The following is a 72,089-nucleotide window of genomic DNA, read 5'->3' as shown; positions in this document are numbered from 1 at the left end:
AAAAACCACTATTAGTATATTCTGAAATACAGTTTTAGAAGTATCTAAATCATTATTTCACCATTCACTAGGAAATGATCTATCACAGAGTATCTCATGAGAGATAGTAAGTGACCACCACATAAATGCATCATATCGATAATGTAATGATATGTAATTACTGTGATACATATGGTACATTTTTAGTATTTAGGTAGCAAATTATATTTCATTGGAATAACAAGTTTGTTTCTCACTTTTTTATTAAAACTTTTTTCTAATCTATGTCATCTAATAATTTTTTATCCCATGTTTGTGGGCATTATATTGATTTTTATTTTCTGTGTGTAGGCAAAATCCTAGGTGATCTCATAGCACTTGAATCTTAAAAACTTATATATCTGATTTCAATTAACTTTCATTGAAACAGGGAAGGCATCATGGATATGTTCTGATAAAATACAGTTTGTTAAATATTTTTTACTGTTTATTTTTGAGAGAGAGAGAGAGAGCAAGCCCGAGTGGAGGAGGAGCAGAAAAAGAGAGAGAGAGACACTGAATCTGAAACAGGCTCCAGGCTCTGAGCTGTCAGCACAGAGCCTGATGCAGGGTCACAAACTGTGAGATCATGGCCCTAAATGAAGTTGGACACTTATCCACCTGAGCCACTGAGGCACCCCAGTTTGTTAAACTATTTTAAAATCACTATATATGAGTAACACTTTAATACATTAAATAATATTCTTTGGTTTAATTTTGTTTTTGTTTGTATGTGTGTATGAGAGAGAAGAAAGCAATAACTTCTGTTTTCACTTCTGTGTATATCTGGATTAATACACTTGGAATAAATTCTTCTGGTCTAATTTTAATTGAAAATAATACATATAAAGTTTTTATTCTCAGATATTGACATTGTTTTGTTTTTAATTTTCCTTAAATAACTAAAGCAATTTGGTTTAGACCATTCTAATATTCATTCAATAAACATTTCTGAGCACTGAGTAAGTGCCAGCTTCTGTGCCAATCACTAGGTGGGTAATGATGAACAAAACAGTCTGGCTTCACTCACAAGCTCATAAGGTCACTAGTGACTATAGTAACTGTACCCCTTGCTCCAATCATCACGTGATTTCAGGAGTACTTTCTAAGTTTAGGAAATCTCCTGTAAATTCTGTCTATGAAGGACAACTCCAGCTTTGGCCCTATAGACAACTGTGGCATAATACAAGCAGTACTGAATTTGGAATAAAGAAATTTAAATTTGCATTCTGGTTTAACTACTCCCTAGCCTGTTACCTTTACAAAGCAATTGAGCTATCTGAGTAATTTTCACTCCTAAAGTCAATATGCTATTTATCTCATAGGCTATATAGAAGATTAGAAGTTGAGTTATGAAATAATATATATGTATACTTTTGAAATCTCTGATAACCTGAATAAATGTCTTCTTTTTTCTTGAGTTCTATGAAGGAGTAATTACACTAGGCTGAATTTCACTGCCTGAATTTCATAGCTGAAATGTATCAGATTCATCATCACCATTACCATCATCATCCCAGTTACAATTTTGGCATGCCTTCTCTATGCCATGAGATGGGCTAGATTGTATATTTAATGCTTCTCAACCTTGGATGCATATTAGAATCACAGAGATAGCTTTAAAAAAAAAAAATGCACAGGTTCTATTCCAGACCAATTACATCAGAATCTCTGGGGGAGGGACTCAGACATCAGTACTTTCTAAAGCTCTCCAGGTGATTCCAATTAGGTTGAGAACAACTACTTTGATTAATTATCTCATTAAATCTGAATAAAACTCCTAAAAGTAGAGATGTTCATTTCCATTTTATACAGAGGAAACTTAGTCTGGGCAAAATCAAAGACTTTATTCATTATATATACCCAGTCAGTGGCAGATTTTGGATTCAAACCCAGATCTGTTTGGTTTGAGAGTCCATGTTCTTTTTTCTAAGCTCTTATTTATAAAATGTCAACTCTATTTTGCCCACACATTAAAATGGAAGATCAAAGATAAGATTCTGAGGTCAGTGTTTTTCCACTTTTTTAGGACTCCCCCTTCTTACTATATGTGTTCTATAGATAGGGATTAACAATTTTACTCAGTTGAAGTGTTAGGAAAATTTAGGAATTAAAATGTTCCTATTCCAGCTAACAAATCAAGGAGCTTTATTATTTGGAATAAAAAATAGGTATGATAATTAAATGCAGTGTACAGAAAAGTGGGCAGAGGTGAGAAGGAATGGGATACAAGTTTAATAATTGCTTTTAGAAACCATTTTAGTAAAAATGCTGAGATTTTAGTTATAATTTTCCTGAAATATATTTTTTCTATATCTTCAGACTTCATATGTTATTTTGTGTATAATTGGAATCTTGTAAATAGAATGGCATAAAGTTGATTTTTTTAAATTCTGTCTGTGAGTCTTAGGCATTTTTTTCAGTCTCAGTCTTTTAATAGCTAAGTTTAGCCCAGCCATATTTATTGTGCTTACTAATATATTGGGTGTATTTCTGACATATTACTTTGTGTTTTCTAGTTATTGTTCCCCATATTGCTGTTATTTTTTTATTTTTCTCTACCTTTTATATTTTTAAGTTTTCTTTCTTCAATACATTTTTTTACAATTTCAGAAAGTACACTAGTTATGGTTTCTATATGCAAACAGCAGAAACAAACTCTAATTGATCTAACCAGAAAATTCACTAATAAAAAAAATATTGAGTATATAATGAATTTAGCTGACAGGATTATGTACAGTGGGGTAAACTGTTAAAGCCGTTTCTTTCTCATTGCTTGAGTCAGATTGACAAGGGTCAAAATACATATAATAAAATCCATTCTAATGAATTATCTGTAAGAGTTGTCATGTTTTTCGTGTTTATGACTGTCTGCCAAGATTAATTAGTAATAGTGCCTCAATTTATTATATTAATTTTGTTATATAAAAAATAATGAATAGTATTCAGGATGATTGTTACCTCGTTTGAGGCGATAGGTTGGTGGTAAAGGGTACTATAAAGTTAGATATAGGTTATCTAGGTCATAGCTTTTGTTTGGGAATGGTAGGTTTCCAGGTGGTCATTAAGTTACCAAACGGATAAGTAGACAAAAGGAAGAAAATAGGACATGTTATAGGGAGGTATGAATCGAGGATCATGAGTAATCCAGTTTTTTGTACTTGCAGTTTAAGAAAAAAATTAAAGTTAAACCAACAAAAAACTAGTATCTCTGTACTATAAGGGGAACATAAAGTATGAGTAATTTATTACTTAATTCAAATTAAATCTAGTTTCTTTTGACAATGACTAGGTAATTCAGAATTTTTGAGAAAATCAGACCTCAGTAGTTTACCCCATTGTACACAGTCAATCTTGTCAAATAATTTTCCCACTGTGTTTGGATCAGAAAATGTGCCCATTGTAGCTACATTTAACACTAGCTTGGTTTAGCACTGAGTTTCAACATTTATGCCATTATACAGGTTTCTAGAATTGAACACTGCCTGGGTCTTGACATGACTATTGCCTCACCAGGCCTCCTGAGCTGCCTATAATTCCTGTGTTTTTCTGGCTGGATTTCACTCCAAAGTCTGACTGACACTCTGTGCTTTCTTTCTCACACTTGCCCGACTAAGTCCTTTGTATCCTGTCATTTTCAACTTAGATGTGACCTGGGAAACCTTTCCTGACCTCCCTACTGCCCACCTCTGCTTGGGCTAAACTTATCTCTCTGTGCTCCAGTATCTCTATTTTGTAGAATCTAGAGGATTAAATGTTTGAGGGAGCTGCCTCCATTCGACTATGAGCTCTAAAAGGGAAAAAAAAAACTATGCTTTATTCATTTTCATGTTTGTAAATTGCTCCATATCAGATATCTATGTTTTCTTTATCTATAAATGCATTTCTTTGTATGCAACTTATGAGTCAAGTAGAAAGAATATCTTGGTTCTTTATGGTTTTGTGCAGCTACATTTTACTTAACTAAAAAATATTCAGTTATGTTTATTGGATGGGTGTTACATAAGTGCTGTAAATCACTTATGTTTCAGCAGCTGACCCTGAAGCCCACCTTACTCAGAGTCACACATGCTATAGCTATGGCTACTGTTTTACCTGATAGCAGCACTCCCCATCTTACTGGAAAGGAGCTCACTTTCCAATCAGACATAATAAACACTTAAGGAAGTGCTACACTTGGAAGAAAACATTGCTTCATGGAGTTTATGCCAACCCACTGACCATATGTAAATATTCACATAGGCACTTTCTGTTGTCACTGAGTGGGCTTTTGCTTTATATTTCCAGAACTGCACTTTAATTTTTTTTTATACTTTATTCATTTTTGAGACAGAGAGAGACAGAGTATGAGCAAGGGAGGGACAGAGAGAGACAGAGACACAGAATCTGAAGCAGGTTCCAGACTCTGAGCTGTCAGCACAGAGCCCGACGCGGGGCTTGAACCCACAAACCACCAGATCATGATCTGAGCCAAAGCCGGAGGCTCAACCGACTGAGCCATCCAGGTGCCCCCAGAACTGCACTTTAGAATTGCTTTAAATATTAGCTAGCTACAAAATACACCCAACTGTTAATTTATCATATAATCAATCTGCCAAAAACAACCAAAACTCCCAGAGAAAGTTGCTGTACAATAAGAAGTGATTAGTGATAGCATTCATCTCTATTTTGTATTAGCACTGACTATGAATGATGACAGTGTAAAATCTAGCAAATCACTATTTTAGAAAATTCTTAAGCCTATTTCCCCTATTCTCTCAAGACAAAATTTATTCTCTGTTAATAAATTTGCAGTGGAAAGATGTGTAGTTAGTGGAAGAGGAATGGGATTTAAATTAAATGAGTTTAAATCTGGCTCCAGCTTCTCATTTGATCAAACTACTTAATCTTTATGAGTCTTAGTTTCCCTATCTGTAAAATGGAGATAATGGTACACTGAAGAGTATTGTGAGGGCTACAAAATAATGAACTTGATGCACTGGGCATAGAATTAATATTCAAAGATTAGTTGCCATTAGAAACAGTAGGAAGAGAAAACCAATTACCTAAACCTATGCATTTTTCTCTTTTCTTTTCTTCATTGAATGAATTTTGGTTTTAGAGATGAATATACATCTCATTTCACAATGAGTATTTGTGAGTATTCATGAAGCTATTGGTAGACCATCACCCTCGGAAAATAGTGTTTTTGGTACTTGAATGTTTGCTGATTTCCTCTAACAGCTAGGGTTTATAACTGCTCTGATTGTAAGAGGTCTGCTCATTTTGTTTAGAAGATTATACAACTAGTAAAAACAAGGTGATCTGAGAATAAAGACATTCCTTAAAACCTTAAGTATAAAGTTTGTCAAGTGAAAGGAATCTCTCCTCATTTATTCAGAACCAGACCCATCAAAACACTGTATACAATAAACAATTCTAGATTCAATCTACATTTTTTGCACTGCTTTAGATATACATTTTTTTTTTAAATGTTTTTATTTATTTTTAGGAGAGAGAGAGACAGCGTGAGCAGGGGAGGGTCAGGGAGAGAGGGAGTCACAGACTGAAGCAGGCTCCAGGCTCCGAACTGGCAGTCAGCACAGAGCCCGACGCGGGGCTCGAACCCACGAACCGCGAGATCATGACCCAAGCGAAAGTCGGACGCCCAACCGACCAAGCCACCCAGGCAACCCTAGATATACATCTTTATTTCTGAGGCTAGTGGTGAAACTTGGGATCTGTGCCCACCGTGCATATGATAGAGGCAGTGATGGGAAACAGCCTAGCTGCTGGTGTGTGCCCTACCCTGGTTCAAGAGATGTATTTGTTTCTTTATGCAGATCTGTACCCTTTCCCCAAGGCTAGAATTTCCAACCAAAAATAATCCTTTAGGTTTTGTTTAGCTCCGATCTAATTACTTCAAATATGTAGGTGTTTTTTTTTTTAAACTTTCTTCCTGATTCTGAATGAGATTTAGTTAAATGCCTGTTTAAGAATTGATGAGTAATTTAAAGGATTTAGGAGAACATTCTGTGCTATTATATGCAAATACATGCCATGCATGGCTCCCTATGTCATTAACCTGGCAGTCATTTCATGCATGACTCCCCATCTTATTAAGCTAGCAGTATGGAATATTTGATTTACTAAACTGGTATGAACTACTTAGTGTGCTAATACAGGAATATAACTTTTAAATTTCTTTGGAATAACTATCTTCGAAACAGATTCTTGAAGACGATAACATTATTTTGACAGCTGTGCTCAGTTTCTAAAAGTCTATTTTAGGAAGCTTCTTATAACTGTTAGAAATGTACCTGTGTGATTTGAATGAACCATACAATAATTGAAAATGAAAACCGTCATAGCAATAAGAGCCCTTAGAGTTCTGTAGCAAGTGATTCAACAACACAGGTAAATAAATTTGGTAGAAATGTTTGCTTCTAGACAGGATGTTTAACAATGTATGGTTGTCTGAGAGTCTGCCACTAGGCTCCCAGTTACCATGATGCTCTAAAAACTCTTTTTATAGCCAAGGCCCCCCTGGCTTTCCCTGCTTTCGTTGCCATAGCAGCATTCATTGGCCATGGGATTTACAGGAAAAAAAAAAGAGGGGGGAGGGGGATTGCATATTTGTAAAGTTGGTGCAGTGCCAAATGTAGCAGGAATTATAAATGCAGGATGCTGGATTCTTCCTTTAGTGTCCATTTCAGCTGGCGCCTAATGTCACCCACATAATCACAAACCACTCTGTCATCATTCAGACCAGCTGCATGAAATGAGACAAAGGGAAATTTAGCAGCAACGGAGGGAATGGTAATTTAAAAGGCTTTTAAATGATGTTTTCTATGTTTCTCAATCAACAATATTTTAAAGCCTTTAATTTTTTTTTCCTACAATAGGATTTCCTTGTTGTTGCTGGCTTGACTGATAACACATTAGTACTAAGTTGGCTAGAAAAATGTCAGAGACTCAAAAGGAGGTCAAATAGATAAATCCAAAAAGGAATCGAAAGGAAATATTTATAGAAACCTTCATGTCTGCTAGAATTTCTTACCTTTAAATTACATAGGTACACTTGCCTTTACTCTCTGCTTAAGGAATAATTTTTGAACCACAGATGTTCAATGTTTATCAGGTATGCTTTTCAATAAACACTTCCAGATTTGTAATATTATGTCGATCGTTTCTTCAGTCGTGACACGTATTTCAGAGTTCACAGGCAACAGGAAAAAAAAAAATGTTCACGGGGGAAGAAAACCAAGTGAATAATCCAGGGAAGTTGGTGAACTGTGACATGTGCAGGGCTCATGTGAGCCATGAATATGTAAGGGGGACTGGCTAGGCCAGGGGTGGGGGTAGGGGACGGGGAGAGAATGTTAGGTGGGGAATTTGTCCAAGAGAGAGGGAATATATGATGTGTCTGCTTGCAGCTATTCCAGCATTCTGGCAAGTGCACTAGGACAAATGGATGAAGTGGTCTCTTAAAATGAGAGTAGATTATTGGTAGATGGCTGAAAATAGAGAAATGAGCTATGAGAGGACCACTAATGTGTGGCAGAGTCTTTTCTTTGTTAAAAAAATTTTCTCTTTTACAGACTTTTCATCTCAAACTGTATATAGTGCCTGCATATAAGGGTAAATAGTTTCATAAATTGAATAGAATAGACATCTCAGACATCAACTTGCCATTATCTGGGAAATTTGGTAAACCACAAAGATGGCATTACAAATCAGTAGGGGGAAGGAAAGACTGTTCAATGATCAGTTTGGGGACAATATGGTTATCTATATGAAAAAAATAAAATTCATATATCAGATCATAGGAAAGAAATAGAATTGACTAAAGACTGAAATTTGGGTAAAAGAATCTAAAATCTTTAAGAAAAATATAGGAGACTTTTTTTATAGCTTTAAGGGAGGTGATGGTTTATTAAACAAGCTATGAAAATAAAAATTTTAAAGGAGCAATAAAAGCTTGACAACAACAACAACAAAACCCAGCATAAGTACAGTGAGAAGACAAAGTCTAGGAGAAGATATCTTCAATTCACTAGCTGACCGAGGATCGTTTTGCAGAATAAAACATTCCAATAAATTAATAAGGAAAAAGATTTTAAAAAACCCTCAGTAGGCAAACATAGCTAAACAATATGAAGAGATCACTCAGAGAAGAACCCTGAACTGGCAATGAACATACCAAGGTGATCAAATTCATTAGTAAGAGAATGCAAAGGAAACGAAAAATGATAAAGTATTTTATAGATACTGGATCAACAAATATTGAAAGTCCGACAATACCAAGTAGTAGTGTGGGTTTGTGAGAACAGTGCCTGTGGGAGCTTAAACTTGTATCAGGGCTTTGGAAAGCAATTTGGCAAAGTGTGGTGAAGCTGGAAATGAGCCTTCGGTAGGACTGAGCAATCCTTTTTGTAGGTGAACACATGTGCACACCAAATATTATAGCATATGAACTAGATTGGAAACAAACATATCATGGCATATTCATAGTTTGGGATACTATATGCCTATTAAAATGAATCAAATAAAAGTTTTAATAGATGAGGAAAGAAGGTTGAGTGGGAAAAGTAGGTTTCTATATCAAACATAAAATATATGACCATTTGTGATAACATAAATATGCTAATTGTGTTAATATATTTTTTAAAACATTTAACATTTATTTACTTATTTTTTTATTTTTTATTATTTAAATTTTTTTTTTATGTTTTATTTATTTCTAGGAGAGAGAGAGAGAGAGAGACAGCGTGAGCAGGGGAGGGTCAGAGAGAGAGGGAGTCACAGACTGAAACAGGCTCCAGGCTCTGAGCTGGCATTCAGCACAGAGCCCGACGCGGGGCTCGAACCCATGAACCGCGAGATCATGACCTCAGCGAAAGTCGGATGCTTAACCGACTAAGCCACCCAGGCGCCCCTATTTACTTAATTTGAGAGAGACAGAGACAGTGCAAGACCATCAGTGCAGAGCCCGATGTGGGGCTCGAACCCATGAAGCTGTGAGATCATGACCTGAGCCAAAACTGAGAATCTGACGTTTAACCGACTGAGTCACCCAGGCGCCCCAACTATTATGTTAATATAAAATAAGCTATTTATGGATACATATATGTATAGTAAAAGCATAAAAACATGAGTAGAAGGAATATACTTCTGTAAAGAAAAAATGGGCAAGGAATTAAGCAGAGGCAAAAAGAACACAGGAAGTGCTGGTTGATGGAACGGCATACTTAAAGCGGTGTTGCCAAAGAAAAACAATTCAGACCAGAGTCTCATGAAGTCTTGAGATTCAACAACAAATTTATATAGAGGACAGAGAAACATTTCAGACCTCATGATGGGGGTGTAATTAGTGAAATCCACACTATAGGAAACTCTATAGATAACTAACTCTGTTTCTTCAACAACAACAAAAAAATTGCAAACCAAATTGTAAGCCAAAGAGAAAATTTAAAAAAAGATGCAAGGGAAAGTTGAAAGGAGACATAATATTTGTATCAAGCAACATCAGGGGTAAGGGCCTCAGTTGGATCATGATTCAACAACCTGTAAAGTTACATTCATGAGACAATTCGAAATGCAAACAGTGACTGAATATTTGTGTTATTTTAGGTGTGGTGTTGCTAACACAATCTACTTAGGACTGTATAGCAAATAATTAAAGAAAATAGTGCAGAGGTGAGCAGGGCAATCCTAGTTCGTATTTTACTACAAGTTAAGTATAGGGAGCAATCAGTTCTGAACACATCTCTGGAATGGTCAGAAAAGTCTCATTCATTTATTTGTTTGTTTAACAAATATGTGGAAAAGCTATCATAAATCAGATAAGATATTCTTACGCACGGGAGATGTTAGTGAAATAAATAGAAGAATATTTCCACTCTCATAGAGTTCAGACCCTCTGATGTTAAAAATGGACAGTAAACAAAAAAACATGCAGATAAATATATCATTGGTAATACGTGGTAGAAAGAAAAATAAACCAGGCAAGGAGGATGACAAAAGTGAGGGTTATTATTTTATACTGTCAGCGTAGGCCTCAGTAATAAGATGCTACTTAAATGGAAAGATATGAAGTATAAATGTGCCAATAGCTGGGTGGTGGTATGAAGGTGAAAACTTCTAGGCACAGGACACAGCAGATGTGAAGGGTGTAAGACTTGAGTCTAGCTGCGGTGATCTGGAAAGAGTCAGGAGGTCAAGTGCAGCAGGAGTGCAGCAAGTGATGTGAAGAGTCAGAGATCACAGAGAGACAGGTCATGTGGAGCCCTGCAGGCCAAAGTAAAGAAACGCATTTTACTCTGAGGTAGGGACGTAGTGGGGATTTTCACTGGACACTTGGACTTAAACTTATAAGATTTACTCTTCTGCTTTGTTGAGATTAGACCTTGAGGCAATGGCAGAAGCAGGAAAACTGGTCAATTACAGCAATCCATTTGCCTGTGTCACGTCAATCTCACAATCTCATAACCAAACTTCTGAATTTTTCCCCAGATCTTCCACTCCTGGAGTCTTCCTACTTATTTTACTGGACCAAATCTAGGCTTTATTTTCTTCCATACCCACATACATCTTGCAGATTTGGGCTCTATCTTCAAAATATATGCAAAACGCAACATGTGCTTTATTATGGTAAAATACACATAACATACACTTTTCCATTTAGCCATTTTTAAGTGCATTTTCTATGGCATTAAGTATATTAATCTTGTGTGAAACCATCTCCACCATTTATCTCCAAAATGTTTTCATCATCCCCAACCTAAACTCTGTACCTACTAAGCACAAACTCCTCATTCCCATTCTCTCCTCAACCCTTGGCAACTGCTATGGCACTTTCTGTTTCTATGAATTTCACCATCTAGTTACCGTCGTACTTGGAACCATACAAGTTATCTTTTGCGACTGGCTTTCTTCACTTAACATATATCCTCAAGGTTCATCCATATCATAGCATGCATCAGAATATCCTAGTTTTCTAAGGTTGAATAATATTACATTTTATGCAAAAAAAAAAAAGAAAGAAAGAAAGAATTCAGGCAGAGAAGGACAAATACCATATATCTGCACGTATAGGAGAATTAGGAGGAACTTAATGAAGGACCATGGGGGAGAAGAAGCGGGGAAATAGTGGGAGAGAGGGAGGGAGGCAAACCATGAGAGACTCAAATACTGAGAACAAACTGAGGACTGATAGGTGTTGGGGGGGGAGGTGGGAGATGGGCATGGGGGAGGGCACTTGTGGGGATGAGCACTGGGTTTTATATGGAAACCAACTTGACAATAAACTATTTGTAAAAAAAATATTCCATTTTATGCACATACCCTGTTTTATTTATCCATTTATCAGCCAATGAACACTTGCTTTGCTTCCACGTTTTGGCTATTATAACTAATGTTGCTATGAACATGGGTGTACAAATATCTGTGTGACTCTGCTTTCAGTTCTTTGTGTATATATTGAGAAATGGAATTACTCTATCGTATGTATGTTTAGTAATTAAGTACCATGAAAATGCCATGATGATTGGAAGAGAACCAAGAAAGAGTATTGTCCTGGGAATGAAGAAATTATTCAAGAAAATATAAAATGATAAACAGTACTACTAAAAGATCAACTAAATAAGAACCAAGGGCTGTTTGCTGGATTTATAGATGTGGGTGTCATTTGTCACTTTGACAAGAGGGGTCTTGGTGGAGTAGTAGGAGCTAAATCCTGAGTAGCATGGCTTCAAGTGGCCACAAAGCATAGACTGGTAATAATGGGACCAGACAACTTATTTTAAAGGGAAACAGAGATATGGGGATGACCTAGATTTTCACTATGGAATAGTCTATTAAGTGGTAGTTGTTTAGGCAGTGAGGAAGGTGGGAGTGGACAGGGGTATGTGATAAGCCACTAGTCTGGGGACTATGATAGAACAAAAAGATGGAGGAAGGGCATGTTTGCTCTTTTTCTTGAGCTAGAACATCCATCTTCTCCTGCCTTTAGACATCAGTGTTCCTGGCTCTCAGGCCTTCCGATTTGGGCCAGGCCTTACACCACTTGCCCTTTGATTCCTGGGTTTTTGGACTGGGACCGACTTATACCACTTGTTTTCCTGGGTATCCAGTTTGCAGATGATACATCGTGGGACTCCTTGGCTTCCATAATCATGGGAAGAAATTCTTATAATAAATCTCCTCTTGGGGTGCCTGGGTGGCTCAGTCGGTTACGCGTCCAACTTTGGTCATGATCTCACAGTTTGTGAGTTCGAGCTTTGCATCCGGCTCTGTGCTGACAGCTCAGAGCCTGGAGCCTGCTTCAGATTCTGAGTCTCTGTCTCTCTCTGCCCCTCCTCTGCTTGTGCTCCGTCTCTCTCTCAAGAATAAACATTAAATAAAAAATTAAAAGAAAATTAAAAAATAAATCTTTTTTTTAAAAAAAAACTTAAAAAAAAAACAGTCAATTTCCTCTTATATGTATCTATATATATCTAGCTTATTGGCTCCTTTTCTCTGGAGAACCCTGAATCATACACTTACTATCAAAGCTAAGGCTGACATGTGAATTCACTATCTTATATATGTAAAAAACAAATTAAGAGTTTATTATTATTTTCAAGTATTTTCTATGCATAAGACAATGTGCTATCTATGAGTGCCTGTGAAAGATCAGTTACTGTTTTCAATAAATAAGTTTAGTTTGGAACATGAAAATAGATGGGAGATAATGCCCAAGTAAATGACTTAATATTACAGTTGTATCCTAGGACAGAGATGGGACAGTCTTAGGGGAAGAGCAAGCTTACACATAGACTTACAATCTCTGGCAGTAATTAGTGCTGTTTACCAAATATTTTTGGCTCTCGACAATCCAGGCTCATGGTAGGAATGAATTTCTTACTTCTTTGTGAGTGGATGAAATCATGATACTAGTTCTGGCCAATGAATTGTGAGAAGATATGATATGTGCCAGAGCATTTAATGTATTTAATGCTGCCGTGAGACCTTCAAGAGCTCTCTGTTCCCTCTGATGTGGGAAATTTCACCATACTGGTTACTCAGTCTGGTACCCTGAAAAACAAAACTACACAAAGGCTCCCTGATCATCTGAGATCATGCTGCAGAAGGAAGATACGATGTTTTATTTTTTTAAGCCACTGAGATTTGGGTACTGTTTGTCATTGTCTATATTGACTGGTGCTGTTGCTAAAGCTTGTGTTGACTTAACTGTTATGTACCTTTTGGGAGAAGTGAGAAGACAGGAATTGGCAGAGCAGGGTAAAGTTGTGTATTTTATGCTGCTTAGGACACCTGTTTGAAAGAATAGAGGTTGAAATTCCCTAGCAGCCTGTGGGAAAGTTTCATCAACATAGAAGAGGAAACTTTTACCATTCATCCACTCACAGCAGCTACCTTTTCTAATTCATACTAAGTCACTTAATGTGCTCATGATAGCCTTTTATGTGAAGAATATCAAAATGACTGATTTTGCTACAATCATGTTGTAATGTTTGGGAATAAGCTGTAGTCTCAAGGGTGCTTGGAGAAGGAATGGAAATAAAGAAGAGGAAACACTGGAACTGTGCCCCAAACTTATTACATGTATAAAAAGTAGAATTCGATTTCTTCTTTATTTCCCAGTACATATATTATTGTAGTTGAAGGAAAGAAATGATCATTTAATTTGGGGCTCTAAGTACTTATCAAAATTTAAAATTGTTTTCAAAGCCAAATACTTTATACTGTGCTCACTTAATACGTTGCTAATAATTCTACGTGAAGCCTCAACAATCATTAGGTTGACTGATACAATACTGTTGATTTTATCATATTTTATAAAAAAAATAAAATGACTCTATACAATGTCCCCATATTATACTCTTTACAAATCCTAAGCAGGTAGAGAAGGATGAAATTTAATGTTTTTCGGGTCTCCTCCACAGCTCAGTCGGTTAAGCTTCTGACTCTCGGTTTTGGCTCAGATCATGATCTCGTGGTTTCATGAGTTGGAGCCCTACATCTGGCTTTGTGCTAGTAACTCAGAGCCTCTTTGGGATTCTCTCTCTCCCTCGCTTTCTGCCCTTCCCCCACTTGTGCTGTCTCTGTCTCTCTGAAAATAAATAAACTTTAAAAATTTTTAATGTGTTTTTCAAGGAAAACAAGGTCAATGCAAGGAAAACAAAGCAATGCAAAGCTGATTGCTGCTGCTTTATTTTTATGATTCCAAATTTGTGAAAAACTTATGTTCCTAAAATTAGTAACATCATATAATTAACTTAGTGGCATTCTGTGTTTTAATAAAGATCGGTGTGTTACGAAATTATACCACGTCTTGTTTGGTTTCTTCAATCTCAGTATTGAAAATGTTAAAAAAAATTTCTAATCACTTTTGTCAAAACAAATTCACAACATCTTTACTATTCTGCATGTGAGAGCTAACTGGAAACATTCATTAATCTAGCACTTAGAGATTTAATTTCCAGATGGAATGATTAGCATTTCTGAGCTTTTTATATTCAAACCACAGAAATAAGCCTTTTTCAGGGGTCACTGGAGGCAAATAATTTAGACCTAATATTTTGTTAAGTTAACTACTGTGCTCTATCATTTAGCTCATTTAGAATATTTACTCTGACTCCGTATTAGTATTTTTCAGATTTTGCTAATAATACAAACCAACTTATTTGGACTGGTAGTATCAGTATGACACATGCTGGAGAGTTCTTTGGTTTATTTTAATTTTTTATGTATATGACTCTTGTGTTTTTCTGTTATTTTATTATTTTGTAGATTGATTTATATGAAAATACTGGGCACTACTGTGAGAACTGAACTGAAGTTCATGGCTGCAGTTATAATTCAGGTAATTATATTACTTTGTTAGTTATTTTATCCCCTTCTTTCCAGAAAGTAGTTTGAGGAAACATGAAATCAGATACATTCTCATTAATTAAAGAAATATTTAATATATTTTACAGATGTTAGGTGGAGAAAAGCAGAAAGCAGTAAGAATGACTTTGATATAAGAGTCATTTTGTTCAGGGGATGCATTCACGTAAACATGAGCAGTTATTGAATCGATCATTCATGAGTTCTTGAACCAAAGTCCTTATGAAGATGATTTGTCACTAATATTATGAAGTCATGACTTGCTTTAGTTAGTGTTTACTGACTACAGTGATATTTATGGTACTCTTCATGACATCAAAGTCATTCCATCAATCTCAGTAAAAACATGTCATTGAAAGCGTATGTGATATAAATGCATATTCCAAAATAATAACCACAAGGTAAATGAATATCCATGTATATACCCAATTGAAGAAAGGACTGACACCTCCTACAGGCTCCTTTCCATGATGTCTCCATTTCTCCGGCTGACATGGAACTAGTTTTATTTTGTATGCATCGTTCATTTGCTTTTTTTAGTGTTGTGACCATATATAAATGTATTCCTAACATTGCTATTGTTTACCTTTTCTCTTTTTGGATACTTCCGTTGGATCATACTGTATTTCTTGACTGCGATCTGCTTTCCTCACACAGTATTTCTTGATATATACAGCTGTCAAGTATTCTGTTGTACGAATCTACTGCCATTCATTTATCCATTCTAGTTTCTAGCTTTTTTGCTATTATGAACAATGTGGCTAAGAATGTCTTCTGATATACAAGCCCTCTAGGATATATACTTGAGAGTTATAGATTAATAAAGTAGAGAGTATGGAATTGCCAAGTTATAGATTATGTGCCAGTTGAACTTTATTTAAGTGATGGGAGGGTATTGTCTAAAGGCGTATCAGTTTCCATTTTTATCACTTTCATTTCTGCAAATTCTTGCCAACATTTAGTATTGTCAGATTTTTACTTTTTTTTTAATCTTGCAAGTATAAAATTGTGGTTTTAATTTGCATTGCCTTTTAACTAAGATGGTTAAACACCTCTTAATAGGTTTATTGACTGTTTTAATTCATTTTTGAGAGAGAGAGATAGACAGAGTGCTAGTGGGGGAAGGGGCAGAGAAAGAGGAAGACAGAATCTGAAGCAGGCTCCAGGCTCTAAGCTGTCAGCACAGAGTTGGATGCAGGGCTCAAACCCATGAACCATGAGAGCATGACCTGGCGGAAGTCAAACAATCAACCGACTGAGACACCCAGACACCCCCATAGGAAGTCTTTATATATTCTGAATATAATCATTGTCAGTTCTATATGTTGCATTAAGTTTCTACAAAATTATAAATTTTTTATTTTGAGTCTTGAGAAGAAAAATTTCTGATGTAAGCCTTTCATTCTGTATGTATCTATATATCATCCTTTCTCACTAATCTGCAACTCCAGATTTATCCTTTTTAATACAGACACAGGCTCATTTTGGGTCCTCTATCCTGTTCACTGGTTTATTTTCCTATTTCTGTATCAACATCACAGAGTTTTAATTAGTATAATAACTTTATAATAGGTCTTGATATCAATTGGGGCAACTCCCCCTATCTAGTACTTTAAGAATGCTTTGGCTAGACTTCTCTCTTTGAGGGGTGCTGGGTGGCTCAGTCGGTTAAGCATCTGACTTCAGCTCAGGTCACGATCTTTTGGTTTGTGGGTTTGAGCCCCACAAGGGACTCTGTGCTGATGGCTGTTTCATTTTAGTTTATGAAAGCAGCATTTAATTAAGAGTTATAACTAGTTTAAGAAGAGAAAGAATTTCTTCATATAGTCATAAAAAAGAGCACTAAAATAGCATTGACAATATTCTAAGCAAGTAACTATGATAAAATTTTTCTAATCAGTTCGATGAGTGCTACTTAATTAATTCTTATCTGCTGGATTTGGGTCAGTTCTCTGGTTCCATGAAGCCTTTTACCTCTGTACTACTAAGAGTTGTGGAAGTCCTGACTCCATCTAAAGGTATGATCTGGAAGTTATTTAAGAAATGTTATCTGAGGAGCTTGTAACTAAAAGTTTATTCTTTCGGGTATCAGTTGTTTATAGTATCTTGTATGGCCCTTTCCAAGAGACTGTCAGACTGCCCCCTCCTTTTTTCCTTTATTCAAGTTTTTATTTAAATTGCAGTTAGTTAACATACAGTATAGCATTAGTTTCAGGTGAGAATTTAATGGTTCATCACTTATATCATACAATACCCAGTACTTCTCACAAGTGCCCTCAATACTCATCACCCATTTAACCACCCCCCCCCCCACTCCGCTTCCAGCAACCCTCAGTTCTCTATAGTTAAGGGTCTGTTTCTTGGTTTACCTCTCTTTTTCCCTCTATGTCCATCTGTTTTGTTTCTTAAATTCTACATAAGAGTGAAAACATATGGCATTTTTCTTTCTCTGACTGACTTATTTTGTGTAGCATAATAACTCTCTCACTCCATCCATGTTATTGTAAATGGCAAGATTTCATTCTTTTTTATGGCTCAATAATATCCCTTTGTATATATATACCATTTTTTATCCATTCATCAGTCAATGGACATTTGGGCTTTTTATATAATTTGTCTGCAGTAAACATCGAATTGATGAAGCTGCTATAAACAATGGGTTCATGTATCCTCTCAAATCAATATTTTTCTACCCTTTATGTAGATACCTAGTAGTGCTTGCTGGATTGTAGGGTAGTTCTATTTTTAACATTTTGAGGAACCTCCATACTGTTTTATAGAGTGGCTACACCAGTTTGCATTCTCACTAACAGTGTAAGAGGGTTCCCCTTTCTCCACATCCTTGCCAATATCTGTAGTTTCCTGTGTTGTTAATTTTAGCCATTCTGACAGGTATGAGGTGATATTTCATTGTAGTTTTGATTTGCATTTCCCCTATGATGAGTGATGTTGAGAATCTTTTCCTGTGTCAGTTAGCCATCTCTATGTCTTCTTTGGAAAAGTGTCTATTCATTTTTATGCCCATTTTTTAACTGAATTATTTGTAGGATTTTTTTGAGGGTGTGTTATTAAGTGTTGTAAAGAACCTTAAATAGTTCTTTATAGATTTTGAATACGAACCTTTTAACAGATATGTCATTTTGAAATATCTTCTCCATTCTGAAGGTTGCCTATTTTGTTGATTGTTTCCTTCACTTTTCAGAAGGTTTTTGCCTTGACGAAGTCCCAATAGTTCATTTTTGCTTTTGGTTCTTTTGCCTCGGGAGACATATCTAGTAAGAGGTTGCTATGATTGATATCAAAGAGGTTACTGCCTGTGTTCTCTAGTATTCCAATGGTTTCCTGTTTTATTTTTAGGTCTTTGATCCATTTTGAGTTTACTTTTGTGTATGGTGTAAGAAAGTGGTCCAGTTTCCTTCTTTTGCATGTCACTGTCCAGTTTTCTCAGTACCATTTGTGGAAGAGCCTGTCAGACTGTCCTTTTTGAAGATGTAAACTGAGGTATTTAATTTACAGCAGAGCCTTCAGGCATGCATTGAAGAATATCAAAACTATCTGTAGATGTAAACATTTAGTGAATGTAGTTCTTTGATAACTACAACTAGTAATAGAATGGAGGAGAGTAATATCCTCTAATTGTATAATAAATGTCCATTTCATAAGGATTTTGATCAGTCTTTCCCCTGAAGATAAAAACATAATGGTCAGAAAGAGCATTGAGAAAGTGCCTGTACCTCCTTGTACAGCATGCAAACTTAACATAAGAGTGTCTCTTTTGATTTGTTTATTTTTTTTCCTTAAATAGTTTATTTTTGAGTTGGTTTCCATATAACACCCAGTGTCATCCCAACAAGTGAAGTGCCCTCCTCTATGCCCATCACCCTCCTTCCCCCTCCACCACCCCCAGCAGCCCTTAGTTTGTTCTCAGCATTCAAGAGTCTCTCATGGTTTGCCTCTCTCCCTCTCCCCAACTATTTCCCCCCCTCTCCTCCCCCCATGGTCCTCTGTTAAATTCCTCCTAATCCACCTATATGTGCAAACATATGATATCTGCCCTTCCTTGCCTGACTTATTTCTCTCAGCATAACACCCTCAAGTTCCATCCATGTTGCTACACATGGCCAGATTTCATTCTTTCTTATTGCCTTGTAGTATTCCATTGTATAATAAACCACACGTGTCTCTTTTGATTTAATAATTCTTCCCATGTAACTTTTACAGCATGTATCTAATTAAGAAATGTGGTCTAAATTTGAGTTTGATCTTGGGAAAGCCAGTGAAAGTTATCATAGGACATATGAGCATTTGATTAAGATGGATAGGATCATAAGTGCCAGAAAAACAGCACTTAGTTATTGATTTGATCAATGTGACAAAGCACCTAAAAATTAATCTAAAAGGAGGGGACACTGCTGTAAGCAATCTTTGCTCTTTCATCAAGAAGGAAACTTTCTTATGAATAGTCAGGGACATAATAAGGGTAATATATAAAATTCAGAAAATGTTTTTCATAAGATACAAAATCTCTGCTATGTGGATTACATAGAAGGGAAAGAATAATCTTTCATATTTAAGGGAAGAGTCATCAAATATTTTCTATAAATGGCAAGATAGTGAATATTGTAGGATTTGCAGGCCCTATAGTCTCTCTTGAAGCTACTCAACTCTGTTGCTATAGCATGAAAGCTGCCACAGACAAATGTAAATGAATGAGTTTGGCTGCGTTCCACTGAAACTTTATTTACAAAAACAGGTGAGATATGGACCATGGGACATCATTTACTAACCTTTATGTTAGATGAAGGTATTAATCAGAAAACTAAGGAAGCAAGTTTTCAAAACAAGATGTGAATTATAGTACATTCCATAACTTCTTTTCAGTCTCAAGTATTATAAAACATAAATCAATTCATATCTCAAAGATACAAGCTTTCTGTAGCATATAAAAATAAGAAGCAAAAGTATTTAAAAATAGATTAGTTTTGATCAGTTTTCCAGTATTCAATTCTCATTTAGAGAGTATCTACTAATATGCAAGAAGTACCTGTTAATTTGTTCAATTTAATGTTAATCAGTATTTTAGAGATTATATTTAACACACTGTAAATTACTGGTGACATAAAAAGTTCATTAGCATGATGATTTAATTTAATTAAATACAAACATATATATTTTTATAATTTTAATATCATGTAGGACTGTTGTCAGTTTATTGGTCTATAAAATTGTATGAGTTTAGAATTCCTAGATTTAATTATCCATACAATAAAAACCCAAGTAAAACAAAATGTAAGTTTGTACAATCCTTGACACTAATAAGTCAGGGAAAAAATATAGCTTCATTTATTTAATTAGTTATTTTTTTTAAAGAAGTCAGAAAGCTAACTAGCTCTGTTTCTTTTTTTAATGTTTATTTATTTTTGAGAGAGAGACAGAGTGGGAGAAGTGGAGGGGTAAAGAGAAAGGGGGACACAGAATCTCCTGGCTCTGAGCTGTCAGCACAGAGCCCGACGCAGAGATCGACTCAGGAACTGTGAGATTGTGACCTCTGCTGAAGTCCAACACTTAACCGACTGAGCCACCCAGGTGCCCCATATAACTACTTATTTTTAAATAAAAATTTTAAACTAGTCTCATTTCCAAAATGTTTCTATGCTGACAATTTCTGTAAGAAGGATTTTTTTGAAGTCCAGCTTATTTAAACTATTAGAAGTTTAATTCTCTTATTTTCTGGGAATTTTAGAAATATTTTATTTTTTAAAATGCTAATTATCTCTATAAACAAATCCCAACAGTGATTTTAATTTAAGAAATAAGTAATGTAATCCATTGAAAGCTTCCAGAAGTAGAAAAACAATGACGTGTAAAAGTATTGAAGTATAGACAAAAGACAAATAGAATACCATAATTTATGATTTATACAACTTCAGCTACAAAAGTAAGTACAAACATAAAGACACATTATTCCACATATCAAAATTCTATTCTTTTCAATGAGTACAGAATTCTTAAATTAATTTGAACTCAAAATAGAAAAATAATCAGGGGCTCCTGGGTGGCTCAGTCAGTTAAGTGTCCAACTTGGGCTCAGGTCATGATCTAACAGTTTGTGGGTTTGAACCCCACATTGGGCTCTGTGCTGACAGCTGGCTTAGAGCCTGGAGCCTGCTTCAGATTCTATATCTCCCTCTCTCTCTGATCCTTCCCTGCTCATGCTGTCTCACTCTCTCTCCCTCAGAAATAAATAAAAAGTTTAAAAAAATTTTTAAAATAAAATTAATCAAAAAGACTAACAAATTTAATCTAACACAGAAAATAGGTGTTTATCATCATTGAACAGTAACCACCAAATGGTTAGTTGAGAGGTTGGCAAATCAGTCTGTGGGCCAAATTGCCTTACTGCCTATTTTGAATGATTCACAGAATAAATTTTACATTTTTAAGTGGTTGGAAAAATCAAAATAGTAATATTTTTGACACATGAAAATTATAGGAAACAAATTATAATGCCTATATAAAATTTTATTTAACCCAATCATGCTTATTCATTTACATAAAGTCTGTGATTGCTTTTACAGTACAATGAATACTCAGGGTTGAGTAGTTGCAAAATAGACTATATGACTCTCAAAACCAAAAGTATTTACCATCCAGCCTTTTGCACAATTAGTTTGCTGACACTTGTATAAGACTATAGAATAAATCATTGCTACCACCAGAGGACAATAACTTACCAGCTTATGCAAATCATAAACAAAATCAAGACAAATTCAATGCAGGAACAGAATACAAAAACAGTTAAAACTTCTAGTGCTACTTGGGATTTACTCTGAAAGTTAAGAAACATGTTCTATGACATAAGCAGCCTATGAAGTTCACTTTTTTGGTAAATTCTGGTAAGTTCACTTTTCTCTGTTAGGTAAATTCATTGGGTGTCTCTGTGGATGGCCTCCATACTGTTAGATGATAATTTTAAAAAATAGAATGGATATAAATATATTTCAAAACTTGTATTGAACTCAACCAGAAAGACATAAAAAAATAGTTCCCTACAGGATCATTTTACATTAACATTCCATGAGATTGATCTGTAGCTACCTTTCTGTGTGTGTGTATATGTGTGTGTGTGTGTGTGTGTGTGCGCACGCGCGCGTATGTGAAATCTTTATCAGATTTAGATAACAACATTCTATTTGGTTCATGAAAATTCAGAAGTTTTCCTTTGTGCTCTGAAACAATTCACAATTAGTATTTGTATTAATGTTAGCAGTATTAGCATTACCTAGTCTCTGAAGGTGTTGTAGAATTCCCCATGCAAAACCATTTGAGCTTGGTGCCTTTAATGTAAATAGTGCTTTACCAACTTTTTCAATAATGTCTATGGAAATTGGTCTATTTAAGCTTTCTATTTCTACTGTGGTCAATTTTATGGAATTACATTTCATAGAAAATAATCCATTGTTTCATTTTGAGTTTCAAATTGTTTAATTATTTCAAATTTATTTGCACTTTTTAGAAATTAGTCATACACACTTATATGTGTTATGTATATATGTGTTACATACACATATGTATGTAACACACCTACATATAAGTACGTGTGTGTGTATGTGTATATATATACTTACTCTGTTTCAAAGGTTATTTTCCAGTTTTTACTTCTTATTTTGTGTATTTGTGCTTGCCTTCATCTTTTTAAAATTAGGTTAGCCAATGAATTATTTATTTTGTTAGATATTTTCAAAAAGCATCATTATTATTTCTATTCCTTTCCTGATTTCTTCCTCATGAATCTGTTTTTACCTTTACAGTTTCTGCTTTTGTATTTTCTTTTGTATACCTTTGTGTTCTTCAAAACTTGAGTTAGAAAATATTATCTATTTTTAATTGGTACATTTATGTAAGGCTGTGGATTTTCTTCAAGTCACTACTTTTTATTATAAAATAGATTTTGATAGGTAGTATTTTTATTATAAGTGTGTTCTAGGAAGTCTATAATTTCAGGGTTTTTTCCCCCTTTTTACCCAAGAGTTGTTTCATGGAGAATTTGTTTTTGTTTTTTAATGTGATTTCTATTATGTTGCATCGTAAGGAGAGAATCTTATTTGTATTATTTCTATTTTATGGAGATCTCAGAAATCATGAAGCAGAGACTGCAAACCATGCTCACTATGCCATATATGAATTCCTGAACCACAGAATTCAGGAGCACAAAAAGACTTGTTTTACACTAATAAGTTAACAGAGTGGTTTGTACTCCATTATAGATAAGTGGAACATGGTAGAATGTCAAAAGATGTTACTTTTTTATTTCAAATAATAAATGAAATTCATCATCGTATGTGACTGTAGGTTATAAAATCCAATCAACCTTCTGATTCTAAAAATCAATTTAGAATTATTTTTCTTGCTGCATTTAGCTAGTAGGATATGATGTAAAAGAAAAGAAAAGTAGAGAGACTGAGAACTCACCTGTTGGTACAGACCAGAACAAGACCCAGTTTTTCTAAAAAATAAGCTGGGTGTGTATAGTTCTTTCCCTGGTTTAATTCCTCTAATCCAAGTAGGAATAACAGCTTTTTATAATTTCTGCTTTTATCTTCTGTTCTCTATAAAACAATGCTATCCTGGATCAGAGATTTCTGTGAATCTGTATCATTTGAGGACTGACAAAAACTGAAATGATATCTTGGGCTTGAAAGCATTCAACTTGTATCATTTGTTATGGATAAATAGATTTTGGAAAATACATATTTTAAAAATATAATGGCTAATACCACTATTATTTAACAGTTTAATGCTGGTTTTGTCAGTGTAGAAAGAAAGGAACCAGAAAGAAGAATACAATCATTTGGAAGGTGAAAAAAATTTTGCACATTTTATCTAGAAAATCCAAGAGAAACTGAAAAGTCCTAAAATAAATAAGTTGAGCTTTAAAACTTTTCTTTTTAAAACTTTTTAAAAATATGCTATCCATAGCCAATAGATAGGAACAGGCAAAAATAAGTTCTCATTGGCAATAATATGTTAAAATATTCAGCAATAGACCTAGGAATTGCCTTGTTTGTACAGGACTTCTGTGATTACAACTGTAAAATTTTATTGAGAGAGAATTATTTGAAAATTTTAAATAATATGGGAAAATGAACATTATATAATGTTGTCTAGGAAACTGGAATATATAGTGTGATCCTAATTACTTTTACATTATGTCCATGCATAGGATTATGATCAAAAGGAAAAATAAGAATTTAGCATTGGTTTTCTCTGAGTTTATATTACAGCTATTTTTCCCTCAAGGTTTTCTACATTTTCAAAAGTTTTTGTGATAGGCATATATTTTATAATTTGTATAAAAATTTTAAATCATTAAAAATCTTCTCAAGATTTACTGAATATAATTTCCCAGATTAATAAAGGCACTGACAGCTGGTGAGAGAGAAGCCCATAAAATCTGGAAAGATAAAAGTTGTTTTTTTTTTTTTTTTTTTTTTGGTGACAATCCATTCGGCAAACTGTCACCTGTAGAAATTTAAAAGGCAAAGTTTATATCAACTAAGAAAGCAGCTCTTGGCAGCATTATTCGGCAAAAAGAGCCCTTAGTGTGTGTTAGTTGTTATTGGTAGTTTTTATGAGATATTATAAGGAATAAATAAGCTTAAGAAAGAATTGGCAGGGGGCAGCTGGGTGGCTCAGTCAGGTAAGCATCTGACTCTTGATCTCGGCTCAAATCATGATCTCATGGTTTGTGAGTTCAAGCTCCATGTCGGAATCTACACTGAGTGTGGAGCCTGCTAGGGATTCTCTCCCTGCCTCTCTCTCTCTGCCCCTCCCTTGCTCATACTTTCTGTCTCTGTCTCTCTGTCTCTCTCTGTCTCTCTCTCTCTTTCTGTATCTCTGTCAAGATAAATAAACTTTTTTGAAAAAAAGAAAGAATTGGCAGGTTTTGCTACCATAAATAAGAGGTATTCTATCCTAAAAAGTCCAGATATTCAGGATGAACAGGTTGAAAAGGCAGTTTTTAGATATCCGTTGTAAGAGCTGGTAAACCTAATCAAACTTCTTCATTTGATAAAGTAATTGAGAGCACAGACCAGATGAAGATATGGCTTTTCCACCTTTATGTTTCAGATGACTTCATGGTCATCATAATCACATTGAGAATGGAAGGCGTGTAGTTTAGGAAACAAAACAAATCAGGGTCAAAACAACTTTAGATGGTTACTGGCTTATGAAACTGACTGGAAGCAAATAGAAGTAAGTTTTTGAAAATATTATATTACCAAAGAAATCATAAGCCGTGAACCAAAATGCTTTTGACATTTTGGGACTCAAAACTACATTTTCTCACTACCCCTTGCATAAGTAGAAAATGGACAGCTCAAAAAGGTCATACTTTCTAACATCCATTTCAAATATGTCGAATAAGATGGATGAAAATGAAGAACCTTGCAGAGGGAAAGACAGAGGCCGTAATGGATGATGAATAAGGGTTTGCCACCCAGAGAACAGACTCTGGCCTAATTATGAAAATTCTCAACACACGATGGTAGACCTTCCTAATGCCAGATCTTGTAGGATACTTGCATTGCTGTGGGTGACTATGAGTATTTCCTTAATTGTTTCCTTGTGTAAATGATAATCCTTTTTACAATTATGCTCTTCCTGTTGTTTCGTAGAATATTGAGTGTATGAAGGGAGAACAGACAACTGTTTTTTCAGAACATAGGAACAAGACAATCTACACCAAGCCTGATAGAGAATGTACATTACCCAGATCACAAAAAAACAAAAACAAAAACAAAAACCCTCATGATCGTCGTCCACCTTGGATGTGGCAACTGAGAGTAGCACTTTCTATGCAGTTTTGAGCTAGGTACATTTCCTCACCTTACAGACAAGGAAACTGATCTAATAAGTACTTTGTTATTGACTTTTTTAAAGACTTTTTTCCACTATACATAATCACAGAGTATTATTGTTCAATTGTAGTTGAATGATGGAAAATTTTGAGCATATATATGTTGATGCAGTTTGATATCACTAAATATTAAATTCATTAGTTTTAAAAATAACCGGTGAGAAATTGAGCTCAATTATCACTAAGACAGTTGAAGTTTTCTGTTTTTACTTTTTAGCCTTTTGTGCTACCACTAGACAATTGTCAGCAAGTCATCATAAGCGAAGCAAAGTAGACTGCAGGTGTTGATAATGATCACTTATAAATTTTCACACTGTTCCAAAGCTCCACTTTGTTACTTATTCCAGACTTAGCTATTTTTATTTTAATTGGTACTTTTTGAGATTTGGTATCTAACCAGCTGGCATGGTCCAGCAGGTGAGGGAGAGAAGGAGTATTTTTGTCATGGTGAAAAAAAAAAGCAAATTTACTAATGTCTATCAATGATACTTGAAATAGGCTACTGCTTCTTTGTTCACTTATATGTTCATAAGGTAATGGTGGGGGTTATTGTCCTTTGGGAGGACTTACATTTTTACCACATAAAGAGATACTGGAAAACGCTCACAAGATAGCATTAGGAGCAAATAAGAAGCTCTATATAGTTTAATACTTGTTGATTACCACATCACTTGTACTTGTTGACTACCCATCACTAATGAAATTAGCACTTATTGGTCGAATAAGTAAAACAATGCTTGAGGCTTAAATGACAACATAGTAATGTACTTATTTGCTGGTCATTGAAGAAATTTGCACATTTACTTTTTATCTTCCCTCTCCCCACTCAGCCACACATAAGCTCTTAACACAGGCTATATACTTAAAATAAGTATAATGTTTTACATAAGAACTTGACACATTGATCTTACTTAACAAATAAACACATATTTATTAATGATGAAGAATCTTTAATTTACAAGTAGCTAATTTGTTATATTTTGCATTTTTATAGTACACACACGTACACTACTTTCCACTCTGCATTTTTAGATCATTTTAGCCATGCATTTTAAGAGTCCTCTTCCTTGGTTGTTTCATTTTTATATTGGGAATACTGGAATAGTGGTATTCCCAGATTTCTTAGTTTACTACAAATTGTTTACATTTTACTGCAGGTGAATTTTTATGCCTTATTCCTTATTCAATCAGTTTTAAATGTTTGATTTCTTTAAACTACCAATTTTAAAAATTACAAGAAGGTATTATTACTAGTGAAAATGAGCTCCATATATTTTTTCTTTATTATATTTTAAAATTGTGCTGAGAGATAATTCTTGTTGAGGTACTTTGTTACTATTTGGATAAGAAGCTTGGGCCCTTTCTGCCTGTTATGTATTGAATATTTCTGTTCCCCCCCCCCAAATTCTTATGTTGAGATCTAATCCCCAATGTGAGTAACTGGTATTCAACACTTTAGTACATTTGAGGTGGGGTCTTTTGGAGATAGTTAGGTCATGAGGGTCCTCATAAATGGGATTATCAAAAGAGACTCTGGAGAGCTTGTTGGCTCTCTTCATAGTATGTGAGGAGAAGGAGAAGCTGGAAGTCTGCAACTCAAAAGAGGGCCCTCACCAGTACCACCTGATCATGTGGGGGCCATAATCTTGGACTTCCAGCCTCTAGGACTATAAGAAATAGATTTCTGCTGTTTATAAGGCACCTAGTCTATAGTACTTTGCTGTAGCAGCCAGAGTTAAGACACTGTGTTTTACTGAATTATATAATTGGAATTACAACTGGATTTCAAAAAGATAAATTGTTACATGGAATTAAGGGAAGAAGCCAGGGTTGAAAAAATGAAGATCAGAATGTGAGATGATGCAAACAGAGAATTAGAGAAATCTGTGTAAACATGTCTCTATCTACCTATCTACATATCCATCTATCACATATCTATATGTTTGGACATACAAATACATAAATTTAAATATATTTATATAACAATGGTTGTTAAATTCAATATATAATTAATGGCCACATATACCTAGTGTTGTGGGTTGAATTGTGTCTCCCAAAAAGATATGTTTAAGTCCTAACCCCCAGTCTTTGTGAAGTACTTATTTGAAACTAAGGTCTTTGAGACTAATCAAATGAAGGTGAAGTCACTGGGGCGGGCCCATCATCTATTATGATGGGTGTCCCTTTAAGAGGAGGAGAGAGACACAGAGGAGAATATCCTTGTGAGAAGGAGGCAGAGATTGAAGTGCTACAGTTGCAAGCCCAGGAAAGCCAGGGATACCCAGCAAACTACCAGAAGGAGAAAGAGTCAAGGAAGGATTCTTCTCTACAACTTTCAGAGGGAGTATAACCATGCAGATATCTTGATTTTAAACTGCCTCCAGGACTATGAGAATATTGTGAAATACATTTATTTTGTTTTAAATCATGAATAACTGATGTACAAAAGTCAATATCATTTCTCATAATAAATATACTAATAATAATTAACTAAAAGATCAATCAATATAAGATACCTTATTTAAAGAAGAAAAAAAGTATGGTGTAAGACTGATACAGTAAAATCAGAGATCATGAAAAAACCGTAAATAAATGAAAAGTTATGTTTATATGTTTATTTGGGGGGAGGAAGATGAACCACCCCTAGTTAATCTCTAAATCTAATATAATTGCAATAATAATATTTTGGGTTTTCTGTGGATCCGGAAAAGTATAACTACAAAAGCACATTGCCAAAAATTACTAAGACAATTTGAAGAACTGGGTTAGTGGATTTGACCTACCAGATATTGGGAATTTTAATAAGTGAACCAAAAAAGATATTGACACAGGACAAGCAGACCAATGGAATATAAAGATCATAGTAATTCACACACTTATATATGACAATAGTAGATGAGAGATGTGACATTATAAGTGAATGGGGTAAAAGATGATGAAGAGTAGCAGAATATGTCACCCCAAAATATGCCACTTTGTCATTGGGATTATCAAGAAGCAGATATAAGAAAAGTTTTATGCCCTCCCCACATTTGCTTAAAAGGAGGACATAAATTTGTGAAGATATCTCTCCTTTTCTGTCCACCAAGAAGGACAGAACTTAATCATTAGAGACAACTCTAAGCCCTTACCAGCTCAGAGATTGCATCAGAGGAAACATAACAAATTTTACTAACTAGCCCTATCTACCATTAGTTAGTTACTCCATATTTTTGTGTTCCCACAATTTGCCACTTCTGGAAGTTCAAAATCCTTTTCCTTGTTCTTGTCACTTATCTACAAAATCATTATTCTTTGCTAAGATGCTACCATCCCTTTCGGTTACTCATCTCTGAGTACTCCCATGTGGATGCACTTTCACTTGTTAATCTGCCTTTTGCCAATCAAGTTTAAATGGTCCCAGTTGGAAAACCTAAAATGAGTAGAGATAAAAGATTTTTTTTTCTTCCTCTGCAATGGACTATTAGATAAACGGTGATGGACAATTGTTTCTCCATGTGCAAAGTTAAATTAGATTCTTTAAAACTTTTCAAGGAAAATATAGAATAATATCTTTATGACCTCTAGTTAAGGAAGGAGACACAAAAAACACAAATCATAAAAGAAAATTCTGATATCTTTACTGCATTCTAACTAAAACTTTTTGCACAAAAAGAAACTATAAGCAAAGTGGAAAAGCTAATCACAGACTGAAAGAAGATATGTGCATAGCATGAATAACAAACAGAAGTACCACTTCACAATGAAAATATGCAAAGAATATGAATAGGTCATTCACAGGAGAAAAAATTAAAATGTCCAATAAATGAATGAAAAGATGCTCAATTTCACTAGCAATCAAGAAAATGTAAATTAAAACCATAAGAAAATCTCACCAAAGAAAATATACAGATGGCAGATAAGCATATGAAAAGATGCTCAACATATATGTCATCAGGAAGATGAAAATTAAAACAATGAGACACCACCACACACCTATTAGAATGGACAAAATTCAGAACATGAACAACACCAAATGCGGGAGAGGTTGTAGTGTAACAGGAAATCTCATATACTCCTAATGTGGATGCAAAATGGTTCAGCCACTTTGGAAAACAGTTGGGCTATGTCTTAAAAACTAAACATGCGGTTACCATATGATTCAACAATCACACGTTTTGGTATCTACCCAAAGGAGTCGAAAACTTAAGCCCACACAAAAACTCGAACATGAATGTTTATAGCAGCTTTATTTAAAATTTCTAAAACTTGGAAGAAATCTGGTATTGTAATTTAGTGTAAGAAATGTATATTTGGTTTTTGTCCTCAATCCTGGCACAGAGCTCCTGAAATTCTTCTAAGTTCCTAGTTGATAAGAGGACTAGGAGTTTCTTTTATTCTAATGAGAGGACTCTGGGTGGCTCTGGGATGGGTACTGGTCATCAGAAAGACCAGGTCATGCTCAGAAACCTGGAATTTTCAGCCTAAGCCCCCATTCTCTGGAGAATGGAGAGGGACTAGAAATGGAGTTAATGACTGATCACGTCTGCAATGATGAACCCTCCAAAAAATCCCAGACGCACACGGTTCAGAGAGCTTCCAGGTGGGTGAACACATTCACTTACTACGAGGGTGATGCACTCCAACTTCCCAGTGGCAGAAACCCCTTCACTCAGGACCTTCCCACACCTCTCCTACATATCTCTTCATCTGGCCATTATCTGTATCCTTCAATACACCAATAAATATGTGTTTCACTGAGTTCTGTGAGCTGCTCCAACAATAATTGAATTCAAGCAAGAAGAAAGTCATGGGAACTTTCCATTTGTAGCTGGGCAGAAATTGTAGTAACCTGAGTACCTACTACTTGTGATTAGCATCTGAAGTAGAGGCAGCCTCAAGGGACTGAACTGTTATGCTGTGAGATCTATGTCAGAATTGAGTTAAATTATAGCACACCCAGCTGGTGACACAGAGAATCGCTTGCTGGGAGAAAGCCCACAAAATCGGGGTATTGGTGACGAGAGGTGCCAGAAGTGTTGTGAGTGTGGCAGTAACGTGAAATTAAAGGACAGACACCAAGAAGAAGACTGAAGTTTTTCTACAAATGAGTAACATGTCCATCAGTAGGTAAATGGATAAATAATTTGTGGTACATCTAAATAATACAATATTATTTGGTGCTAAAAAGAAAGAAGTTAGCAAGCCATGAAAAGACATGGAGGAAATTTGAATGCATATTACTAAGTGAAAGAATCCAACCTGAAAAGTCTACAAACTATGTGATTCCAACTATATGACATTCTAGAAAAGGTGGCATTATGGAGACAGTGAAAAAGGTCAGTGATTGCCAGGGCTTGGTGGGTGGCCAGGGAGGAGAGGGATAAAGAGACAGAACACATAGTACTTTTAGGGCAGTGTAGATACTCTGTATGATACCATAACGATGGATACATATCATTTATACATTTGTTTAAACCCATAGAATATACTGAAACACAAAGAGTGACCCCCTAATGTAAATTATAGACTTTGAGTGTCAACGGTGTCGATTGGTGTTGATGTATGTTCATAGATTGAAACAAATTTACCACTTGGGGGATATGTTGATAATGGCGGGAGGCTATCCATGTGTAGGAAATCTCTCTACACCTTCCTCTCAATTTTGCTGTCAATATGAATATATATATATATATATACATATATATATATAAACTTCCCACACCTGTCAGTGGCATAAATGAAAACAAAACACCTGACAATAACAAGTTCTAGAGAGATAGAAAATCTCAGATACTCCTAATACGAATGTCAAATAGTACAAATCTTTGGAGATCAGTTGGGTAATATGTAGTAAATTTGGTGTATCTGATGACACAGAAATTGTAATTCTCAATGTACACCATGGAGAAACTTGTGTGGATTAATAAAGACATGTACAAGAATGATCACTGTAGTATAATTCACAATGGCAAAAAAAATCTAGAAGAAAAGAAACTACATCAACTGAAAAACATAAATACTGAGCATTCATCTATCAGAATAATGTATGGATTTTATTTATTTTTTAAATTTTTTAATGTTTTATTTATTTTTGAGAGAGAGAGACAGCATGAGCAGGGGAGGGTCAGAGAGAGAGGGAGACATAGAATCCGAAGACAGGCTCCAGGCGCTGAGATGTCAGCACAGAGCCTGACGTGGGGCTCGAACCCATGAACTGTGAGATCATGACCTGAGCTGAAGCCGGATGCTCAACCAACTGAGCCAGCCAGGCGCCCCAATGTATGGATTTAAAAATAAGCAAGGTGTATACATATGTGTGCATGCCTGTGTGTTGTGCTTGTGTGTGTGTCAACATAAATACATTTTTAGAAAATTAAGTAAAAAATAAATTATAGACTTTGAAACATATATACCATTTATATAAATTTTATAATCCTCCAATGTCATATATAATAAAAACAAATAATGCTTTGGTACTATAAGATAATATATGGAGAACCAAAATTACAATTTTAAAAATGTCATTAATTTACTTTCAGGAAAACATTTAGAGCTACCATTTATCAGAAGGCAGATAAAATCTTATTAATTAAATGAAGCAAAATAAGGAAGCACCTAAGTATAATGAAAAAAAGAAATCTACAAATAACGAAACAATTTTTCCAAATCCTCTCTAATGACTTTGTTAAAATTGCTGACAAGACACAGTGTATCATCTTTTGGGTTTCTTTTTACTTCCTCCACCCAGCCTTCAAAAGGGGCTAATTAATAGTGAAATGACCAAAACTCAGGAGCCAGAGGGAATGTGAGACCAAAACCATCCCTAGATAATTTACAAACTAGATAATCAACTCTGAACTAATCAGAATTTGACTTTAGTAAATACAAGTTCATACAATAAAATTAAATCAAATATGGAAAACTGCTCGGGGGCTGTTCCGTTGAATCAATTTGGCTTCTTTGAGTGGCAGATTTCTCCACCACCGTCATTATCAGGACTTGGGACAGGAACTTAGCTGTTATTTGCCTATCTTTTATCTGTTTTTATTATTTCAATTTGGATACTTGTCTCAGGACACTATAATTACAGTTTACCACACAATACAGGAGCTGATTATATGTTTGGCATCTTCTTTTTAGAATCCTAGGAGTCCACTTATGAAGACAAATCTCTCTCTCAGCCTAAATATGTATATATGCATTGACATAACTCATTTTACTATGTATATATATATACATATATATATACAATATATATATACATATATATATACAATATATATACATAGTAATGCTTTTTCTTTATTATCTTCTTCAATCATGTTATTAAGAAATTTTGGAAGGAGCTGTTTTAATCATTAAACATTTTAAGCAGGGTTTTCTGTAGAAAAAAAAGAATTCTAAAAACAATTACCTATTACTGTTGCTCAAGTTCAAAGCTATATTTCTACATATAAGGGTGCATTTTATAAGACAGAATGAATTTATATTGATATGGTTTGGGAGCATTTACAAAGGAGCAGCTCATATATGGTTATAGATTTATGCCTGATAATTATAGAGTACAGTTTTAAAAATGCTTTCACATTTATTATATGATTGGGGTCTTAAAGTAGTTCTGTAAGATTTCACATGCAGTGTTTCCATTTTACAGATGAGAAAATTGAGGCTTCAAAAGGCTATAAGACTTGATAAGGTCATCTAACTAGTGGGTGGCAGAGCCCATTCAAATGTAGGTCTTCTGGTATAAATGTAGGGCTTCTTTTAGATGCTTGGATGCCTTGTTTTATTATGGGAAGTATAAACAGAAATCTTGGCATTACATATCATTTTTAAAAATGTCTTTGGGGGCGCCTGGGTGGCTTAGTCGGTTAAGCGTCCGACTTTCGCTTAGGACATGATCTCGTGGTTCATGGGTTCGAGCCCCGCGTCGGGCTCTGTGCTGACTGCCAGCTCAGAGCCTGGAGCCTGCTTCAGATTCTGTGTCCCTCTCTCTGACCCTCCCCTGCTCACGCTGTCTCTCTCTCTCGCTCACTCTCCTAGAAATAAATAAAACATTTAGGGGCACCTGGGTGGCTTAGTCGGCTAAGCCTCCGACTTTCGCTTAGGTCATGATCTCACGGTTCGTGGGTTCGAGCCCCGCGTCGCTCTGTGCTGACTGCCAGCTCAGAGCCTGGAGCCTGCTTCAGATTCTGTGTCCCTCTCTCTGACCCTCCCCTGCTCACGCTGTCTCTCTCTCTCCTAGAAATAAATAAAACATTAAAAAAAATTTCCTTTAAAAAAAAAAAAAAGAAAGAAAGAAATAAAACATTTAAAAAAAAAATGTCTTTGATCTCATCACTATATTCAGGAAAAAAGAACTGGAATAGAATTATACTCCAGAGCTTGAGAAGAAGTTAATGAGGTAATGCATGTAGAAAGTTCTAGAAAATAGTAGAAATGCAATAAATGTGTGGCAGGAGCTACACGTTTCCATTGCCTCAGCAGTTCAGTGAGATCTTTTAAGCTAGTTCTTTAAGATTCATTCTGGTCCAGGGCTAGGATTCCCTTATTTTCCCATCCCTCACCATAGAGTATCAAAGTCTTCTCTCTGAAGAATTATACAAAAGAATCTTAGGCTGCTGTGTGTGAATGTGTTGTTGTTGGGATGGGGTTGGAGTGTGGACAGAGGAACTGGATAGAGTCTCAAGGAACAGCCACTATCAAGGCCAGAATGTGTGGTTGTTAGAAACAGGCTGTCTGGTTTCAAGCTGTCCCAGCTTCTTTCTTTCCCTCAGGAGGTTTGGTACAGAATTCTTGCTCTGGCACTTTCTTCCCCCACACTCTCTGCATAATTCCTAATGCTATTCTGCTCCTGACAATGGCATCTTTTGATTTAGTCTTTGGGAGCAGAGGAAAAATTGTGCAAGAAACTCAATCTCTTTAGATACCGAGGCTAGTGAATTCTGAACACTGTAACAGAATATAACTAATAATAACTAACTAATAATAGCTAACATTTGATGTTTATTATGTGACAGGTGTTATTCTAAGCAATCTATGCGCACAATCTCACTTATACAGTGACCCTATTTTGAATATGAAGAAAGCGAGGCACACAGAGGTTAAATAACTTGCTTGAAATTAATTGATAATTAACTTACAAAGCTGGCATGTAAACTTAGAGTCTGGCTGTGTCTGCACTCAAGCACTTGGCCATGATCCTTTTAATAAAACAGCTTAACAGGAGACCCTGGCAAGTTCCTCAAGTCTAACTGTTATGGGTGGTGATGAAGAGGTGGTTAGAAGGTGCTGTCAGGATGAAAATGAAGGAGTCTCTGAGTACAGAATGGGAGGAAACCCTGCCAGTTCATATCACAACATAGCATCTTCCCAAAAATAGATATCAACATTAGGCATATTAGACCATACAGAGAATAATTGCTCCTACTAGATGTGATGTCTCCGTTAGTTTATCAAACAGGTCAATAATTTTTTTGTATTATGATTTTTAAGAGCTTTGTATTTAAACCTCATGTGAGTTTTATATCTTGCAGTATTTGAACAAGGTCTGTAAGTTAATGTCAAATCAACTAGTAGATTTTAGAAAAATAGTCACATCTTGATTTATGTCATTTGAATAGTATATTAGCTCTTGTGAGTACTCAACTTCAGAGTGCAGCTTTTCCCCTTCTCTTTTCTGTGATATCCCAACAGCCATTTAATGATATTGATTTTTATTTTTATTTTTAGGGAGGATAAATATTCCATTAACTCTGGTTCTTTCTGTTAAATATTTTCCAGTTTTTGAAACGTTAACTTGCAATTATGTGTGTAGCTCAATGTTCTTTCTGAGCTAAATTTTGAACTCTCAGTTGAATTTTAGATTATACTCCTGTGATAGGCTATGAATTTTAAAGTATCCTAGAGATAGCACATAAATCAATTTGGTAATAGTCTATTGCTTAGGGGATAATTGCATTACTGTTGTGGTGTCGAGTTGTCCTGATGAACAAGAGTCATCTTGTTAGTCATCTATATATTTCAAGCATTAGTAAATGAATGACACAGTGTGGAGTGTAAATTAGAAATGGATGAATTGGTTGCACCAGATTAGTATTCCACTTTTACTACTCTGGCATATGAAATAGTATTTCATAATTCAGAATCACTCTTCAGAACACTTGTCCTTGCCACTTTGGCTTACCACTTTTATCCCTTTAAATTATTATTGAGTATTGATTTTTCAAAGAGGAAACTATAGCATGCTCCTTGAAGTCATTTTTATGTCTTATTTGCCTGTTCAAGACTTCCTCCTTGTTGATGTTTTAAGATTGTTTCTTCTTTCTCTCCAATCCCATGTTTACTCATCCATCTTCAGGCAAGAGAGTCTCAGAAATTATACTTTCGACAGTGAGAGTGAGCAAGTTTTCCAGTGCTCCTCCAAATAAATGCAATTGGGAAATTTAAAGCACTTTTTAAAATTCTGTGTGGCTATATCTAATTGCATAATTATTTTACTTATTATCCTCCTATTTAAACAAACTAAATGTATGATAATCATGTTATTAAATATAAATGTGCAGCAAGTTGTCACTTAAATAACATACCCTCATTGGCCTGTAAAGTTTGACTTAATAAAAAACAAACAAACAAACAATTCTTGTATTTTGGAGTCAACTTCTGTAGAGCAAAAAAAAAAAAATCTTTGTTTATTATAAAAGGTGACTCTGATCCTAAAGCTTTCCTATAATTTGGGTTTACTGGGAAAATTTTGTAGTCTGTTACTGGAATAGAGATATCATGATGATATCGTGAATGCTACCAAGATGTTGATTAAAAAATAGTGATATAACGTTAGTATTCACCCCAACTTTAGGCCATTTGTTTTCATATAGACTCAGTTTTTAGAGGCTTATTAATATTTAATGCATTTTAGAGTTTATTCAATATTGCTTTCAGCTCACAGTTTATAAACAAGTACACAGTAAAAAAGTAATGAGATAAATTCTAATGTCTACATATTATTTTAAAAAATTGAAACATAAATGAGAGGAATGTTTCTGTGAATCGAATGAAACAAAATCCCCTCCATCTTGAGAGAGTGATGTCACATGGGGACATTTAATGCAGTGCATTGTGGCAGGACTAGAGGCAGTTCCATGAAAGAAACAAGTATGGCTAAAACCCCGAAGAATGAACTGATGCCCTAATGTGTCTTTTTTATATCTCTAATTACAGCAATTCTGTGGGTGAAGGGAACAACACACAAAGTGATAAGAAGGAAAACTTGAAGTACTTATGTTTCTAAAAACATCATTTAATAAATTATAAGAAGACTAAAAGGGAGTCAAGCGACCGAGTGAGGAAGCATGGGTTATTCCCCAGATGGCCCTTAAAAGATGGGGAGGAGAGAAAGCCGAGTGTTGACTGTGGATAAAATATTTACAAAACAAACCCCACAGGCAATAATAATTGAATATTTTATATTTTGACTTATTCAACTTTTATGATATAATTTTTTTTTTCTGCATTGAGTTTAATTAAGCTTTCCCCAGGGTCATAAGCCTTGAAAACTTTGAAAAAATAAAGCATTTTGTTTACTAGGCAGATTCCACAGTCCTCTTTTAACTGAAATATGTATTTCGTTAAAATCTTTTTCCAAGGACTGATGTTCAGCATTTTTAAGGTGGATGATGCTCCATTAAGAAAAGTCTTAATAGTTTGGCAAAGACAATGACCTCTGGGTGGAAATGTTTCTCTAAAGTGTTTTACACGATGCTGACATTTTTTAACTAACATGAATAACATCTTCAATAATTATATGTAGGAAATATAATAATATTCTTGTAAATATTATCCACTGCAAAGTAACTAAATGTATGTGCTTAATATAGAAAAGTATTATGCAATTGTGATTCAGATATATAATCCAAATATGTATGTATACACAAATAATTCAAATTATTCCTTCCTTCCTTCATTTATTTATTCCAATTAGTGGTTAGTCCATTTATCTATATATTCATCCATCCCTTTATTCATTCATTCGTTCATTCATTCATTCACATACAGCCTTCCATGTGCCATGTATGATGCCAGGAGATACTAGTAAAGGAGAGAGCAAAAAAGAGAGGAAGGGAGGAAGGAAGGAGGGAAGGAAATGAGTTAAATGCTTCCTATACCTTTATCTCTAGAGTGAACTCCTTCCTGCTTCTACATGGTATAATGTAAAACTCAGTTACGTGATTTCTTAATGGATCTAGACTGGATCTCTGACAGACATGCAGAAATAGAAGGAAAGGATGCCACTTTCCAGCTCTTCCTTTACCCTCAGAATACAAATATCTAGGTCTAAAAATTTAGTGACTAGGTAAAGCCCCCCTGATTACTGTTGGAAAGAAGTGTAGCTATAGTGGGATTTAGAAGAGCAGGAAAAGAGAGAAAGTTTTTATTCTTTTTTTTAAATATAATTTATTGCCAGATTGGCTTACATACAACACCCAGTGCTCATCCCAACAAGTGCCCACCTCAGTGCCCATCGGCCATATCCCCTCTTCCCCACCCTCCCATCTACCCCCAGATTGTTCTCTGTATTTAAGAATCTCTTGTGGTTTGCCTCCCTCCCTCTCTGTAACTATTTTTTCCCATTTCCTTCTTCTATGGTCTTCTGTTAAGTTTCTCAAGATCCACATATGAGTGAAAACATATGATATCTGTCCTTCTCTGACTGACTTATTTCACTCAGCATAATACCTTCCAGTTCCATCCATATTGCTGCAAATGGCATGATTTCCTTCTTTCTCATTGCCAAGTAGTATTCCATTATATATATAAACCACATCTTCTTTATCTATTTATCAGTTGATGGACATTTGAGCTCCTTCCATAATTTGGCTATTATTGAAAGCACTGCTATGAACATTGGGGTACATGTGCCCCTGTGCATCAGCACTCCTGTATCCCTTGGATAAACTCCTAGTACTGCTATTGCTGGGTCACAGGGGAGTTCTATTTTTCGTTTTTTGAGGAACTGTTTTTCAGAGCAGCTGCAACAGTTTTCATTCTCACCAACAGGGCAAGAGGGTTCCCATTTCTCCACATCCTCTCCAGTATCTATAGTTTCCTTATTTGTTCATTTTAGCCACTGTGACTGGTGAGGTGGTATCTCAGTGTGGTTTTGATTTGTATTTCCCTGATGATGAGGGACATCGAGCATCTTTTCATATGTCTGTTGGCCATCTGGATGTCCTCTTTGGAGAAATGTCTGTTCATGTCTTCTGCCCATTTCTTCACTGGATTTTTTGTTTTATCTATATAAGATACTATAATAGTTCTTCTGGAACAAAGTGCTTGGATTAAAAGGAGGTTATTGGAGGGTCAGCATTTATGCATTTATTTAACTTTCTTGTTAGGACACATCACCTCCATCAAGAACAATATTTTCCCTGTCACCCTTGGTGCTGCCCCAAAGTGTTTTTAAAAAGTAAGGTGGTTTCCACATTTATTTTAATAATATTGATGAGTTTTGTTATCAGTAACTAGGGAGATTAAAAACTGGCTTATAAAAAATAAGCCACAGAGGGCCTAATACACAGAAGAGCTGGCTGTGATGAGCAGTCCGAACATGACGATTCTATCAGTTACATGTACTTTAGGTGTCTCTATAGGCATCAAAACATCAAAGTATTAAAAATTCTGTCAATGCTGGTTGGATTTTTTTTTTAACTGAATTGACTATCTTTTTCTCCCCTTCACAACTTCTGTAAAAAACTCAACCTTTTTACACGGGGCCAAATTGAATAACACAGGAATAGAATCCAGTTTTATGGATAATTTAAAATATATATTTGACATTACTATTTGTTAAAAGATCTTTAGTATCTTTTTTAAAAAGTATTTATCCAACCAATGGCTGCTGACTGCAAGTTCTGCATAGGGTAGTCTACCACTTACTAAGGTGACCACAGCAATGGTGAGGAGAAGATTGCCGAGGTTTGCCTTCACATTTATCCATACGCACTCGCATACTTGACTATATAATTCCAATTCTGTCCATTTTTATTATTCTAGAGACCCACTCCATGCATAGTTGTTTTTGATGAATGCTCATGTTTCCTACTGATGTACGGAGATGGAAGTAATAGATATTGCATTCACAGGAGCAGGTGGTAAACTGTTAGTTTAACAATCAGTCATCTATCTTGCATATATTATACTACACTATATATAAACATGTAAATACAAGTATATACTGATACAGAAGTATGTGAATGTATATATATGAAAACATTTGTAAAACTGTAATCATCACTGTTTACCACCAATAACCATGCCAGGAAATGTTAAAAGTTTACAGTAAACTACTTGTTTTATTCTTCTGTATTTGAGTAAAGTGTTTCCAGTTTGTGAGTCTCACCCCTCCTCATTCCATCAATGTCTTTTCATTAAAAAAAAAAAGAAGGCATTTACTGTTTAATTTATATGAGTTAATCTCTGAATAAAGGTAATTCTCTGTGAAACATGAGCTTTCACACATTGACATTGTCAGAAGAATTAACACAAGAGGTTAACCTTTTACATACATACACAAAATCACAAACACACACATACCAGAAACACTTGTGTGTGAAATACACATATATTTTACACAAGCATTCCCTGTTGTTCTTTAACTCCTGGCAGATCCTGTAACTTCCTCATTGGACTCTGAAAATAAAGTCCTATAAATCAAACAACATAGACTTGGGACTTGATTTCTTTTCTTTTCTTTTTTTTTTTTTTTCTTGTGAGACAGCCAGCCTCCCTCTATGGAAGCTGTTCTAAGGTCTTGTACTATAGCTCTGTTGAAAAATTGCGCTGGCTCGCCAAATATCTTAATGACTTTTCTCTCAGCAGTTGGTAATGGTGAAATGTTATTCTAGTAACCATAATGTCTCTCATAAAACAATTGCATACAATATGTACTGTACTTCTATTTTAGTGAGCTCTTCTGTCAGAATAGCAGTGCCAGTAACCATTTAGCATTTCATAGCAAAGTGCTTACCAGTCCTTCAAGTGTAATATTGCAGAAAGAGTGAAGAAATGCGTGATTAAAAACATTCACTGAGAGTGGACCATTTAACGCAACCCGACGCTGCAAAATAAACCAGCCTTCACATATGTAGGCGCTCATCATATAAATGACAGTTCTATGTGGTCATTTAATTTTACGATCTCAATTCTCGCATATATTGCTCACATAAATATAGTGTTCTCCTGCAGGGAGGTCTGCTGGGTGTTATAAAATCAGTGAGACCTCAATGGGTTCAAATGGACATCTTTTATAATTATTGCTATAAAATTTCTTGACAATGCATTTTGTTGTCCAATGGCTAAAGGAAATGATTTTCCAAAAGAATGGGCTTCAACAAAGAGAGTAACAGAGCCTGGGAATTTGTTCCTGTATTCACTCATATTTAAATTACCTTAGTTACTCTCACCTATTGGAGGCCCTCTTGCTCTTCGGAATGTCTTAATGTGTGAATTCCGGATAGAGGTGGGCCAGGTTTCAATTGTTCTCTGGTTCCATGAAGCAGTATGAAATATCTAAAGGGAAGGACTGATTTGCTGTTAAGTGCAATTAAAATCTATTTATAGGGAATTCTTTCAAGCACATGGAAAGATAAGGAAAGGGTAGAGAGAAGATTTCCATAAACTCAAGATTAGAAATAGTTTGGATAAAAGACACATCTGCCCTGGAAAATGGTTCCAAGAGCACTAAGCATTACTCGAAGGACTCTATTACTTATTCAGACTTCTTCAGGGTCATATAAAGAAATGAATACAGTAGATTTCCTCTGCAGTGTATTGAGGTATTTGGATTACCTCATGATTTTTGTATTTCCTCTAGGATAATAAAGTATAATTATTATTGTTGCCTTGTGTGACAAGTGTCTAATAGCATACTAATTGGATTTGGGTATTTGTTTCTTATGATTGTCCTGTAACTATTATAGCAAACTTATTACTTGAATGTCTGTCTAGAAATCCAATGAAGTGTTTTCTATTTATTGTGGGTAAAGGAAATGAATTGATTAGTATGTTTTTAAACATAAAAACATGAACGAGTCATCACATTTGTTGAGCTAGAAGAAAAAGAAGTGAGCCATGAGTCATGGTTTTCCTTTATGGAGAAAGCAGAAGTGCAGAGGAATAGCACAGGTGGAGATAGAATATCCTAAAGACACTCAGGTGCATTTGTCTAGAGGTCATCTCTATGACCACCTGTAGGGTCCAGTCGTCTTTACCTCTACTGCTTTCAGGGCTGGTCTGGCAGCAGCACTGATCTGGCCTAGAGATTTAGCTCTCTCTCACTCACTCTCACTTCTGACGTTATAGGCATGCAGGGCTGGGTATATACCAGAAGCTAAACTAAACAGGGTATTACATTCCTCTCATCTGAGAGGTTGTTTCAGACAGACAGGACACATGACCAAGTTCAGTTATGAAAATCCCAGGCCAGTGGATTTCAGATCATTTATAAGACCACTGGGAAAACAAAATAAAACTAAAACAAAAAAGTAGAGCTGGTTTGGAAACTGACCTTAGAGTTGTGACCATAGGGAGCTCTGTTCCTTCCATCTTACCACCCAGTGGGACCAGAGACTGAAGTTTCCACATGGAAAAGAACAGTAATAAACCAGAGACAATGAGAGGCCAGATCTTGGATCACCATTTGAACCCTCCAGAAAAGCTTCTTCACCAAAATAAACTTACTCCAGAAGATTTTAACTAAAGTAAGTTGAGCTGAGTTTCCTGAAATTTGCTATTGAGAGAGCCCTAAGTAATACATATGTTTCTTTCTTTAATTTTCTTATGAAATCAATAATCATCACCCTTTTATTTCTTGCCCAAATTCAGTTTTTGTCACTAGTATCCTAGTAACCAAATATGAATAAGCTCTTCTTTGCTGGAAGCAAATTCTACTATTTTGATTTTTTACTTCTCTTGTGTCAAAGCTATCAATTTATTATTTCATTCAATTAATATAATTGTACTGATACAATTGATATTTGAGTATCTTCCATGTGCTGGACATTATTGGTGCAACCAAAAAAAAAAAAAAAGCACATCTGTCTTTTTAAGATAGAAAGTCTAATGATAGAGAGTATTATTAAATACAGTTATAAAAACAGTATGAGAGGAAAGGTACACCAAGTATTTATAAGGACTTAAAGGAAGGCCTTCCCATGTGGGAAGTCCAGGAAGGTCTCCTGCGTGAGGAAGCATCAAACCTGAGGCTTAAGAGATAAGCAGGATAAATCCAAAAAGATTGGGGGCAAGACACGAAGGGTGGATACTGAAAAGTCCACACTCTGGAGAAACCATGATGACTTAAGGAATTGCAAAGACTTACAAGATGGCTTTATCTTAAAGAAAGGAGCACAGCAAGGCAGGTGCCATAGTAAAAAGAACAGACAAAATTTTATTTATTTGTTTTTTTTATTTTTTAACAAGTTTATTTTTTAAAAATTTTGTAAATGTTTTATTTATTTCTGAGAGAGAAAGAGACAGCATGAGCAGGGGAGAGTCAGAGAGAGAGGGAGATACAGAATCCAAAGCAGGCTCCAGGCTCTAAGCTAGCTGTAGGCACAGAGCCCAACATGGGGCTCGAACCCACGAACCGTGAGATCATGACCTGAGCCGAAGTCGGATGCTTAGCCGACTGAGCCACTCAGGTGCCCCAACAAGTTTATTTTTTTAATGTTTATTTATTTATGAGAGAGAGAGACAGAGAGACAGACAGAGCACGAGCAGGGGAAGGGCAGCGAAAGAGGGAGACACAGAATCTGAAGTGGGCTCCAAGCTCTGAGCTGCCAGCACAGGGCCCAATGCGGGGCTTGAACTCACTAACTGTGAGATTGTGACTTGAGCTGAAGTTGGACACTCAACTGACTGAGTCACCCAGGTGCCCCCAGAATTACTGGTATAGGATAAACTAGCCCAGGAAGGGACTTGTGAACAAGGAGAATTTGGGCTTTATCTTAAAAACAGTGAAATGCCAATATGGTTTTAAGTAGGGGAATGGAATGATCAGATTTTGGTTTGTCTAATAAAAACAAATACAGACTCAGGTAAGGAGAGACTTATTATTCAAAAGTCCTGTTGTGATAAAAGAGGCTGACTGTTACAATAGAGGGAGAAGAATTATTGCAGTAGGAAGAATGCCCCAACCATGACATCTGCAAGTATCTCAGGAGTCAGGTAGAAAAGGACTTTTCTTTTATAGTGAGGAGTGAACAAGGCTAGAAGAAATTAGGCATGGGAAAGTAATATAAATGGATGAAAATGGCATGCTTAGTTAAAAGATCAGAATGTTTACCCTGAGGTCAACCTATTCCTAGAAGGAGTCATTAAGAAGGGGCTGTATGATGGCTTATGTTGAAGATGGGTGAAAATCAGGGACCCATATTTTTTACCCATATTTTTAACCAGTTATTTTATCCAGATTTATCAGTGGGTACGAAAAGTTCAGCTAATTGTTTATGAAGCAAAGAATGGAAATTTCGAGAGTCTGTGTCTGGCTTTGTCATAAGTAAAGAAGGAAAACATCTGTTTCTTTTTTCTTTTAATATTTATTTATGTATTTTGAGAGAGAGAACAAACTGGGGAAGAGCAGAGAGAGAAGGAGAGAAAGAGAATCCCAAGTAGTCTCCACGCTATCATTGCAGAGTCCAACCTCATGTGAGATCATGACCTGAGCTGAAATCAAGAGTCCAATGCTTAACCAACTGAGCCACTCAGGTACTCCAAGAAGGAAGGCATCTGTACGTTTTATCTAGGTAATTTGGAGAAGAGTGGTTCATTATAGTAAGCCATATCTTAGGATCTTAATCATTGCCCTTTTCCAGGATCACAGGGCTCAGGTAAAGTTTAATATGATCAGGTTTTAGAAAAACCACTTTGACTACACCAAGGAGAGGAATTTGAGGGAGCAAGACACCAAAGAAAAAAGGTATGCAGTAACTCAAATGCAATTGCTCTAGACCAAGGTAGAGATACTAGGTGCTTGGAAAAGCAAATAAATTGCAAAGATCTTCAAAATATGGGGAAAAAAATCTGTCTTGGTATTTGATTGGATCTGAGTGGTGAGCAGAAAACTTAACTCTTAAGTCACTAGTGCTTTTGGAAGTTAATGCTTTTTGCTGAAATTTCCCTCTTAAATTCTTCAGTAGTCTTTTTGATTTTTCATTCTACAAGAGGTCCTCTGAACCACTGTTTTCCAAAGAGATTTTAGTCTGTGAATGTAATTATTTTTATTTTTAGAAAATTTGTCTTCCTATGTTATCATCAAATATTTTTGTCTATTTAATTTTGTTCTTTTTTTCAGTGCAGAAATTATATATGCACTGACTCTCCTTTGACTCTCATAGTTATTTAGTCTCTAGTGCTTTTCAATTTTGTCGCTTTCCTTTTTATAGATCTTTCCTTGTTTCACTTCATGTGTGTGCTTCAGCATGCTCATCCTTTCTGACTTAGGAGCAGGGTGATGGTAAGGTCTGGATTTGGGTTTAGTAGGGGTGGAACTTTTCTTAGACCTTGAGTCTAGGACAGATGCCACAAGTACTGCCAGCCGGTTTTATCATCTAGAATAGTGTAAGCTTCTATAAAGAAGGTCGTTGTGTGTACAGCTGCCTTAAGAAATGCATGAATGAAGAGTGATTAATAGTGAGGCTTCTAACCAGGCACTATCTAATGGGGCCCAATTCTCACCATTATTTTTATGTCCAACATGCTGGTCCAACACAGAAAAGTGCTTTATAACAAATCTTAGAAACATATTATGTCAATGATTAATGCCAAAAGCTTCTGCCTCATCAACAATTATCCAAATCATTAATTTCCCTGATTTGACAAAAGAATAAGATGTAAATCAGATGTTTAACTAAAGCATCCTTTTTTTTTTTCCATAACGGAACTCTCCTACTATGAGTGCATCTAATATTTCCCTTTGCTTAGATCATTTCAGTGAAGATTGCATTAATCTCTTCCCATGCTAGTGTCTCTTTGAATTGCTCTAAATACTGGAAATTAGGTCTTACATGATTAATTATGGAATTTTATATTCTTTCTATATTAAAATATAAAACTAATTTCTTTCATTTCTCTAAGAAAAATCATTTTTTCTGGTACATATTCTTCAATTGATTTTTACATGGGTTGATAGTCCTCCTATGCTTCTGCAAGATTGGCTTAGGTTGGCTTCCCCAGAAACAGGCCCTGAGACAAGAATTTGAGTGAAAGTAATCAGTTTGGCAAATGATCCAAGAAAACACTGGTAGAAAAGTAGGGAAGTGAGTCCATGAGGGGAATAAAGCCAATAAACGTACATTAGTGAGCAGATTACTGCTGTTGTCAAATAAAGTTCAGTCCTGATGGGGGCCTCTAAGGTACTGTGCAATTCTTCCCTGAGAGTTGTTCTATCAGAGATACCAGAAAGCTGGAATATTAATCCTTCAACTCTTATCCATTGCTTGTTGAAGACCATTCATAAGGGATTCATTTTCCAGCATTTCCAGTCTTTTCTATGTTGTGGCAGAGTATGCTCCTCAGTACTGACTTAGGGTTTCAGCTCTTGCATTAAGCTGTATGAAGGGGCACCTGGGTGGTTCAATTGGTTAAGCATCCAATGCTTAATTTCAACTCAAGTCATGATGTCAGATCAAGCCCTGTGTTGGGCTCTGTGCTAAATGTAGAGCCTGCTTGGGATTCTCTCTCTGCCCCTCCCCCACTGTGCCTTCTTTCTCTCTCTCTCAAAATAAATAAACATAAAAAAAAGAAGCTGTACGAGAACAGTTAGTGCCAAGAGGGAATGACAGTACAATGACGCCATGTGCTATGGGCCACCCCTTGTACAGGTTCACTCATGCCCCACTTTAATTTCACTACGTTTGGTCACTGATTCTTTAAGATGATGGCCAGTTATTGCTCAAAAATAAAATACTCCTTAAAATGGTAGAAAATGATGACAAAAGTGAGGTTGTGGTTTTGCTTACTGTTACAGTTGCATAATTTGAAAACCAGGTCATAATTTGTAAACCATATCTTTTATCTCATACTCTCACAGTCTCCTATCTTTATTCCCCCCACTCTCAGTCAGCACTTCTGCTGGTCTAGGTTACTTGCCCAGTAGGTAAGCCAGACGTTCATTCCTTAGAGATGAACTGGTTACATTCCCATGCTAAACCATCACTACTATAATTATTAATTCACCATTATTACCAGGAACTGGAACACTAAAAGCTATGTCAGTGAATCCTTTAAATTCTAAACATATGCCTTCTTGTCCCCTTTATAACCTCTTTCCTCATGATAGTCAGACTCAGTTACCCTGATAATACAAGAATAGTTTTTTGTCTGCTGGTCTACCAGCATGAGGACTCTAAAAATGACTAGATGAGGAGAATAGCTTCATATTTAGAGGAACCCCACTGTATCTCTTGGGAAAAAAAAATCCCCACTCTGGGAACCAGGAATTCTAAACCCTCAGTACCTAAAATTTTATGGACAAGAAGTACGTTTTAGCCAAAATAGTCACTGAGAGTGATGGCATAAAGGACCACTGCTACTTCCACTCTTTGGTTCTCAGATCATTTTATTTTAATTGTCTGTGACACAATACCATATAAGGGCCATTAGTTGGAAGACTATATCAATCACACTTTGAAAAATAGCATTCCAAAATTGCAGATGCCTCAGCTGAGACTTGAAGAAGCTGTCATGCTATGGTACATGATTGAGTCATGGGTCCTGTGGTCCTTTACCCAATACTTTATCCTTGATCCAAGGCTATCTCATTGAGGGTTATGTTATTAGATCAGGTGCTCTGTGAGGTCTCACATATGATGCTAGGGAGTAAAGGAATGCAAACCCATGTCCAAAACACATATCTGTCCTTGTAAGGATAAAACACTGTTCCCTCTTGAGGGGTGGGAGTCAAATGTAATCAATTTGCTATCAAGTGAGTACTTGGTCTCTTCAAAGAAACTCATGTATTGGTAGGCACTAGGCATTCTGTGTTGATCACTAATGCTTACAGATCAAATGTTCACTGACTGCAGTAGCTACATTAGCCTTGGTGAAAGGAAGCCTAGGTTATGGGACCAATGACAACCTCCCCTCTTAGCACCATGGCTCCTCTATTCCTGAGCACATTGAACAGGAGCAGGAGTGACCAAGAACCAAGTATGGCTCAAATCTACTCATACTCAAGTCTAACTCATACTATCCTCCTAGTTTTAAGTGCTTCATTTGTTGTGGATGCTCTCTGGGACATAAAAGTCTGTATACTTAGTGCCCACTCCAGTAGGTTCTATCACATGCCTCTTTCTCTGATCCCTTAGTCTCCAATAATCCCAACTCCATCTGTATAGATCCCTGACCAACAAATCAAGCAACTTTCTATTTCCCTAGAATCCATATATATCCTTATGTCAGGCTACTTCTTCCCAAAAGAGTGTATTATCAAGTGTATTGCTAGAGGATTTCCCTCACTACTGTACATAAGGGCCACCTATGTGTGAGGCTATAGTTGACAGATACCCATTTTTAGCTTCTGTGAATATATTGAGCTTACTCATCTGTGAACCAGAACAAGGTTTGTCTTTTTGTTTTCTGCCAATTGGTCATAGGGAATCCTCCCTTCCATGAGGTCATAGGGATGATCTAAGGAGAGGAATCAGAGCTATAGAGATAAGTGGCAGGAGTTATGGATCACCTATTCATGTAACTTATGCTCCATAGACCTGCTGGGATATGACCCCATCCTCGCATAGCCAGTGTAGTGTTTCACCACTTGGGCCATTCTGTGACCTAATCGTGTTAACTCTGCCACTGTCATTCTGGAAATGTATTATGACCGCAGATCCCATATTCTCTAGTAGAGCCTAGTAAATGAAATTACTGCAGATGCTGTAGGGGCAGCGGCAAGAACCGTGAGCCCTTTTTATGGTCATAGATCTCCCTTACTCTGTCTACTGCCTGAATGCTCCCTAGCTGCTTACAGCATGAGAGAGTCCTGGCTGGGGCATACCAAGGCAGCTTCCCTTCTTACTCTTCTGGCATTCTCCTTGCGTTTTTCTTAAGGAGGATCCTGATCTGAGGCCCAACTTTGCAAGCAAGAGAATGTATATGCCTACGTAGGATGAAAGACCAGGACTGGGGGAACTGGGCCTTATCGCTAAGTGAATTACAGAGACTCAGCACTCCCTTCTCTGAGGGAGCCAGTCCTGTGGAGGTGACCCCAGGACTTGGTTCCCAAAGTAGGGAAGACAATGACAGAAACGTGCATGAACAGCATCTCTGTTGCACTTCAGCCAGAGTGTCTATGCCCGGGTCTCCCTGTGGGGTCATTTGTGCATCGTCTCTTCCTGAAAGCCCATTTTATATAATAAAATTATATTCTTATTAATATGAGCAATGATCTGTTGTGAAGTAAAATACATTTTTTGCAATTTTAAAGTTTATATTGTTATTCATCTGTCATTATTATCTCATTACATAAGTAAAAAATATTTTTAAAGTCAAACATTATGTTTCAGTACCTTTAATGGCACATTTTTTGCCTGCTCTTTGAACAAGGGGGCCCACATTTTCATTTTGCAATGGTCTCTGAAAATTGCGAGAAATTTTTGATGGAATTAAGAAAGCCGGGGCACCTGGCTGGCTCAGTAGGTTAAGTGTCTGACTTCAGGTCAGGTCATGATCTCACGGTTCATGGGTTCAATTCCCGCATTGGGCTCTGTGCTCAGAGTGCAGAGCCTGCTTCAGATTCTGTCTCCCTCTTTCTCTGCCCCTCCCCACTCATGCTCTGTCTCTCCCTGTCTCTCTCTCTTTCAAGAAATAAATATACATTAAAAAAAACAAAAAACAAAAAATCCAAAGAGGAAGGGAGAAGGAAGGAGTAGAAGCAGGACAGGGGGAGAAGAAGCCTCAAATTAATGACTAATATAATTGTAAAAATACTTATCATATATGAAGATTTTTATGACACTTGTGAAATAGGTTAATCACAATGTCAGAGTTAATTATTGCTAATAACAGTGGTCGTCACTTTGTGGCCTTTGAGTTTGATTCTGTTAAATATCAAAGGCACTCTGGTTTTGTCCATTTGTATTCAATGGAGGTTTGATTTTGATATCATTTATGTGACACTTTTATTAATTGCTTAACTTTCCAGAAGTCAGAGCCAAATATATTTGCCTTGAAAGCAACTGAAACAAAGTGTTCACTAACCATAGAAAATATGCATCATGCTCTGCATTGTATTCGGGCTACCAAGAAAAGCTTTATTTATGCAAGAATACAGTTGGAAGAAAAGTGAAAGTCAATTGCCTTTTTTTTAAATGGAAACAAGCCAAGTGTAATCAATTATACTTGGACATTTTGTAAAAGCAATTCTTTCCATTGTATTAATAATAGGTGTGCCACAGGAAAAGGACTTCCAGTCAGGGAAATTTAGAAATGCTGTGAATAAGCTGAAAGGAATATTGTGAGCTGCACAGTGGCTAAGTAGACAGTGTGAGTGTTAACTCTTTAATGATCTTGGAAGAAGGGGAAGAAGGGTGGTGGAGAAAGATCAATCAACAGCTCTTTAACATGTCAATAAGTTAGAATGTGTCCCAACTCTGAGGAACAGGGTAGAGTTTTCATTTTATCCTTGTGGTTCAAGACCCAGAAGCCAGAACTTGTAAAGCAAAGTCCTTTTACTCTTTTTCTCTTCCTATGATTTTCACTCTCTGAATTTCTTTCACATTTTTTTATTAAGCAGGAATCTCCTGCCATCATGTCTCATTTTCCTTGTTCCTCCTCCCCAACTGGCTTCCGTATTTCTTTTGAAAGTCTTGTAGTGGAATTTGATCTGTTCTCAATACTGTCAGGGGAGGACTCTCTCTCTACCACGGTGTCGGAGACCGGATCCGGCAGGTCCGGGGGTCCCTGAAGGATGGACGGTGTCGTGAGAGAGTGAGAGAGCCCCGGAGATTCTTTCTGATCACTAGGCAGGCATCTCTGCTCTGACTGGGGCTCAACTTTATAAGTATTTGGGGGATGGCACAGAAGTGGCATTTGCCTTAGACAATGATTTCAGATGACAAACTTCTTTGATATGTAAGAATTTCCTGGAAATCTAGAAGACTCCTGCATAGCCTTTATCAATAGTGATTGAGATGCTTATCCTATGGGGAAGAAGGTATCTTTAGACAAAGTTTTTAGCATAAAAAGGGTGAAGTTACTTCTTTTAAGGTGGAAGTATGAAGAAAAACAGGTCTTCCAGGAAACACCTTTGCTCCCATAATGACAAAAGTAGTTCCTCAATAGGTTCCTTCACAGGGAGTAGTCAGCATATACAAGGCCAGAAAATGCTCCAAGCAGAAACAAATGGGTGTGGGTGGATATCTGCCCTTAACTCTAAATTAGGCTCTTTGTCTCAAGCCTCTTTTGTTATGTTGTCTTGGATCTGCGAGGCCCATAGGAAGAGCCTTTTATTTACAATGTTTTCATCGGAAATCTCTTTGGAAAAGGCAGGGACACACCTTTCCTTATGAGCAATCTGTGTGGGGAATATTAGTCTGATCTGGAATATTGTGAGGCCTGATCAATACCAGCAGCCTCATTTCCAACATGAGCCAGTAGTAGCAGAAGGAGATACCAGTTTTCATTTCTCATGGCAGGAGCTGTGTAAACGCTACCATATCCTTTCTGTGACTGCCATCCAGAGAGGCCAGTGCGGCTCCCGGCACCACGGGTTCAAATGGTTGGGGACCTCCAGTTAACTACAAACAAATTAACAAGAGAAAAGACAAAATATATTCATTCATATACATATAAATCCACAAAAGCAATAACGGCTGCCCCCCCCCCAATAGCTAGAGATAGGGATTTATACACTTAATTCAGAGAGGAAAGGGAGCAGAGAGACAAGTCTTCTGTATGAAGAACAGATGGGCTTCATGGGAAAAAGACAAATGAGCTTTTAGGGAAACAAAAAGTAATAATATTGTTTATTTGAAATTTCTTACCTCAGTTCAGTGGTCCCACTCTTTGCTGTTGAACTGCCCCAGAAAGAGGACTTGCTACAGCCTTATGCTCTAAAGATCTTCCCTTTAGTCAGATAAGAGAAGTCCCAAAAAGACTTCTCTTCCCATCTATTGCATCTCAAATGTCTTCAATTTAAATGTTTTTTTTTCTTTTTTTAATTTATTTCTGAGTGAGAGAGACAGCATGAGAGGGGAGGGTCAGAGAGAGAGGGAGACATAGAGCCTAATGCAGGGCTCGAAACCACAAACCATGAGATCATGACCTGAGCTGAAGTCAGCCACCCAACCGACTAAGCCACCCAGGTGCCCCTCAAATGTCTTCGATTTAAAACCATCTTCATACCAACACTGAGGGTCTGGGTGGATCCCCACACTACCAAAGACAAAGAAAGAGCTTAAGGCAGAAGGAAATTGGAGAATGCCCTGACCAAGGATCCTGTTGACTTGAGTTTTCAGGTAAGAGTTGAGTTTTCAGATAAGAGTTAGGAGTTTTCAGATACTGGAAGGCAGCAGAATATGACACCCCAATTATGCCAGCTTGGTATTTTGGTTTCTCTGACAAGTAGTCACTTCAAAAATGGCATATACAAGGAGAGGTTTTCTCTGAACTTCCCTTATCTTCCTAAAGACAGGTACTCCACAAGGTACTCAATTGTACCCATCCAAAGAGTTTCATCAACCAGAGAGAATTGCCTCCTATTACAGGAGAGGAGACCCAGACAAACTTTGTCATAAAGTGTCATATATCCCATCTATTCTTCTCAGGACTCATTCATCTTTCCTAAGATCACTTTACTGTCCTCTAAGAGGCCCATACCCCTCCCTCCACTTTCCCTATTAAAATGGTATTGAATCGTGAATTCTAAGCCACCTTGGGCAGTTATTCGTTTTTTCCTGGGTATCTCTCATGTATACATGAGGTATACATGTTAATGTTCAGTTAATGATTATTGAATCAAAATTCAAATACTTGTTGCAATCTTTGATTGTAGGCATCTCAGAGAAGAACTAAGAAGGGTGGAGGGAAATTTATTTTTCCTCCCTACAATGTGTTGGGGCAGTAAAGAGAACTAAACTTGAATGGAAAGAAGTGTTTTTGAAAAAAAAAAAAAAAAAAGAATTATCCAAGAAACCACATACACAAACAAAAGCTTGACTTCCCCTAATCAAAGTATAGATATTTCTCAACTTATCATGGGTTACACCCAGGTAAACTCATAATAAGTTAAAAATATCTTAAGTCAAAAATGCATTTAATGCATCTAACCAACCAAACACCATAGCTTATCCTAGCCAGTATGAAATGTGCTCAGAATAGTTACATTAGCTTACCACTGGGCAAAATCACCTATACAAAGCCTATTTTATAATAAAGCGTTGATTATCTCATGTAATTCATTGGACACTGTAGTGAAAGCAAATAACTGAATGGTTGTATATGGGTACAGAATGTTTGTTAAATGTATTGAGTGTTCACCCTCATGATCGTGTGGTGGACTTGGAGTTACAGCTCGCTGCCCAGCATCATGGAACAGTATGGGTATCACTGACTCAGGAAAAGATCAAAATTCAAAATTTCTTTTTTTTTTTTTTAATATTTTTATTTATTTCTAGGAGAGAGAGAGAGAGAGACAGCGTGAGCAGGGGAGGGTCAGAGAGAGAGGGAGTCACAGACCGAAACAGGCTCCAGGCTCTGAGCTGGCAGTCAGCACAGAGCCCGACGCGGGGCTCAAACCCACGAACTGCGAGATCATGACCTAAGCGAAAGTCGGACGCTTGACCGACTAAGCCACCCAGGCCCCCCAAAATTCAAAATTGGAAGAATGGTTTCTACTGAATACATGTTGCCTTCACACCATCATAAAGTCAAAATGTTGCGAGTCCTAGATTGCCCTTATTTGTGTCATTTCCTTTCTTTTTGCCTTGCATTTCCATAGGAGAACAGTGTCTGGATAAAACAGCTAAATCTGCCTTCATAGATCAAAGAAATACAGTTCAGACCTACTGAATAATTTGTGTCATTTCACCTTTTATTATTTCCAATGTGAAAACAGATGGCTTTTTTGCAGAAGCTAATTAGTATATTTATAAATTCTACAATCCGACCTTGTAAATAGTGATTCTCCCAGTTGCCCCGGGTATATACTAAGTTATGCGAGGTGAGAATTCAAGAGTCTAGGCTGTCCTAATTTGCATACATTCAAAGGAGGGTGATATTATGCATTGAATTGCATTCCCCAAAAAGGTATGTTGAATCATAACCATCGGTACCTGTGAATGTGACTTTATTTGGAAATAAGGTCTTTGAAAATATAATGAAAGTAAGATGAGGTCATAGTGGATTAGGGTGCGTCCTCACCTCTATGACTGGTGTCCTTTTAAGAAGAGAAGGGGGACAGAAGAGCTCTGGCCATGTGAAGATAGAGGCAGATATTGGAGTAATGCTGTCACATGCTAAGGAATGCCCGGGACTAGCAGAAGCTTGAAGAGGCAAGGAAGGAGCCTCTCCTAAAGGCTTCAGAGGAGCATAGCCCTGCGAACACAGTGATTTCAGACTTCTAGCCTCCAGAAGCATGAAACTAACACTGTGTTGTTTTAGCCACCTGATTTATGATATTTTGTTATCACGGCCCTGGCAATCTACAGGTGATAAAATAATTTTCTTCCTTGGGGGCAGTATCTATTTCACCCGGCTGAAGCATCCTTGCTTTCAGGAATCTCAGTGAGTTTCTCAACTTTTCTTTCCAAAACGGAGTTCCTCACACTTGAATGCACTGTTGGTTCTTTTATAGACCTGGGTGAGATGTATTTTAATTTAGATATGAGTCCCCTGTTGTTCTTTCTCAGCTGGCATAAAAAGTCAATTACACTGTGTGTGCTAAGTATTTCACAAAAGGTTCTCTGAATAAAATCTCATCCAAAAAAGACTTGAAGAGAAGTGACATACAAATTCAAATTCATTTAGTTCAATTCCACTTAATACTTGTACAACTTTAAACACTTACTTGCACCTTGGTTTTAGCAAAATAATGGTTGATAATACTTTTTTTAGGATTAAGATAATAATGTGAGAGGCAAATAAGTTTTATTTTAAAACACTGCAATGCCTACTCCATAGTACATGCTCTATTCTGTTAAAATAAAGAAAAATGAGACAAAACTGAAGTTTTATCTATTTGTATATAAATTCAATGATGGTCTAAAAGCATTCCATTATATGCTTGAGAAGGCATGGTCCTTTTGTTGATGAACACAGAATACAAGTGTAAAATAGTGAATTTTAAAATAGAATCTCTGTTGGGACAAGGAAGTTATTTTAGCATAGCTCAGGCCCCTGGTATGTTCATATTCTTTTCCAGTTTTTACAACAGAAAGTAAGGAAACATATTAAATGACACCACAGGGATGGAACCAGCAAAACCAGTTAAACAATGCAAAACTCTAGTGTTATACAAATTTAAATTATAATCACAGGTGAAACTTGTTAGGATACTAGAATATTTCTTTTTTTTAAAGTTTATTTTACGGGCGCCTGGGTGGCTCAGTCTGTTAAGTGTCCGACTTCAGCTCAGGTCATGATCTCACAGTTCGTGGGTTGAGTCCCATGTCAGGCTCTGTGCTGACAGCTAGCTGAGAGCCTTGGGCCTGTTTCAGATTCTGTATCTTTCTCTCTCTCTCTCTCTCTCTCTCTCTCTCTCTGACACCCCCCTCCTCACGCTGTCTTCTCTCTCTCTCTTTCAGAAATAAATAAAACATAAATTAATTAATTAATTAATTAAAAATTTAAAAAATAATAGTTTATTTTAGGGGCCCCTGGGTGGCTCAGTCAGTTAAGTGTCTGACTTCAGCTCAGGTCATGACCTCATGGTTCGTGGGTTCGAGCCTCGCCCCGGGCTCTGTGCTGACAGCCAGCTCAGAGCCTGGAGCCTGTTTCAGGTTCTGTGTCTCCCTCTCTCTCTGAACCTCCCCTTCTCATGCTGCCTTTCTCTCTCAGAAATAAATAAAACATTTCAAAAAAGGTTTATTTATTTATTTTGAGAGAGAGTATGCACATGAGTGGGAGAGGGGCAGAGAGAGAATTTCAAGCAGGCTCTGTGCTTTTACAAAGAATTCATTAACCCATGATATCATGACCTAAGTCAAAATCAAGATTCAGATGCTTAACCAAGTGAGCTCCTGAGGCACTCTGGAAAAGAGACTATTTCTGACCTGGGTGTGGAAGAACAGATAAGACTGAAAAGATAATAGGATAAAAGAAGGGTGAATTATTTGATGCCTCAAGCTATACTCTGGATTATAGTACCCTGTTTAGGAAAAGAGTCTCTAATTTCCTTTACTCTTACACTGAATACTTTTGACACCAGATACTGATCAGTTCTTCAAATCCAGCAAGACATCCTACAATCCAATTCAGTTTTGACATTATCTACCTGGAGCTAGAGTAAGATCCCATAGGTTATGGACTCAGTCCTACAAGACTGCTCCCACTCCTATACCAATCTCATACCCCAGGTTGTTACCTGTACTTCTGACTGGCTATGAATCAGAATTTCCTAGACTTCCTTTTTGGGTTTAACAATTTGCTATAATGGCTCACAGAACTCATTTAGCTGTTTAGTAGAAAAGATGTAATAAAGGATATAGATGAACAGCCAGATGAAGAAATACATTGAGCAAGATCCAGAAGAGTTCTGAATCCAGAAGCTTCTATCCCTATGGGATTGGAATGTGCCACCCTCCCAGCATATAGATGTTCAATAGCCTAGAATCTCTCCAAACACATAATTTATGGTTTTTTGTGAAGGCTTCATCACATATACATGATAGACATGCAGATTATTACCTCGTTTTTAGCCCTACCCCCGCTATGGAGGATAGAAAGTAGGGCTTTAAGTCTTTCTAATGATCAGCACACATTCAGCAGTCCACCAAAAGTTGTTAAATTAGAACAAAAGACACTCCTATCACTCAAAGGTTTTGGGAGCTCAAAGGGGATCAAAGATCAAATATTAACAGGAAGTAAGGGCAGAGACTAATATATATATTTCTTGTTTCACACATCCCAATCTTTTTATTACTCCTAATCTCATTTAACTGTACTACCCTTCAGTCTATTCCTTAGTCCACAACCTAGAGGACATGCTTATTTCTTTTTTTCCTAATGTTTCACATTCAATTAATCATCAAATCCTGTTGATCACACCTATACAGTACATCTGCAATCCAACCATTTCTCATTATTTTATCCATTACCACCCTAGGCAAAGCCACCAACATCTCTTGGCTGGGCTTAATATAGCAGTCTTCTAACTAATCTCCTTATGTCTTCTCCTGATCGACCCTTACTCCAGGGTAATCTTTACATAACAGCTATGGTGAGCATTTAAAAAATGTAAATATATTACATCCTCCCCTGGTTAAAATCCTATACCTTCTGATCAGAGCCCTCCCATGTCTTAGACCTCATCATATGACTCTCTCCCTTGCTTCCTGCACTTCTCCATTGGTCTAGATTTTCCTTGCTGTGGGATCTTTGTACTTTTTGCCTCTACCTAGAACCACTTTGTCTTAGCTATTTAGAAGGCTTTCTTTAAAAAAAAAAAAAAATCATTTATCAAGTCTCTGTACTTTCCTGCTTACCCTCTTACCCATCCTATAACCTTTCTCTATATTTTTAAAATTCTTCCGAACAATGAAGAATGATCTATTTATTTAAATCTGGCTATTGATTCAACCATTATATACTCAGTTCCAAAAGATCAGGACTTTATCTTTTTAACCACAATATTCCTATCTCCTAAAACAGTGTCTGGCATGTAATTATAAACCAATATTGAAGTAGTAAATGGTCAATAAAACTGAAATACCTAAGACATTGGGTGAGGCTGGGGTCAGCAATTAGGGACAATTGGTTTGGCTGAACTGGAATTTAATGTAGAAAATGAATCAGTTAGTTTGCAACACTAATTAAAACCTAGATTCTTTTTTGAGGAATAGGATTTAGTGATTAATCACTTATATATCACACTCAGTGTTCCTCCCATCAAGTGTCCTTCTTAATGTCCATTGTCCATTTAGCCCATTCCCCCCAAAATCTAGATTTTTATAGGACTAAAAAACTAGAGTGTATTTAAATCTATAAGTTCTTCAGGATTCATTTCTGTTCATAGACAAGTGGATTAAAGTCATAGTTACCCAGCAGTCTAAAAAGAGGTAGAGAAAAGTAGAAAGAATACTATGACCCACTGGAAGGCTGCTGAAATAAGGGACTTATTTTTTATTCTAGTGAATTTTAATCAATAACTACAAAAGACTGTTTAAAAACTAACAATGAATGGTGGTAACAGCTATCATTTACTCACTCCTAGAGACGGGGTGGGTACTCTGTCATGAACTTCATAATATTTGATTAATTTAAGTCTTATAACTACGTATTATTTTTCTCATTTAAAATATAAAGAAACTGAGATTCAGAGAAATTAGATATCATCCCCAATGTCCTAATGCTATAAATGACCGAGCTCAAATTTAAACTATTTTTTAAGGTAAGCTTATTGATTGAACTTAGTATACATAGAGAGCAGTGTGCAAATATAAATGTATGGCTCAATGAATTCTCACAAATTTAACATACTTGTTTATGCATAATATTACTTACACTGAAAAGGCTCCTTTTTTAAAACTTTTATCATGACCCAAACCCTTTGGTGTTATATGGTGGCCAAGGCTTCCTCTATCCTTACCTATGTATGTAAAAGGAAAATTGCACTGGACCAGTTAAAGAGGCAAGGGAGATTTTATTCAAGACAATTACAGTAGGGGAGAGAAATTGAACCCTAATCCATTAAAACAAAGGGCAAAAGGGCTGAAGAGTTTTTAAGCACTGAGTTGAGCTAGAGCTCAACTAGAGGCTCTGGAGGCCTAACCTCTAGGAGCCCACTAGAGGCTACTGGAAGGAGGTTGGCCAATATGATTAGCCCATCTGTTTGCTAACTGGCTCTTAGTGAAGTTAGTTTCCTGCCCTAGAAACCAAGAGAAAGATATTGTCTTCTTCTTCTTTTTTTTTATTACATTTCAAAAGGATGGCTCTCACATCTTTTTAAAAGGCATTCTTGCGTTGTAAAACAATTATATCTCAAAGGCCTAGAGAAAGAGTTTAGAATTAAAAGTTTGCTAAAGTAAATGTTCTATAATCAGGAAGAAACCCATTTAAAATTTACTCAAGCTGAGAGGAACATTAAGGTTGTCTTGGTCACCGACTATTAATAATATTGTCACATATCCATTTCCATTCTGAAGATGACCAAATTTAGGGGATAGTTTTGCACAATACCAGAGAGGAGACACTGTATCTACTTGGATAAATAGAAATGAAGTCACTCTTGTTCTTAAGAGAGTTGAAATCGAGACCACAGGGTTATGAGTAATAGGAGATTTGCAGGGCATGGTCTTTGCAGTGAGGTTAAGGGAACATTATTTGCCCAATTCTGTTTAGAGAACAAACTGTACAAATTATCATGACAGAGCATAGATACTTGGGAGGTAATAACACCCAACAGGAAAAAGAATTCTTTAAAGTTGTTAAGGCTAGTGTAACAAGGTATAACAACCTGAAATGAGACCATTAGGTTAGACATTAGGAAAGTATTTTCAAATGTAGGGCTGATTAAATTTAGGAATAATTTGCTGAGGAAAAGGCCACTGAGGTCTCATCACGAGTAATACTCAAGAATAGATTAGATAAAATACAGATTGCTATTTATGGCCACAGTGACAAGGTCAAACCCACAGTAATACAGAAGAACAAACTCTGTGACCCTGGACATGTTTTTCCCCTCTATGATAAGATCTACTTGATTTTACAAAACAACAAAAATAAAAGCATCATAATTTGTAATATTAAGTCACAACTGAGGATTTCCACAACAAAAAATGCATTTCTCTTTACTCTGTTTTCCTTTAAGCCAGCTTTTAGAGGGTAGATGTTTGCATCAGTAAAGAGAATGAAAATGGTGCCCATTTTACATTATAAGGAATTAATTTGCAGCCAATGTGCTTATATTAACAAATTGTTACTTGGTTAGAAAATAGCCTGAGCAGTACTTTGTCTCCATAATGGCCTTATTTAACTCAGTTTAACTGTTTTTGCTTAATTTTCATGCTAATTTTAAGCTATTCCCATTCTTTGAAGTTTAACAGTATTTTAAATCTAACAGTGTATTGATGTTTGCATTTAATTTTTATTTGATTTAGTTTATTTTATTCAAAATGGTTTGATTGGCACTTGATTGTTTTGCAAATGATACAGAGTACTGGATGAAATTCCTATGAAGGAGATTGATTTCCTATTTTAAATGAATGTTAGGACAGGCCCTCCTTACTACCACATAAATTCTGTAGAGTAATTCTGAATATCTCAGAGTACCACCTTTCTTGTCCAAAGAGGGGAGATGCTGTAGATAAGGATTCACTGCAGGTTTTTCTCGGGTGTGTTAATTTGCCTTGCTACCTTATCTCCTCTTGTTCTTTCCTGATATAATGCATGTAGCCATTTAACAAATATCAAAGAGCACTTCTGTATGCCAGGAACTGTTCTAGATTATGAATGCCTACCATGCATAAGGTGCTTAGTTACATCTCAAAACCAGAAGAAGCAGTGATCATTGTAGTTTTCCCCCTTATATGAAAACTGAGGACTAGAAAGAGAGTTTTCCAAATCAGAGATAAATTGTAATAATAACTGATGCTTTATTTATTTATTTATTTATTCTTTTAAAGTTTATTTATTTTGAGAGAGAGCATGCATGAGCAGGGGAGGGGCAGAGAGAGAGAGGGGGAGTGAGAGAATCCCAAGAAGACTCCATGCTGTCAGTGCGGAGCCTGATACAGGCTTCCATTCCATGAACTGTGAGATCATGACCCAAGCCGAAATCTATCAAGAGTCAGACTCCTAACTGACTGAGCCTTCCAGATGCCCCATAACTGGTGATTTAGTACTGATGAGGTTTTGGAGTGATGGTGGGGTTCAGAGCTGCTGCCCAAGAAATAATTCTTGAAGGTGTTTTTGGTGTAAGAAGGTGATTTTATTAAAGCATGGGGACAGGATCCATGGCAGGAATAGCTGCACTGGGGTTGTGAAGAGTGACTGGTTATATTCTATGGAGCTGGGGAAAGGAAAATCAAGGGGAAGTTTCAGATGATTTTTTCATGTACTAAAGAAGACATACAGGGTCCTGGAGGTCTAGCTATTGTCAAGCTAAGGTTGTTTTTCCTTCTAGCAAAGCCTTAACCTTAAGACGGTAGAGAGTTCCTGGAGTAATGTTTTACTCTGCCAGGCTCAAGTGTTTGTCAATGGGCTACAGATTATAAGGAAATTGAATTTTACCTGCCATTTCCTTCTTGTCTTTGTCCCACATCACTATGGATGGGTGATGTTGAGGCTCCAGGAAATAGAGTCTATAAGTTTCTGGCGATTAGTCTATTGATGAGATCACCTTTTTCTTATAATTTACTAAGATATTTATAAACTGATGGAGACTCATGTCCTGTATGACTGTGATCTCTATCAGTTAACCATTTGTCTTCTTTTCTTTCCATTTTTGAGCAGCCAGGAGTGCCTGAGGAGTATCACACATATCCCCCCTGGGGCGAGGTGGTGGTATGTGTGTGCTAGCTTGTGCTTTGCCCTCAATCTGCCTTGTCATAAAAACCATTTGTAATTACAGTTAGATAGCTTCAATGCTATATTTTTATTTCTGATTTGAATTGTATTTAGAGGGTCATAAGTCAGAAATGACATATTGAGTGTTAATTAGATCAAAACAGTATATATTTTATGTCCGAAGAGTACAAATCAGCCTTCTTGAAAAACAAAAGCAATGAAATGACTCAGGGTAACATTTGCTTAGATATCCCTAAGTTACTTAAAGGAAAGTTTTTTTAGTATTTGTATTAAAATATCAAGTAACTGTGAAATGTAAGTATCTATTTGATACTAGGCTATCTATTGAAATAACAAACGGTAGAAGTTTATTTGGCTATTTCTATATGATGTCAAAATGGTCAGTTTAGTAAATAAAATTTCATCAAATTAGTTGTTGGTGAGTGTGTTGTAAAGAATTTAACTTAGCCAAACAGGGGCTTGGTCTATGCCCTAGGCCTCTGGGAAATAATGTCTAAACTCTAGGAATGTCACAACTCCTAAGAGTATCTTAATTCGCTTGGGGACCTTGGGCCAGCCAGCTAGTAACAAGATCATGTAGGGTGGGGGCTCTGAGCCAGCCTTACAGTGTGATGTAGGGTGGGTTGGTCATGTTGTATCAATTGACCACTAGAGCGGCTGAAGACTGAAATCAGCCATGTGGGCCATTCGTCATGCCTATGTGATACAGCTCCAGTAAAACATAAGGACACTGAGGCTTGGTGAGCTACCCTGGGTGGCAATACTCAATTTGTATGGAGTTTAGGGAATCAATGCTTTTCAGGACTTCACAGGAAAAGGACATTGCAAACTCCATACTTAGTACTTCCCCAGACCTTGCTTTATGCCTTTCTTCCTTTGCCTGATACAAATCTCTGTCCTTTCTCTGTAATAAATCATAACCATGACTATAACAAAGGTCAGTGAATTCTTTGACTCTTTTTGGTGAATTATTGAAACCAAGTGTGATCTTGAGAATTCCCAAACTTTCTGTTGGCATCAGAAGTGAAAATAGTCTTATACAGACTATGCTCCCTTTAACTTTATAGTTCTCTAACCTTCCCAGATAGAAAGTATTGATCATCCACATATGGTAGGCCATTAGTCACACATGACTATTGAGGACTTTAAATATCGAAAGTGCCACTAGACAAGTGAATTTCTAATTTTATTTATTTTTAATCAACTTGAATTTAAAAATGAAAGCAGTGTAAAGTTTTTTACATTAATTATAGGCTGAAATAATATATTTTGTATCCAATGGGTTAAATAAAATATATTATGAAAATTAGGTTCATTTGTTTCTGTAGTAGAGTGAATAAAGACCCCCAAAGATGTCCATATCCAAATCCCAGGTACCTGTGAATATTCCCTTATATGGCAAAAGGGACTTTTGATAAGGATCTTCAGATAAGGAGATCATCCTCGTTTCTCCTAGTGGGGCTGATGTAATTGAAAGCATCCTGTAAGAAAGCAATGCAGTGAGTAGCAAGAGTTGTGACTGTAGAAGTTGGACAGAGGGGCACCTGGGTGGCTCAGTCAGTTAAGTGTTCAACTTCAACTCAGGTCAAGATCTCATGGTTTGTGGGTTCGAGCCCCATGTCGGGCTCTGCACTGACAGCTAGCTCAGAGCCTGGAGCCTGCTTCAGATTCTGTGTCTCCCTCTCTCTCTGACCCTCCCTGCTCATGCTGTCTCTATCTCTCTCTCAAAAAAAAAAAAAAAAAAAAAGAAGTTGGACAGATACCAGGAAGGGGCCAAGAGCCAAGGAATGTAAGGGGCATGTAGAGGCTGAAAAAGCAAGGAAAGAGATTATCCTCTCAGAGCTTCCAGAAGGATTTGGCCCTGTAAACATCTGGATTTTAGCCCTATAAGACTCCTTTTAGATTTCTGACCTCCAGACCTATAGGAGAATATACTTCTGTTATTTTAAGCCACTAGGTTGTGCTAATGTTTTATAGCAGCAATAGGAAACTAATACAGCTTGTGCTTACTTTTTAAAGTTTAATTACTGTAAGTGTTAAATTATTTACAATTTGCATATTTCTATTAGACAACTCTGGCCTAGATATTTATTTTTATTGTATTCTAATAGTATTTTTATTTTTTAAGATTAATTAAATATTTCAGTATAAATCTTTCATTTATTTTTTCCATAGGAAATTTTTCTTATTGAGGATTAATCATTGAATGATTTTCAAATGCTCAGAATTTTTCTTGTTGATGTTAGGGATAAAGAAGTATTGGACATACTGAAGTTCTTGATATGATGACATAATGATGGATACATTTTCAATGGTGGATGGAGCTTTTGAGTAAAAAGTATAGAGAGAACACTCAACAGAAGTAAAAAGGAGACAGAAAGTTAAAACAGCATAGACAAAATTGCAGAGCTTAGCTTGATGAGATTGAAAATAGGAAGCTATTGAAGGTTTTTGAGGGAGACAATGATGTAACTAAATGAAGTTTTAGGGAGATTTTCACAAAAATATTTTGCGTATTGGTTTAAAGGAAGGTGAGGTGAAGAGAATAACCAATGAACAAGGATACGCTAGCTATATTCTAGGTAGGAGATAATGAAGGTTGGCTGAGGAGAGTGGTTAAAGGGAGGCCAGATTATCTTGCCTAGATGACCCCAAACCAGTAATATTTTGTACATGTTTTACTTATTTACTTTGAGAGAGAGAGAGAGGGAGGGGCTGAGAAAGGGAGAGAGAATCCCAAGCAGGTTCCACCCTGCTAGCGCAGAGCCCAACAGGGTGCCTGAACTCACAAACCATGAGATCATGACCTGAGCTGAAATCACAAGTTGAACACCTAATCACTGAGCCACTTAGGTGCCCCCTAATATTTTTTAACACTGTTTTTTATTTAATGGAGACCTTTAATATAGCATTCTAAAAGTTATTCAAATAACCCAGCCAGCTTCAGCTCCATTATTAATATTACAATTGTAGCCATACTTGAAATATTTCCTTTATTTCTAGGAGTTGATAAAGTATACTATAAAGGACACCAGCTATGGGATCAACATGGTTTGAATTCTAACTAGGCCACTTACCTGCAAGTTACATAACTTCTGGTAGCCTCAATTTCCCCATCTTAAGATGGAGTCATTAATCATTTCACAATGTATCCTAAAAGTTAAAGGGAAAATAATATGCTTAATTTTTTTAATGTTTATTTATTTTTGAGAGAGAGACAGAGTGTGAGTGGGGGTGGGTGCAGGGAAGACAGGGAGACACAGAATCCGAAGCAAGCTCCAGGCTCTGAGCTGTCAGCATAGAGCTCCACACAGGGCTCTGTCACACAGACTATGAGATCATGACCTGAGCCAAAGTTGGCCCCGTAACTGACTAAGCCACCAGGCACCCAGTATACTTAAATAGTCAGTGTAGCACAGTAAGGTTGAGGAGAATGCAATAGTATTCTAATATTCTATTCATTTGAATTCCATGAATTCAACCATGTTGAATCTATAAAAACACAGAGAATTTTACCTGATTCAAATTAAATTGATCTCCACTATACCTCAGGAGACAGAAACTAAGATGCAAAGGGAAACAAATAACTTTTGTCTTTCACTTTATAAAGGTTTAAGTCTTAAAAGGCAGCACAATAGACGTTCACTGGTAATTTTGACTCTGCAGGTTTTTTGTCTTACTTGCTGACTTTAGAACCCGCTCCCTGTTTAAATGTAACTTCATTGCAAATGTGTTCCAGAAGTTCAAATATTTCATAGAGTGCCCACTCAAGGAAAGAGATTAAATCCTATTATAGTTAATATCAATATAGTCTCTGGATATACCTACCTTTGACAATCACCACCCTGAATTGCAACAGTCCCCTGCCCCAATGTTGGCAATAAGAGATATGACCTCAATTTTGATTCTTGCATCCATCTAATTAGAGAGAACCCACCTTGCAGACAGATGAGTGTGATAATGCTTTTCTCTGTTCTGTGCTAACATATTTGTAACATCCTTGTAGTTCTTTTGTTGCAAGACTGTGACCTCTAGACAACTTATTATATTGAATTGAACTAGGAAGATTTTCCCCCCCAAAGATGAATAAATACCTAATATTTGCAAGCCAATTCTTTATGATTAGGGATAAAATTGGCCCTGTCTGGCTAGATACACCACTGTATTATCTGATGTAGTCATTTTATTTCTCTTCATACTTTTATTGTGTTCTATACACAGATAATATATGTATCTGTTTTTTGCTTTGTTAGAGACTGTAAATGAAACTTCACAAAACCATCTTGAAAATCATGTAGTGAAACAAGAGTTGGAAACATTTTTTTCCTCCTTATCATCATTGTTGCTTTCAGTTGAATAAATGTACATTTCTTGCTGACTGCAAAAAAAGCCATTAAAAAGCTGTTGCCAGCTAAAAGGTTTCAAGACATAGGGAATTATATCACTTGCTTTATTTTCCCCCCTTAGCAGAGACAGACGTAGTTATAACAGCCAAATCAAAGAACATTTGTTTGAATGATCTGTAATCAGCACTGCTGTTGTCCGTGGAAGTTGTGAACAGTTCTATACCCTCAAGAACTTGTACTTGGAAAGCAGTGTTGCTTTCAATTTAAACACAATGTTTTAATGCTAATAATAAAATAAAATAATGAATAAATATAGTATTATTCAGTCTGTCAATGGTGAATGCAATATGATGATTGAATATGCAGTCTGAACAACAACTATCAAATACAAATGGTAGAAGAGAAACAAACATAACAGCTATTAAGTTCCGTGGTGAACTGGAATTAGTCACATCATCACGTGAATTTTTCCCCCTGAACTGCACAATTTCCTGATAGCAAATTCAGATTCATGTCTCTTTATCATCTCATTTGTAATACATTGCTTAATTTCCAATTTTAAAATAACGAAAGAATTTTACAACCTGTGTATTTCTAATTATGATTCACTTACTCAACTTAAGAAAAAATTTAACTTGGGTTGTCAAGCAACTGATCTATTTTTACTCTGCTCCAGATACTGTACTGTAAGTTATTCAGAAAGAACAATAGTATTTGCGTGGCACTTTAGAGTTTACAAGATGCTTTCGCCTAAATTCTCATTGTACCTTCACAAAATAATCTTGTGAAGTCGTCAGTGAGGCAGTGAAAGCCATTGCTTTTCAGGAGGATAATATGTAATTGATTTATCATTATATACTCTCTTTCTCTGCCAACTTGACTTCTTTGAGTCATTCTTTTTCCTAAAAGGTAAAGACTTTCCTGGAAATGAACATTCATCCATCGGGACAGTTTCCCCTTAGGTTACTTCTCAGTGTGCGGTAACATTGGTATATACATTTCTCCTAAAATACAATATAAGGAAAAAAAACTTGTAAGCCAGATCTCTGAAAAATTGAATAGCACAAGCACAAGAGATACCTCAATTGTTTGGATTTGACAGGAAGTAGAATATGTTTCTCTGCAAGAAATATTCTAAATTAACACCTTCCAGTTATCAGAGATTATGGTGCCATCGAATTTAGGAATGTTAAGGGGAGAAGAACTCAGTAGTCTCAAAATACATTTATTCTGTTATTTGGATGTGTTTTTTAAATTAAAGTGAAATTTGTACTAAGAAAATTAACAACTGTTTAGAGTAAGAGCTACAGTGCTATGGCTGGAAGCCTTATTTTTTATCGTGAACTCAGAATGCTGACCACAATACTTCCCACTCTAGGAAAATAAAATCAAAAGAAGGTTAACTGGTTGGGTTTCATAGAGATTAGTGTGGGTGGAAATGAATGGTTTGGAATTCAGTTTAGTTTAGGTAAGCAAAGTGGCTTATCTTAAATCTCAGGAGTTGGCTAAATTTGGTTTTCTTTACCTCCAATTCCATTTGGAATCAGGAATGTAGAAATAAACATTTGTATAATCACACACAAACATATATTTAAGTTAATTACAAAAGGGAGGCCATATTTTATGAATCTTAAAAGTGAGAATTGAAAGTTTCCATTTATTCTAGCTTTATTCAAAACTGCTTCCATAGAGTAAGGAAGAAAAAAAATAACAAAAAGAGTTTACAATTCATCACATTTATCAAAACATAAATAGTATAATTTTGTTTTTCAAAAACAACACATTATTTTGTGAATATTTCAGGGAATATTAAAGAAGTGTAAGCAAGTTAAGTATATAAAAGTATAAAGAAGAAAGTAAATCACCAGTAATCCCACCATTTAGGTAATAACTTCTGGTAACACTTTATTATAGTTTTTCCAACACTTCCATGGCTTCTACATGTTGTAGTCGTCTCCCTGAAGCACAAGCTTTAATATTCACAAAGCAGTAGAGGACAATAAGAAATAGAAGTGGAAGAAGCAGAAGGGAGGCCAGAAGAAGTAGCAGCATTTAAAGCCTGGACAAATTTATGTTATAAATCAAGCAAGGGTTTAAATGCAATTGAAGGGACGGTACCATCTGCTCTTATTCCAGATGTATGCAGGTGAGGAACAGGAAGCTCTACCTTGTGAATATGAAAAGTCTGAGAGCACGTAAAACTCAAGTTAGAGAAAAGCACAAAGCCTCACACATTTTAAAGAGGGGGATATACTAGTCTATTCCTGAGCGTTTTAAAATTTACCCACCACAGCCTTAGTAAATCATTACCTAATTTTATTTTCCAAAAAAAAATACCTAAGTTTAGAGTTTGTCAACGTATGTAGGTGGAAGCGTGTGTTTCAGAAAGACAGACAATAGTCTCCAACCTTATGATAAACTCATAAGCGAATGTTTAACTAGATGGCTTTATTCTCCAAGTTTTCATTTTTTCTATGGTAGTTGGCTAGTCCTTTCCTAAGTTGTCACTGGTTTCATCACTATCTGGGCACTATACCACCCCCAGAGTGCCTCAGAGAGGAATCTGCCCTCCTTAATGATGCTCCAGCCGCCTTCAACTACTCCTCCTTCAGTCATATTAGCAAGTGAACTAACTCTTCCCACTAAATGGGGTGCATTAATTTCTTGAGTTGTAATAGTCAATTAGCTGTCACCTTCACTTTCTACAAAGTATAGTATTTTGTGCGTGCTAGAGAAGAATAATAGCACAGTGTGGTCATGTGGCTTTTCCCATCTTTGATGTCACAACTGGACAGATCATTAACTGATGTGGAGGATGAGGTCAAATATTGATCCTTTAGGATTACAGAGGATGAATGGACTACCACAAAAGAAAGAGCCTCAGGGACTAGCAGGATGTGGTGGTTAGTTTTGTAATTAGAGATGATTTAAAATGTAGGAAGTTGTAGGACTCTTATCAGTCATTGGTGAAGGTTTTTTTCAGGGCCAACCAAAGAGCCTTTAGGACTTGGTTTATAACTGGAATTGTGGATTCAGATACCCTGAATTATTTACTAGTAATCCCCTGACTCAAATATGTAGCTGAAGTAATAATATTATAAATGCAAACGGTACTAATAGAATGGAAAATCACCATTCTATTGTCAGGTAGACATCTTTTGCCATTGGTGCTTTTCAAACTATTATTTACTGATGTATCTGAGAGGAAAATGGGCCAACTGAAGGATGCTGTCAGTCTTAAATTCTACAGGTTACAATGTACCCTATCCCTTTTACACATTAATAATACCGTTAGCTCCATTTGTGAAGGATGAGTTAGTCACAGAAAATGTCTCTTCTCTCTTAATAAAATGTGGCACTTCTCCTTTTTGAAATTAATCCCTCACCTGAGCCTTCATTCCAACACTGCCTTACGATTATGCTCTTCATTTTGTATCTTTAACGTTTTCTTCTTCACAGGTCCCATTTACTCTATCTGTAAATATGTCAGGTTTCCCACTCCCTAAGAAGCTCTTTCCATAGCTCTCTTGAGGTACTATCTTACGTCTCATCGTGTGTTCACCATGCTTCTAGCCAGAAGGCTTCACAGTTGTCCCTTGGTGCTTGGTCTTCCTTGTGACTGATGAATTCTTGCTGGTTTTGAGGCCTGGCGTGGTGATAGATTTCCTCCTCTGAAGGTCATTGATGACTGTTGAGCACCAGACTTAAGATTGTACTTGGTCCTCGCCCTCTGTGAACTGCTTGTGGTGTTTGGCACTTTCAACTAAATCCTGCGTTTCTTCTCCCTTAGCTTTCACGAACTCACACCTTTGAGTTGTCCTCCTGTCTTCCTGGGTGGTCCTCTTCTCTTTTCTCTGCCAACCCCATGCTTGTAAACCTGTAAGAAATCATCACTTAACTCTCCTTTATCTTCTGTTTCTCTCGTCTTTCTGGGAGATCTTGGCCAAAGGGCTTTCACCTTTAGCCTTATGTAGATGGCTTCCAAATCAGTATCTTTAATTTCGTTCTGACCTAGACATACATGTATGTGTACACACACGTGTGTACACACATGCCTGCGCACCCACATACATACACTTCCAACTTTTGGCTACATATCAGACACATTATTTTTCCAGCTCCCCAGATCAGCTTACTCTTGCTCTAGGTTCCTAGCCCATTTGTGTTAGTGGCTCCTCTGCCACTCTAGTAGCCCACATTTAAAAATTAGGAACCATTCACTATTATGTAGGCGCCTAAGTCCAACCGAGACTAAATCCTGACAATATTCTCTTTCTCTTCTCCTTCCTTTCCATCTGTTATAATTCCCTAGTGAAGTCCCTCAATACTCCTTACATGACCTAAATATTCTGTAAACCACCTAATCAGTCTTTAGGCCACTTTCTTGACCTTTGCCAGTTGGTCCCAAATACCACTATTTGGGTATCAAAGTCTTTTAAGTGTAACTGGGCTCACTTCATTTTCCCACTCCACAATTTTCAACTGTCCTTCATACCTATTGAATTCCTTAAAACCCTCTCATTTCATGTTATTTACCTCTAACATACCCCCTACCTTTTCTGACGTTTCATTTACTTATAAGACTTCTATGACCAAAATCTCTTTTTACCATCTGCTATTACTATCTATATCTGCCTCTTATTTTTCCTACTAGAATAGAAGTTCCTTAAGGAAAAAGATCAGGGTTTTTAAGCTTTTTGATCCCTGATTGTATGTTAGCACCATGTCTTATTCAAAACAAACATTCAATAAATTGAAGATATGTATGAAAAATATTTTGTGCATCTAGAGAGTGGAGAGTTGACCATAGGCTAGAGAGCATTGAAGTATATTCTTTGTCTTATTCAATGTCTGAATACAGTTTTGACAAATGAAAAGCAAAATGTACTTTCTGATCTACCTCATTCTATTTATTCTACACCTGATATCTGAAAATAAGCTTATTTTTAACATTAAAAAAGCATATTAAAAGGAGATACTTAAAAATTGTTTTTCAAATTTATTTTTGAAAGAGAGAGCACAGTCAGGAGAGGGGCAGAGAGAGAGAGACAAACACAGAATCTGAAGCCGACTCCAGGATCCAAGCTATCAGCACAGAGCCTGATGCAGGGCTTGAACTCATAAATCATGAGATTATGACCTGAGCGGAAGCGTAACCTACTGAGCCATGCAGGCACCCCCTAAAGTATTTTTAAATTAGAAAAACTAAAAATAGATGATCCCAGATATTGATGATTATTTCAAAATATGACTACTTTATTATACTACTGATGGGAAGATGCTTTGGTGTAAATTTCTTATATAAATTTATAACAGTATATTTGAAAAGCCTTAAAGAAAAACACTCTTCATGATGCAGAAAATTCACTTCTATGAATGTGTCCTATGAAAAAGGATTGTGTCCAAGCATTTACCTTTCAAAATGTTTGGCATAACAATGTCAATAACATAAAATTAGAAAGAAAAAATGAGAGGCATAAGGATGGAAAGGAAAGGGATGAAACTGTCATTATTTGCTGTTGACATGATCCGATATGTAGATAAACTTTTAGTTCCAATGAAAAAATTGATCAAGCTTGCTTAATACAAGATCAGGTAACAAAAATCAATGGTCTTCTTCTCTGGCAATAGTAAAAATCATAACTAGCCAGAAAATATGGTAGACAATGCTATGTCATTTACAATAGCAAGACAAACTGCAACAAAATAATAAATCAAATGTTATGGGAGAACAATTTGAAGAAATATAAATATACTATGACTCACCCCCAGATAATAAAGGGCTGTACAGTTGTAGTATAGGCACGGTACTGGACAAAATAGACCAAGAAGCAGAACAGAGGATTCAGGTATAGGTATAGACCCATTTACATGGGAAGTGCCTACTTATAAAGGTGGGAAGACAAACCAATAAGGAAAGAAATTATTTAGAAGTTAGTATTGGAAAAGCTATATATATATATATATATATACTTTACATATATATATATATACTACACTATACTATATATAGTATATATATATATACTACACGGGAGGAAAGTTTGAAACCCTTTCTTGTAGCATATACAACTGTGTACTCCATATGTTTTAAAGACCTAAATGTTAAAGAAGAGAATTATGAAATTAAAAGAAGAAAATGTGGGAGAATATGCCAGCAACCTTGAAGCAAAAAATGATTTCTTACATAAGAGTGAAAAATTACAAAT

General features: G+C 36.2%; 1 long non-coding RNA gene across 1 annotated transcript; it reads right to left on the bottom strand.

The window, feature by feature from the left end:
• Positions 1–51,498: 51,498 nt before the first annotated feature.
• LOC120224686 lies at positions 51,499–64,689 on the bottom strand. Its single transcript, XR_005526638.1, has 3 exons — positions 64,612–64,689; positions 62,912–63,015; positions 51,499–51,588 (listed from the first exon to the last, which is right to left on the bottom strand). It is a non-coding gene; the product is annotated as an uncharacterized LOC120224686 (long non-coding RNA).
• Positions 64,690–72,089: the final 7,400 nt, after the last annotated feature.

Source organism: Hyaena hyaena, unplaced genomic scaffold (genome assembly GCF_003009895.1).
Source record: "Hyaena hyaena isolate Hyena2069 unplaced genomic scaffold, ASM300989v1 scaffold_1231, whole genome shotgun sequence".
Classification (NCBI taxonomy): Eukaryota; Metazoa; Chordata; class Mammalia; order Carnivora; family Hyaenidae; genus Hyaena; species Hyaena hyaena.
Note: the sequence above shows the minus strand (reverse complement) of the source record. Positions and strands in the feature narration are given on the sequence as shown.